We start from the raw sequence: 63,107 nt of genomic DNA, 5'->3' as shown, positions 1-63,107 counted from the left end.
ACACACACATACAACATACAGTGGTGCAGTGCAGACATTGTGTTACAGTGTAAACTTTCACTGTGAGGGACGTGCAGAGCAGTGCATTGTGGGTAAATTATGTGTGGATTGTCTCACACTGAACGGAAGGTTATTTATAGAGCAGCTCAGCCCCCGTTTATATTAAGAGCTACACACACACACACACACACACACACACCATGAAAACACACATACACACACTCACACACACAGCATGAACACACTCACACACACACACACACACACACACACACACACACACACACACACACACCATGAACACACACACACACAATCTCTCTCTGTTTCTCTCTCTCTCTCTCTCTCTCTCACACACACACACACACACACACAGTACACACACAGGTATGTTCTGTATGCTCACATGCAAACAAACACACGCCCTGCACTTTGTTACCACACAATGAAACTGTTACTCCCATAACACACACACACACACACACACACACACACACACACACACTCGGGTCAGCTCATGTGTGATGGAATGTGTATTTGTGTGTATTTTTAGCGTCGACAGCAGCAGTTGTTGTGTCACAATAATTTTCCATCCAACAACAGCTGCATGACGTCATCGTACTGATACACATCACGAGTACTCGAGTAAAGTACAGTACTAACTTTAGTTACTCTCCATCAGTTATGAAAACTCCACAGTCTCATTTTTCTGCGTCGACGTGTTCAAAAGTGCAAAAGACTCAAAACACATCCGTCCGTTTGTTTTCCAGCTGCTCAACTGTCTCCAACTTCCTGTTTACACCTGATCCTCTTAAAGTGAAACTCTCGCCAAAATGCAACCTAGGCTTTTTTTGTGAATGTACCCCAGTCAAACCTTCGTGTAAAAGCACAATTACGACGAAAAAGCCACTTTTAAGATTTACCGTATTTTCGTTTTCGGGTCAAAATCATTTTCAATGGCGTGCTAGGGGCAACATTACGGTAGCATCAAAATCGCTATTTTTAAAACACTTAGAAGACTCGACACAACATGAAACTTTGCTCGTAGTATCACCAGGGTCTCTACACATGAACACAAGCTTTTGGCTCGGGTTCCTTCACAAAAGAAGCCTAGGTTGCATTTTGGCGAGAGTTTCACTTTAAGAACTTGATGCTGATTGGCTGATCTGGAGAAACTGATTGACAGGACAGAGTGAGGAGCTGTTAATCAGATTAACACAGAGACAGATTAAATAGAGCCTGACTGCAAGAAGTTCACCTGCTGCTCAACACCTGACAGATACAACATGACAGTAACTTAAAGGGTTAACACAGAGGCCGCTTTTATATTATTGACATGTTTTCCATGTTGTGATGCTCCAACTGTTTCCTTTGAAACACAGCAGGTGTTTGTGTTGGCAGAGAAACAAGATGGCTGCTGCCAGATGAGAGGAATGTTTCTCCTCAGCAGGCAGGAAAGAGTTGAGATAACGAAGTCAGGCTGTTGTTGGAAACTAGCAGTCAGAAGACAACATCCGGGAATATCAGGAGAAGAAGAAGAAGAAGAAGAATTGTGTCACTGTAAATCTGTAGTTTTATGTTCTTCATATACTTTCATCATTTCACAGCAACAGGAAGTCTTTTAAAACACTGAATTAACATGTTAGTTCATCTTAAGCAGGTAACGTGTCACTGTGAGGCTCACACAGGTAACAGTCATGTGGCCTCCTGTCACCCGTGTTACATCATCATCAGTGTGAGGATGTTGTTCAGCTTCAAACTGTGTCAGAGTTTAAATGTTGACGTTGTTTTTCCAGTAAGATAAAGTTAATCATCTCATGCTGACAGGGAGGTTTTACACATCCTGATGATGAACTGTGTGTGTGTGTGTGTGTGTGTGTGTTTTTCTCACATTGTGGGGACCCTCATTCCTTAAGGGGACCTAACGCAGGTCCTCTTAACATAAATCATGAAATGTGAGGGTGCAGACTTCAGGGTTAAAGGTTAAGGTAAGGGTTAGTTTTAGAGTTTGGTAAGTAGTCGCTCTGGTTACAGTTAGAATAAGTCTCCAGGAAATGAATGTAAGTGTACATAATGTCCCCAACAGGGATGAAACAACTGTGTGTGTGTGTGTGTGTGTGTGTGTGTCAGTGTTTTATGAGCTTTACGTTCTGCTCGTATAAACGTCTATAAAACAGAAGCAGGAGGAGAAGAAACCCTTCAGAGCTCCACAAGAAAATAAATCCGCAGCTTCAACCTCAAACTATAAAAACTACAGCCGCCATTTTGAATCAGGAACTCATTTATATGACTTTATATTTACCATCACATCTGTTAAGATTAAAATAATGATGTATAAGTGTAACTTCAAGAGTGAATCTGAGCTACACCCACACACACACACACACACACACACTGAGTGTGACATCAGCTGTTAGAAATGTGATGATGTCAGAGGTTTCATGGGACGATGCAGACGGATGCAGCTGAAGTAAAAACACACCTGACAGGTCAACCAGAGGAGGAGGAAGTACTCAGATATCTTACTTCAGTAAAAGAACTAACAAACAGTGTAGAAATACTCTGTTACATGGTAGATACAACTTTACTTACCATCAGAATATACTTAAAGTGCCGAAAGTAATGCAGAATGGCTCATTTCAGAATAATGTATATAATATAATATAATTATTAATGCATTAACAATTTGATCACTGTACTGCTGCAGCTGGTAAATGAGGAGCTGATTTAAACTACGTCACATTCTGCTGAGTAGTTTTATCCATAAGAATACAGCATTATTTATTATGTGATGACATTTTTATATTTCTGATCTGAATCTGCAAAATAACATGTGAGTAAAGCTCTCAGATAAATGAAGTCACATGTAGAGATGATGTCGTGCAGAGTGACATACAATTTAAATACTCAAGTAAAGTAAGCACTTGAGTAAATGTACTTAGTTACATTCCACCAATAAAACAAGGATCCATTATGTCATTATGATAAATCTGATAAGTTGATGTTATTTCTGTAAACAGAGTGATTGGCAGGCATAGCAACAGTGACATTAATGGGAGGCGGGGCTTAACAATTGGTACATTTAAGGATCTCAAGAAAATTGTAAATATCTGACATTCATCAAAGTGTGTGACAACATCATTTTCTCAGTCTCAATGTTTAATTTCAAGATAAATCAATAATGTTCTCCAGTTTGTGATCATAACTATCTGGAACTGCATAGATTAATTTTAATTAAGTCACATTCATTAAAACTAACTCTCAGGTCCCAGTGTGACACTTTTAGCACTTCATTAAATGTCTTATTCATTTATTTGTTTTTAGTTAATTAAGATTATAAGGTTGTTTTTTCTTCGTTGCAATGCAAATATAAGACTTGCTGATGATTCTGTTTGAGTTGTATTTACTAATTGTATTCTTATTTGACTGGAATCATTGCATTTAATTAATTTAGATTTCCAGTTTGAGATTCAATCAAAAATTCACCACTTGATTTGTTGTGTAATTATCAAAATTGTATTTTCATCTGTAATTTAAAAAGATTTTTTTAAGGAATCTGTAAACTTTTAGATTTGTCAATTTGGGAGTTTTTGTATTTTTGATCTTTTAATTTATACAAATTTGTGCTTGCTAACTTTTTTTTATAATTTGTATGTTTTTTTCGACTAATTTGTATTATATTTACACCTCTACCACCTCTCTGGTAAAATAAAGTCTTATCTTATTTTTATTTTTTTAATTTTTTTAAACGAACAGTTAAAAGAAAGTTTAAAGTTCCGATCTTACGAAGTGTTCGTGAAGGCAGCACGGCTAAGCCCCGCCCCCGTATTCGGCGGCCTGAGCGGTGCGTTCACGGCCCTTTTCACAGTTTTTGAAAGTTGTCAACAGAGAGAAGAAGAAGAAGAAGAGGAGGAGGAGGAGAGGACGAAGAAGAGCGGCTTCACACCGACAGCAGAGCTCGGAGGAGGAGGAATGGGCTGCAGCCAAAGCAAGGTGAGAAACACCGACACAAACCGACTCAAACACCGGCAGAAAACAGCCGAGTACCGGGAGAAGTTCACTTTGTTTCTGCCGGAGGAAGTTCATTAGCAGGCGGCCGGCGGCGGCTGAACGGACACAAAACGTGCCGGGAATGAGCTCCGGATAATAAAGCACCGTGTGCTCAACATACAGCTCAAGTCTTCATTAATTATATCTAATTTATGTGACATAAACACAGATACAGGTGGAGGTTTGGCGCCTAAATGTGTCAAACAAAGAAAAGCGGTGAACGTTACTTTTCTTCTGAACATCTGTTTTTAATCTGGCATCGTGTTTGAATCCTGGAGCAGTTTTCCCACGGTGCTCTCTCTGATGGACACCTCCAGAGTCTCTTATTCTGCCATGTTATACAGTTTTAACGCCCTTATTTATCTCTCAGACAGCCATTCTTTGAGTTAAAGTGAGTTTATAACGACTTTTTACCACTTTAAATGCAGATATAATGGTCTGATGTGTTGTTTAATGTGAGTTCTTGCTGTGTGCAGTGATTTAAAACTGAGCTAACTGGATCACATGGTGTCATAATCAGTGTAAATCCTCTAATATGCTCTAATATTAACCTCACAGCTCTGTGATATTAATATGGTGATATAAGTATATAAATGAATGGTTATTATTCTTTAAAATCTGAAGATATCACCTCTTTAAACTTCCTTCTCTGAGCTCCTCCATGTTGTCAGTCAGTGAGGAGTTTGTGTATTAAAGTGAGATCAGTGTGATTGTGTGTAGAGAGGTCTGAACTGTAATGTCTGTAATTCTTCACCACAGTTTGACAGCTGTTGTCTTCCTCCAGTTATTGATAGACGATGACATCATGTGGGTCAGAGGATCACAGACTGACTCTGCTGCAGGGTCCAGTCTGATCACACATTAACATTCAGTACTGAATCACTTCTTTATGAACTCGGTCCAGTTTGTGGCCGTCAGGATGTAGAAACCTGGATCTGAACAACAGCTCGGTCTCCTGACTCTTACATCTCGTTCTGAAGTCTGAAGCTGATCAGTTATTGATCAGTTATTGGCCTGAGGTTGTGATTGTGTCGACTCTTGACAAACTTTTAGGGTTTATCATGAATGTAATATTTGTATTTTTCATTTTATATTTACTAGTTTTCATTTTAGGTTATGGCTGAGACTGACGAACTCAATGATATTAATCTGTTGATTGTTTTCTTGATTAATTGATCGCTCTATAGCCGGACTGATTATTGTTTTTTGGGGCTAATGTCGTCAATATATTGGCTGATATTCACACATTTTCTGCAGTGATCCTGAAATGTGGTTATCAAACATTTGTGACAAAGATATGTAACAGAGGCTGCAGGATATTTAATAAACAAATCGTATATCGGTCAAAATATACGCCAATACTGATATATCTGTGATAGGCTAATATCAGCCGATAATATCAGCAAATATTGATCAGGCTCCTATTACGAAGCCCGAGATGACATCCTCAAATTGGCCAATTTGGTTTATGGTGCTTTATTTTTTACAATGTGCTGGATTCAAATACTTCTGATTCATAAATATGAAGCTAATCAGTTACAACATCACCAGACTCCCTTAACAAATGTAGTGATTTTAAGAATTGTTGAGATAAAACAAACTTTATAACCGTTGTGAAACTCTGTCTCTGGCAGATTCTAAGTCATTGTCTCCTTCTTGTAAATTCAGCATTAAATGAAAACATGAAGTTGTTTGTCTCCTTGTAAAAAGTGTCAGTTTGTGGCAGCATGGCTGTACCAGCCTGTCTGCTTCTGTGTCTAAAGTGCTAAAGTCTTACCTGCCAACATTTAGCAGCTGTTTGAACCCACTGTTTACACTGATTTCACCATTTACACTCAATTTATGAAAGAAGAAACATTTTATTGACGCTGAACATGTCACATTTTACAAATAAACTTAACAGTAACCAGTATAGGCTACTTCTTTGTCCCTGTGGAGAAAGTCCCCAGACTCCCTTAACAAATGTCTCAGTTTAGTGAGTTGTTGAGTTAGGAGACACTTTATAAACTTTGTGAAACGCTGTCTCTGACTAATTCTTCATTATTTGTTCCTTCTTGTAAATTCAGCAAATGTTCTACATGAACTTCTTTCTGTCTTTGTGTAAAAACATGGAGTCTGTCTGTCCCACTGATGGACGGGTTTGTTTCATATAGAGCAGGAAGTGACATCAGATCACAGTGGTCATTCAGACGCAGGTTAATGTAGCTGTGATTTGACTGAGCACTGATTGGATACACAAGGTCACATGTTCAGGGTCCGCACAAAATGTTTCTGGTGGCCATTACTGGCCCGTCGGCTGCACTTCGAGAAACCCCTACTCTACAGGAAGAGGAAGTAGAGGAGTAGACAGGCGGTTATAGAGAAAGTGAATTTCCACAGAATTATTAATAACCTTTCTGCTGAAACACTGAACTAAACAGATGTTGAACCTCCGCTTTCTATAAAGCGTCTTGTTTCACCACAGAAGAAGAACACTGAGCGGTTTCAGAAGCTGTTACATAACTTAAATCCAGTAAATCTTTGATTAGCTCAGAATAGAAGAGATTTAGAGGCTCAGAGTCTGAGCTGCTGCTGCTGGAGGGGATCAATCACACCAGTAACAACACAAACTGATGGTTCAATAATGTGTTTCATTTAAAACAGAACATGAGTTCAACACATTCACCTGCTGTGAACTTCTATTCTGCTGTTTTTGTTTTGTACTTTCAATACTTTTTCCCCTGTAGCTCACTGCTAAACATCGATTTAAAGCTGTTCTGTGATTTTTAGGTGAAAGTGAAACAGCAGTTAAATCATATTGAACCTGATATATTTCAGACTTTAACAGAATGTGTGGACAGGTGACAGTTTAGAGAAGATTTGATCCAGTCAGTCGGAGGTTTGATTTATTTTATTTTGTTTAAAAGTTACCCAGTGATCATGAAATCTCTGGCTTTACTTTAAAAGCCAACATGCTAATATAAATATATGTATGACATGTTTCAGCAGGTCATGTGCGGCAACACTCACACAAACATCACACAATGAAAAGTCTCCAGACGAGAACCAAACAAAGCTGGTGCTGATAACAGATCTGGACTTTATTGTGCTGATTGTCAGATTCTCTCTGTGGTTTGTGTAAACGTGGAGTTTGGACGGTTAATCGATCATCTGCAAATCTGCCGAACCAACATTCAGACTCCAACACGTCTGTTTCACACGTGTGTTGATGCTGCAACTTATTAAAGTTTACAGCCAACATGTGGAGCAAATATGTCGAGTCTGAACGTGACATCTTTTATTCACATTTTTAAAAAGATATTAATCAAAGAAATTCACTGGAAACACTGACGTATTTAGTTGACCTAAGTAGTTCTTCTTGTATTGCTAAAATAATCAGTTTCTATGTTATGCAACTATTGTGTAATGTATCATTTAATTAAGTCCTCTTAAAATCAGAAGTTCTTTGTTTCCAGCTCCAAAGTTACATAAATCTAAATATCTTTTTGAACATTGACATTTGAACATTTTTCACCATTTTCTGACATTTTATAGACGAAACCATTTATTCAATCTCAAAATCTTTTATCTGACCCTCTGAAAATAATCCATACGGTGAAAAACTCTTCATTCCAGCTCTAATTAAGACCCATAAATGTCTCATGTAAGTCCGACACGATTTTAAAACAGTCATGACTAAATTAAAACAACTTGTCCGTGTTATGAAACCTGTTGGCTCATTTCTCACCTCAGCTCTGTTAGTTGAGTCGTCCAGTTGTCTTGGAGCCAACAGATGGTGGAGAGGTTACAGTTTTCCACCGGCCGGCTGCCTCTCAGACTGTAAACCTGAACTCAGTTTATGTCTGAGCTGTGTGAGGTGTTACGCTCTGAGCCGACAGCTTGTTTAAAAGATGAAAACCTCACAGAAACTCACAGTGTGACAAAAGTGTTTACAAAATATGAGCTGGCTCGACTTCAAGCTTAAAACCTCCAAAAATGACTCTTTGTAGAGTTTAGTGTTTGTAGTGAAACAGTCTGAGGCTTCGTTCACAAAGTCAGCAAAAACTTTAAAACAATACTGTCTGTTTAAAATGTAACAGGTAAGAAAACAGGAAGTTTAAAGCTCCTCGAGTACGTTTGAACTTTAACAGACTGAAGAAATCAGGAGGAACTGAAAATGACAAAATCCCAGTTATGTCATCAAACTGCCGCTTGAGTTTGTAACAGATCAAGTAAGGGACTCTTTGTGGGGGGAACAACAGGAACTGGAAAAACAAGTCCAACAATTGATGTCATTATCAATTTATGTGCTGATTATTTTGTAAATTAAAGTCAGAAAAAAGACAAATGTCCGTCCAGCCCCACAGCTCTTGGTCTTGGTTTGTTCAGCCAGCCAATCTCTCTGAAACCCAGAGAGATTCAGTTTAAAGAAGAAAAGCACAAAATTTGTTCTGCAGCTTCCTCCACTGGTCCTTTGTTCATGACCTTTGACCTCGTCTCACTTCATCGTGACCCAACAGGTTGTGATCTCATGAGTTTCACCAACAAGGAAGTTGTTGTCTCATTGTGTAGTTTGACATCAGCTGCTTGTGGTCAACTTTTACCTAACCCCCAAGTTGCATTGTGGATAATGTAGGCCCCAACTCCTGTAACATTGTTGGACTCATTATGGACAGTTGAACAAATGAACCAGAGATATCACGTTTTTTATTCCACATATTCTTCTTCCTTTTTTAAACCCGGCCGCCTACATTACCCAGAATGCAACCAGCTTTATACTTTTTCACACATGTAGTGAAGCCCAAAACCTGTAAACACACGTTAATGAGGAAAACTGGTGGAATTTCCCTTTAATGTTGGTAAATCTGCTTCCAGACCCTCAAAAGTTTAGTGAGTGTTTGGTAATATTGTAAATAATAAATAACCTGCATCATCGTTCTGACCCGATGGATGTTACCATAGAAACATTGAGCTGCTGCTACACACACACTGAGCTGGTTGAGCTAATTGTTAGCTGGTTGAGCTAATTGTTAGCTGAAGATATTGTCTTTAATCTGGTGTCTGTGGTCGATGTCCGGTCACATGACCTCCTCCTCATGTGACCGAAGCTTGTTCCTTCAGTCATGTGACGACAGCTGAACAAACTACTTTATCTAATGAAGTGTGTGAAAGCTCAGGCACCAACTAGTGTTTAATTATCGTGCGTTTGATGCTTCGTGACTTCCTGCAGCAGAAAACGGCTTCATGTGACTCATAAATGTTTTTTATGATCAGATCTGGACATGTCCCGAGTCCTTCATATGACCGGCTGTCACCATGGCAACAAGAAAACATCTCATTGTTGTCCTGAATCATCCGTTGTGATGCAGCTCGAGTCAGATTTCATCAATGAGACAAAGAAACAACGAACAGAACAGAACAGATAGTGATGCAGGAGGAGGAAGAATAATTATTTAAAAATATAACGGCCGCAGGACAAGTACTTTATTGTATTTAAAGTATCAAAAGTAAAAGTACTTTTTCTGATAAATCTGAGGGGTTGTCAGATGATTAACAGGAGAGAAAAGAAGAAAAAAAATTTCCTCAGATTTTTGCTTTTTTATGAAACATTGAAGAATTTTGTTTTCCACTTTAGGCTAACTATTTAAATGAAAAATAAAATGTGAATTAAGTTGGGAAATGGAAAGTGTTGTTTATTTGACATAAAAACATGTAAATCTGAAAATTTACCAGAAACTTTACCTCTCTGAAACATGTAGTGGAGTAAAAACTACAATATTTAGTACAAGTACCTCAAAACTGTACTCCTCTAACACCTCTAACAGACAGGACCACTACAGTCACCTGACGACCCTCTACGGGTCCCGACCCCCCTGTTAAACACGAGGAGTTTTCCCTCTTCTTCCTCTGAGCTGCAGCGTGGAAACTAAAATCATGTGTTTTCTGACTGGACTTTGGTTGTGCAGCTGTTAAGAGGTGATGATGTCACAATCAGACCTAAAGAAAGAACTCATCAATGTATTGATTATTACTGGACAAACTGATGTTGATCAGAGTAAAATCACTTCATCACTACAGTAACTGAGGTCCTGCTTCACAACCTTTGACCTGCTGCGTCTCATAACCCGACCTGTAAAGAACTCTTCAGGTTCTGCTTCATGTTTTACAAACTGCAGAGTTTTAGATGGAAGTCATTAAAGGCTCAGTTCACAGTTTTTACAGTCGGTCTGTAAACATCTGGGGGGCTGCTGTTCTTGTGTCAAAGGAGCCAGATGAGGTTTGTTCACCTCGACTGGAAGATCAGGCTTAGTTCATCAGTTTAAAGGAGCAGTGCCACTTTTTGCGAAATATGTTTATTTTATTTTTTTCCCCGAGAGTTAAATTATCAGTGATGCCGCTGTTATGACTGATGTTTGTTACCTGTTACCTCTGTTTCTGCTAGCTGTTTCCCCCTGTCTCCAGTCTTTATGCTAAGCTAAGTTATTTGGCTTCCTGGTTGCAAGAAAGAGAACAAGTGGATCATTTCTGCTTCTTTTGTAGTTTTTGTGTTTCTATCATTAATAAATAATGTTGTTAAAAAGTACTCAACAGTCAGACTCATATAACTATGATATTATAATATATTAGTTCTTTATATGAAAAGTATTTCAGGAAAAGTCTTAAATTATCTGATATTAAATGTACTTAAGTATAAAAAGTAAAAGTAAATTATACATTTATATAATTATAATTTTATCGACATGGCGGTATATCTCATCCAATACTCTGTTGTTTTATCTGATTGATGATAAAATAAATTAATTTAATAATGTTCTACTCTGACTCTGATGCAGCATTTAATCTGTAAAGTAACTAGTAACTGAAGTTATCAAATAAATGTAGTGGAGAGGAAGTATAAAGTAGCAGAAAATGGAAATACTTAGATAAAGAACGAGTACCTCAAAACCTCAAAATGTCGTCTCCATGACGACTAATAATCAATATCAGTTGATCTCTAGGTTTGAATGCAGGACTTTAACTTGTAGTGGAGTACTTTCAGAGTACTTTTACTGGAGTAAAGGATCTGAATACTTCCTCTCCCTCTGCTACCGGACAGAAAGCTTTAAAATAATTTATTAATAAATGTGTTCTACAATCTGAACACAAAGCTTTTAATATAAACTTAAGTTTGAATTAAAACTCATTTCATCAACATAATGCAGCAAATACGTTCATTTTTGGTAACATCAAACAGCTCATTCCAGGTCTGGAGTTTAATTCATATAAAATGATTGAATTTAAAATGTTTATGTTTGTTAGAAAAGTCGACTCCTTCAGGTTTATGTCTGCTTTTAATCTTTTAAGAGTCTCTTTTACCTCTTTAGCAGCTTTAATGGAGTTAAACTTGGCTTATAAGTCTTCAAAGGAAGCTTTAAATAAAGTGAATCGACAGTTAAACGTCTCGTTCTCTTTGATAAAGTTTGTCTTGCAGAACATGAAGAGTTGTTTTTCCCACAGCGAGCAGTTTAATGACTCGACTCTGAGACTCTTTGTGATGAGATTCCGCTCCTCAATGAGCAGCAGGTGTTCAGAGGAGACTTCATCTGTTGGTTTGCAGCAGCAGCAGGAGGAGAAGTTAAAGACGGAGCAGCTTCAGGCTTCAGGTTAACGTCTGAATTCTCCGTCTGCTGGTAAAACGTGAGACATTTGACACGTCGGAGGGAAAAGAAGCTTTTTCTTCATCACCGTGTGAGAGTTTAACCTCGTTCAGGAGACGTTACATTTTGCTCCGAGGAATATTTAAACACTCAGGCAGACATTTTGTTTTGTGTGTGTGCGTGCGTGTGTGTGTTTGATCCCTTCACAGTGACATGAACATGCAGTGTTTTACATTCCACTTTCTTGAGTTGTTTTGTGGTTTGTCAGAGGAGGAAAACAGTCATTACTGTTGTTCAGAAACATGTTTTTGACTTTCAGCCTGCAGATGTGACTTTGTGCCTCAAAGTTCAGATGTTGAACTATACAAGATACATTTAATGACAACTTCAGGCTGAACAAACAGACGTGATGCACATATTTCTAGATTCAGAAAATATGTTGATCGTTGAATGAACATTTAGAAATCAAAGAAAGGAAAGATGCTCTTTATAACTGCAGAACTCCTCTGAGAATTATCCTGTTTTTAAGTTTCAAGTTTCAAGTGTCAAAGTAATTCACTGATAGTTCTGATATATCTTTCATGAACTGGTCAGTTTTGAGATTAGAGGCTTTTTTACCTCCATAACATTTCTTCTCCAAAGAAAATGTCGAATACACACTGACATCACATTTCACATCAGGAATGCGCTCGAAACGGGTAACAACACCCGTTACGTTACGTGACGTTACGTTACGTTACGTTACGTTGATCAGCAGTTTGTATATTTTACTGCAGTCTTTCTTTTAAACTCAACATCAACTGAATGACTTTCGAGCACTCACACATCCCGAATTCCTTCCTTATTCATGCGCCACCACTGGATGTTGATAACGCGTCATACATCAGAATTTAGCGTGTTCACCCCCGGGTCTTACTTTTAGATCGAAGCCGAGGTGAGAAAAACCCGGTTCTACTGCAGAGTCAACTGACCCGGTTGTAAATGAGTTGACACATTCTCACTGCACATAAAAGGCCGATCTTAGTGGGTTTAAGTGGGATTTTTGACCAGTGGAAAAGGAGTACAAGTGTCTAAACTTAATGGAGACAGTTTACCAAAGTATATAAAAATAAAAGCTAATATGCTGTTGTTGTTTCCATGGCACATTATTAAACTTCAGTAAAAAGCATGTTTGAGCTCTGTGGACTGTGAACACATCAGCTCATCTCTGTGAAGTTTTACGTCTCATTCTTGTGAGTTTTAACGGCGTTGAATCGATGAATCAGAGGATGTTTCCTGTGTTGCTGTCCTTTCAAGCTCAGAGGTCAGAGGTCATCTGGTGATAATGTCCAGTCAGCGTATTGAAACACTGATACTGTGTTCAGAAAAGGAGAAGTCATCATCGTGTCACAGTGCTGCAGCATGATGTCACTTCCTATTTGTACCTTTTTATGCCTCCAGATGTTTGATTGCGTTTATTCATCAGCTTTTTAATTCATGTTTTTGCTCCAAAACAACTCAAGCAGCTCAGAGGTATCAGCCTGTTGTTGGATGATGAGGCTGCTTTGAATTATCGTTATCGTGATGTGAGACTAGACGGTCTTAAGTGTCGTCTTCTCCTGGTTTTAAATGCTGCTTTACAGGAGAGAGATGTCATTTTGCCATTTGATGGTGGTTGTGTTTCTTTTCTCCCTGTCGCTGCTGGTGTTTTTCTCTCCCTCCTACAGTTGTTATTTGTGTTTGCATAGCTCAGCTTCTTGAGTCAAGCTAACCAGCTAACTTTGTCTCAAGCTTCTGAGGCTGAACACACCTAAGTTACAGATTACAAGTTACAGTCATGTGGTGCTGAGATGACGACCTGTTTAAACCCAGGAGAGAAATGTATGTGGGACTGTCTCCAGGCAGAGATGTGAGAGTCGATCTGACTCGATCTGTTTGCTGGTGATGGGAGACAGTTTTCTCTGCTGGCTGATAGAGCAGCAGTGAGAAACTGCTTCGACCCCCCCATAGACAGTAATCAATAATTAACAGAATTAACAACTTTCCTGATTTTAGCTCGAACTAAATTACTTGAAAGTTTCGGGTCTTTAAAGCTCGTTGGAAACATTTACTTTTAAGTCTCCTGTTGAGTTTCGATCTAAAAATCACTCGACTATAAAACCTGTAGCTCTTCAGCTCCGCCCACTGAGCTTAAAATCGGCCAATCAAAAGATCTACATTCTCCTGACAAACGTGCAGAAGCTGAAGAAACGAGACGTTCAGCTCGGTGCCGTCAGGTTTTTTTTGACACTGAAGTGCTGCACAAACAGAGGAGGGAGCCCCGCTCTGATTTATGGCCTTTTTTAAAAGCGAGGGCCCCTCCGACGCCTGCAGGAACATATGCTTCTCCTCCTCGTCCTCGTCCTCGTCCTCCTCCTCGTCCTCCTCCCCCTCCTCCTCCACCTCAAACTGATGCTCCCCGTCTCCTCCTGTTTAAACCAGAGATATTTATTGTTTCAGCTCACAGTTTAAATAAAGTTGGTGTCCAGTTTGCTGAGCAGAGTTTAGAAGTGTTTATACAGTGTGCGTGTGTGTGTGTGTGTGTGTGTGTGTGTGTGTGTGTGTGTGTGTTAGGGTGTGATTGTTTGGCCTCACTGTACTTGAGCAATGTGAGGGCGTGAGGCTGCTGAGGCAATACAGTAAGCATTCATTTCTGTGTGTGTGTGTGTGTGTGTGTGTGTGTGTGTGTGTGTGTGTGTGTGTGTGTGTGTGTGTGTGTGTGTGTGTGTGTGTGTGTGTGTGTGTGTGTGTGTGTGTGTGTGTGTGTGAGACGTGGCCTGCAGTGTGATCTCTCTGTTCTTGTGTAATGTGGATGTTTGGATCAGCGCCTAAAGCTGTCTTCATATCTGCTGCACAGATCTCCATAAACCTGCTGCTGACGTTCATGTGAAGAAAAACAAATATTATTGTGTTGGAAAGAGTTCGACTATAATCATTTATTGAGAAATATGGAATCTGTTGGGATAGTAACAGAGTGAGGAGGATAAATCAGCTGGTTCAATATGTTTTATTAGTATAAACGTCCATAAATCCACTCAGACATCTTGAGAGATGCTCCATTCAGAAGTCCCTTGAGAATCTTCATGTTTTTAAGTTTTCTTCAGTATCAGAGTGGTACAGTGATAGTCGTCTGTACATCTGTGAGCACACTGCAAACAGGAAGTGTTAACAGATAATTCAGCTCACACTGAATGGAGAACATTGACTAAACGTAAAGAATTATAGGTTTATATGTAAATGTAAACCTTACCCATGTAAGGTTTACATTTCTAGTCTCAGTCAGATCGCCTTTAAACTAACAAAAGACATTAATGTTGGGCATCACTGTGAGCTGAACATCTTTGTGTTTTGGACGTTGTTCGGACAAAAGCGACATCTGTCAGCTCGGACTCTGCTCGACCACGAGTGACGTTTTGCTCTATTTCTCTGACATTTCATACAAAGTGAACGAGGCCAGCGAGCAGCTCCTGGTGTCAGTGCAGTGAGGTGTTAAATGTGCAGGTATGAGACCCTCTCATCATAAACAAACAGTGGTTCTGTTGTCTGCAGTCCGTCTGAGCTGCAGCTGAAGTTATGTAACCAGAAAGAAAAGAGGGAAAGTTACAGCGTCAGTCATGTGGAGACTAATGAGACAGAAGCTGGCAGCTCAGAGTCACTCAGACCTCCATCTGCAGCTTTCATAATGACCACACTGCTCCAGTTTAACAGCCCGACCTGAACCAACAGGCCTCAGTGAGCCCAACAGTCAGACCTGAACCAGGAGGAGCCTCAGTGGGTCGAAGCTCCAGCTCCCTCCAACCACCTGTTTTCTGTTCCTGACACACTTCAGATTATCAGTATTAGTTTTACAGATAAGTTCAGTTCAGACCGGAGCTGTGAGCTCAGAACAATAATATTATCTGACCTTCAACCTGAGATCATTTCTAATAATAAAACTCACTAACATGGTTGTTTCTCTGAGGTTTGTCGAAGGTTTAGGTGCAACATGTTTGGCTCTGTGTCTCGGTGACTTCCCCCAAGAAAATGTCATATTCTTTCAATAAAGTGATGTAATTTCAACTCATTTCAGCGAATTATTATAATCGTGTTTGTGCTCATAAAGTTGGAACAACAGTTTGACTTGGTGGTGCCCAGAATGACTTGGACGGTATGACGGTACTAAAAAACTAAGAAATGGATCTTTAATGAGGTCAGAGTCCTGGACGAAGCAGTGGAAGAAGTCCTGACTTTACAAAATACAAATATGATTTATTTTTATTGTTTTATTGTTGTCAGCTGCTGTTTACCTGTAGAGAGATCCACCAGAACACATTCATATCCATTCTCTCAGAGATGTTAGGGTTATAACATCTGCAGGAAATGTTTGTTTTTACCCGCAGCACTATTTCAGTTAATCTTCTCTCAAGTGATTGTTTTGTCTATAAAATATCATAAATCTGTTGTTTAAGCCGATCAAACTGGTTGTCAGAGCTGTCGACAGTCCACACATCCTGTCCTCCAGTAGAAGTTCAGATACTTGTGTAAAAGTAGAAGTACTGATTCAACTTCTTTACTCCAGTAAAAGTAATAGAGTACAGGCTCTGAAATGTACTCAGAGTATCAGAGTAAAAAGTCTCCCTCTGAAGGACATTTGTGGTCAAAGCTAACTGAAGCTCACGTCATATTGATATAATTCAAAGACTATTAAAGTTAAAGGTTGAATCAGTAGGATTTGTCCCAGCTGTTCCTGAACGCACCACAAAGATAGTTGATTGTTGAGTCTCATTCCCAGGACGTCAAATAGCCACATTTTGGGTTGGTAAAGCGTCCCGAGCAGCAACAAAGTGAGAAAATAAGAAACTCTCTGCAGATACGAGACACTAAAACGCCTTTTCTCCCCATTCCAGTCTCCCTCTCTGTCTGTTTACGTCTTCTTACGTCTTTGTTTCGTCTCGCTGCGTCTGCCGTGCGTGATGTGCACGGATAGGTCGACATCAGTCTTGTGATGTTGGGAAGACGGCGTGCGATGACGCCAAATAAAAATAATCCATAATTCACCTCCAATGCATCAAACTAAACTAACGAGCCTGTTTTGGAAATGTGAGGAGGAGAAAGTTCAGATGTTTGTGTTCAGATGTAGAGAGGGAAAGTCAAAGAGATACTCAAGTACAGTAATGAAGTATTTTGTTAATTCCCACCTCTGCTGGTTTCAGACTGTCCTTCAAAACTTGTTGACCTAAAACTTTGCAAATGTTTGAGGTAGAAAGTTTCACCACCAATTTCAGGGATTATCGAGATATTTTCCACCAGAAACAACAACAACAACAACAACAACAACAACAACAACAACAATCACTCTCCATGATCTAAATTATGATCTTTACTCTCAGTTTAGACTAAAAACAGACTTGAAACAGCTTCTGAATTTCTTCATTTACAACATTGAAACACAACATTTCATTAGAGAGTTTCTCAATCAGCCAAAAAAAAGCAGACAAGGGCCGAAGTTTGAAACACAATGCAAAAACTAGAGCTGTAGACGCTCCCTGACGGCCAGATGTTGGTGTGTCGGGGCCCTCTATTCCTTTTATTTGTTTTTTTCCCTTCAGTCAACAACAGTCATGATTATTTTATCATCAGCAGTTTGATTAAATAGATGTATTAATAAGTATATAGACAGAAAAGGAATAAATAAGAATGTTAACAAGTGTTGAAGTTATGGTTTTTGCAACAAATGGAAAAATAAAATAAATATAGAAAAATAACAAGCAAATGTTTTTAACCTTCTTGTCTTTGATACGGCAGCAAAGGACTGAAGCTGTTTGTTGATTGTGTCACTGATACTTCTTCTTTTCCTGTCATTATCAGAAGAAAAGCAAAGGCAAGAAGGGAGGGAAGAAGCAGAAAGACAACAGCCGTCGAGATGAAGGAGGTGAGTGTTTTCATATCTGTGAACTATATGTGGGTTTCCTCCTCTGACGGTTCTCACCCGCTTCATGTTCTTTCACTTCCTGTTTTCATGTCTCACTAAATGTCGTGAGAATCTGAGTGAAGACTCTAGTCTCTCTTCAGACTTTATCTTGTGAAATATTGGATCATTTCAACTGTTGTTTAACATTTAAACATGCAGTTCGATTCGTTTTGTCCACTTGGGGGCAGCAGAAAAGTTCTTTTAGCTCTGTTTTTGGTCTCCTCCACCTCCTGATGAAAACATATGTCTCTTTAGCTGCTAAACACTTCACTGTGTTCAGCAGCTCGTCTCTAAATGTGTCTGTGATGAAATCAGCTGCTGCTGCGGCTGAACACTTCCTGTGTCATCTCTGAACTTCTGGTTCCTTTTGATGGTTACAGTAAATTTATTTTTATTTCTATATTTACAAGTCGAGAACACAAACACACCACAGAGATTAAATTGGACAAGGACAACCGTCTTCAGAGCAGAGAGGTCATAAGCTTACAGCTAGCTGAACTAGCTCACTGTGATGTAGCAGCACGTCAGCTGGATGTTTAAAACACAAGAAGACTGAGGCTAAACTTATCATCAGATGACACAGGTGAAGTTAATACATTAGATATCATTTAATGTGTTATTGAAAAGTATAATTGTGAATAATCAGCTTTTAATAATAAACATAATACTTGATAATAAGATCCATGTGATTGAAAACTGGCTGTGTGTTTGGATGAAGAAATATCAATGACATAATCTTGTTATGAACACAAACACATTGTGCTCGGTCACCATGACGATTGTATCAGTAACCTGAGAGCGCAGGTGAACTGCTCTAATAAAAAGACCTCCTGCAGTTTGACTTGTCACAGCAGGTTCATCACAGGTGTAACTGACAGCTGCATTCCTCTCAGGTGAGCTCGCTCAGGACCCTGTTTACCTGCATGCTGGTTCACTGTCGTGGTTTACTGGGTCACTTCACGGGACGGAGCGATTGTTTTAAAGAACCCTCGTCTGAAGAACACTTCAAAAGTGCTCACAGCTAGCTTCATGCTAGCCTTCAGCTAGCTTCGTGTTAGCCTTCAGCTAGCTTAGTGTTAGCCTGCAGCGTCACTTCCACACCCCCCCTTCTGTGTGATGAAAACGATCAGCTGACTGGTACCAGAGGAAACTCTGACAGCGCCTGACATGTTTCAGAGATCCTTTATTGATGCGTTTGTGAAGAGGCTTCACTCTGGACCGATTTTAGAAACTGAACTTTGTAACAAACTGAATTTCTCTCTCTTGTAGTTTATCGTTGTATCACTAAAGGCTGCAGTTGTTTTATTTTTGGTGAATATTATCTGAACCTGTCATAAAGACAGCAGGATAAAGTCGAGCTGTTCTGTCTCTTTAAAGAAGAGTTTGTCACATAAAACCAGCGATTTGTGGATCTTTACTTACTCAGCACTGAAAAAAAGTTTAAATCAAAAATGTAATCACATGGTGGATTTGGAGAATCGTGAAAACACAAGTAGTTGACAGTTTCCGTCTGGATAAATACAATTCTGTCTTATATTATCTAGATTTCCCCAACATCTGAAGATTTCTGAGTATCCTAACTTCTCAAAATAACTATTAACTTAAACTAAGACCTGTAGTAACTCTGCCACAGGCCCCTTAAGTCTAAAGTTTGAAACAGCTGCTGTGGAAAATAAAATAAAACGGTTTCAGATTTACAGTAACTCGAGATGTTTACAGGCTGCAGGAGGGTTAGAGACAAAAACCACGACGACAACAAAACCTCCTCCTAACGTCTGAGTGATGACAGTTAACGGTTAGAGAGATCTCAGGTGATTACAGGTGTGAGGAGACGTTTATGTGACTGAATGAATCGTCTGCTGTGACTCAGCGCTGACTGTTCCCTCGTTTCCGTCTGTTTACGAGCAGATTGTTCAGTTTAGACGACAGAACAGAAACCTCTCATTAAAACAGGAAGGTACCAACAACACACTGTCGTCATCCTGCTCTGAATCACTGAGGCTCTGAGGCAGCGAGGAGCTGGACCCACTCTACAGATGTTGGAGTGAAAACACTGGAAAACAGCTGCTCATTCAAGATGGCTGCTTTAAAGGAACAGTTCAGCCAAAAAGTAAAAAACTCAGTCATCATCTCCTCGGTCAGCTGAAGTCTCGTAGTCCACAAAACATTTCTGGAGCTTCACAGTAAAACAGAGTTGCAGCATTCTGCTAAACAACTGAAGTAGCTGGAGACTTGATTTAAAACATCAGATGTCTCCATACAGCTCGTCTACTGTGATCACAAACAGTGTAAATAAGGACTTCTCAGATCAGTTCAGGATGGTCAGAGACTTGGATTACACTCACATCATTTGTAGGTGAAGGACTCGTCTTGATTTGGCCTGACAAAGAAAAATGACTTGGAACGACTGACTTGAGTCACATGTCTGCATCTCTTGTGTTTTTCCATCTTTGATCTCCGGTGCTGGACTGTGAACGATCCCACAGCGCTGATGTTTGTGTCTCAACCGTCAAACAGCAGCAGAAAGAAACTAAAGCTCCTCTTTGTTTAAAAAATCAGTTCACCTGCAGACGGACAGGCTGCGACCTGCTTCACCTCCGTCTGAAATACAGAAGATAAATTAAAAATCGTTTGATTCCTTCAGTCGGTTTGTTTTCATCGTTAAGATGTTTTCTGACAACTGGAACTAGTTTTAAAACGTCCTCAAACATTTTCTTTATTCAGGTTTTACAGCATTCATAATAAAAATAATGAGTCTCATCAAGTTTACAACACTCGAGATGTTTTTCAGCCTGAAGACGTCATTCAAACTGTGTGTGTGTGTGTGTGTGTGTGTGTGTGTGTGTGTCAGCGTGTGTCTGCATGTCGATGATGTAATTGACAGGTCGAAATTAAATTAGTCTGAAAAACTTCCTGCAGCTTCACATCAGAGAGCAGTTTTGATTTAACCCTTCGACTCCTCAAAAACACTCAGAACACATGATATACTGACATTTACTCGAATACTGAGGTACTTTTACTTCAATTCATTTATCCAACGGCTTCAGTTACTAGTTACAAGTTGAGATCTTTGCACCCAAAACAAAGTAAAGATTCATGTGTTTTACATGAAAAATGACAAACAGTGATCCAAAAGTTGGCAATTAATTTTTCTGTCACTGATTAATTGATCAATCGACTAATTGTTTCAGTCTTTCGGTTTGATTGATAATAAAACATAATTTTCATGGTTGCAGCTTCACAAACCTTAAGATTTTCTGCTTTTTCTTGTTATGATGTGAATGCATTTGTAATAACTTTGAGGTCACTCACTTGTTTCTCTCCTCTGCAGGTAAACGGTCGTCAGGTGAGCAGGACGTGTATCTGGAGAAGCAGCTGGAGCGCTTCGAGTGGCAGCTGAGGACGTTAAAGGAAGTGCTCTCGTCCAATGGGAACCCGGAGAGGGCGGAGCTACTGAAGCACCACGCTGATGAGGAGGTGTGCGCCCTCGTCCTGAGCATCCTCGATAAGGTGAGGAGTTCGTGCTTATTGAGTAATAACTGGTCGGAGGCAGGTGTTAGTTGTCTTCCTGACCGGAGTCCGTCCGACCTGATCAGAACTGATCAGCGTCAGTGTTGGACCTCATTGATTCTCACACAGCAGCTTCAACATCTGGTGGATTAAAGACTGGATTGTGTCGGAGCAGCAGATTAACAAACATCACAGTCATGTCTGAGGTCAGCTTCTCTGGCAGGAGGAGTGAAAGTGTCAGCCAGAGTTTATTAATACTCATCTGACAGCAGCTGAGCAGCTCCTGCAGGTCACGTGACCACCTGAACACTCTGCTCATCAACTTGTGTCCTGACAAGCTTCAGTTCATGTTCATGTTTAACTTCTTTCACAGCTGAAGTCTCAGATTTCTATTGATGCTCAGTTGATTTAATCAGTCTGTGTGTTGTTAGAATGAACTGTTCCGTCTTTTATTTCCTCTGATGTGATTTTTCAGGTGAAGACGGAGACGACAGCTGATCTGAACGTCCTCCACGAACAGAAGAGTAAAGCTGCGACCGAAGAACACGAGAGAAACGTGGAAGGTAACAAATGTCAGATTATTCTAGGCATCAACGTCTCAGGTTTCATAGACGGAGCGTTTTTTATTTACAGTCACATAACTTTATTAATACACCACGTAGAGACGAGCTGAGCTGACCTGGAGCTCATATACCTTAATAATCATGTCTTAAACTTACTTTACAGACGGAGATGTATTGAAAAAGCACATAAACAGATTGGGATGGAATCAGAATTTATCGACCACATCCAGTCAGCGTGTCAGGATGTGTTGTGCGAGCTAACTTTATTTAAGGAAAGAAAAACTTCCAGAAGTAATAAATATTAGGAACGTCATCAGTCTGAGTTTGTGTTTGTTGTTGCAGAGCTGCAGAAGAAACACGAACAAGAGAAAAGTGACCTGACAGAAAGGTTTCAGGCTGCTGAGAACGTCCTGAAGGTAAAACAGAGCAGATCAGTGACCGTCTGTACGTCAGTGTTTCATGTTTCATTTTGTAACGTGTGCTGTGACTGCAGGGTGAAGTGGAGCAGCTGACGTCAGAGCTGCAGGTTTACAACGAGCTGAAGAGGAGAGTCCAAGAGTCGACGTTTAAAAAGGACCTGCAGAGAAACATTCAGGTGAGAGAACCCGAACATACACACCAAACTATGTATTTATTCTTCTGGACGAACTAACCAGTGTGTTTGTCCTCCAGGCCCACGGCAGCCCAGGTGCATTCTGGGAGTCTGAGCAGGAGTCTCTGCTGTTTGTGATCGAGATGAAGAGTGAGCGAGTCCAGGAGCAGAACAGGAAGCTGCAGCAGATGGAGGCTCTGGTGGGTGGACTGGAGGAACACTGCTGGAGACTTAACTTTAATCTGTCTGCAAGGAAATGATTTGATTTACATCATCACCTCGTTTCTCTTCCTGTCTCCTCCTCCTCCTCCTCCGTCTTCTCCTTGTGGTTCTCAGGTGGAGAAGAATTTGTCTCTGGAGGATCAGATCATCAACATCCTGCAGCAGAACGAAGATCTGAGGGTCCGGATAGACAACTGTCAGGCTCTGATCCAGTAAGAGCTTCAGCCTCCTCTTCTTCACTACCAGTAGCTCATTGTGGAGGACTGTGGCGCCACCTGCTGGACAATTACATCATACATACATCTGCACAAAAACAACATTTACACTTTCTATTTGTTTTCAGATCTAAAACACACTTTAACATTATAAAAGGATCACTGAGTTAAAACTGTTTTAATCCAACAGTCCTGCAGTTAATCAGCTGTTCATGAAACCCAATGAAACTGTTTTAAAGACGGTTTATTCAACTGGAGGATCAGCAGAACAGTTCAGACCCTCAGAAATGATCCACACGTCTCTGAAACTGTTGAAACACAAACAGACGAGTGATAGAAAATATTTAACTGACTGATCTCATCACACGACACTGACACTGACACTGACACTGACCTGCTGCCAAGAATCAACAACCGCTCAATCCTGAACATGAAATACGCTAGATAAAACACTGTTACTGTTCTTTAAACCTCTGGATTTAAAGGGACAGGGATGCTTTTAAAACGCAGTAACGCTGACTCTCTCTCTCTGTGCTGTTTATCAGGGGGTTATCGAAGGAGCAGCAGGACCTGAAGGTGGCGCTGGAGAGGCAGCTGGTGATCAACCAGAAGCTTTCTCAGGAAAAAGAGCAGCTGATGTTCAAACTGAGACACAGAGACTCGTGTCCGACCATCCACCTGCCCGCCATGCTGCCGGAGATCGCTCCCAGATGACTCTGATCACATGACTGATCACATGACTCTGGTTACATGACTCTGTAGATAGAAAGCAGACTGTGTGTCTGCACAGCTGCCATCATCATTCACCAGGTAACCTGCAGTCGGCCCGGTTCTCCTCTACCTGGGATCTGAACTCAAACTGAGCTGCAGCTGCTCGTCTGCAGAGCAACAAGCAGCGTCAACACAACCGTCAGGACTTTCAGTTGGATCCTCATCGATCCAGAACAACAAGGACGATTATTTCCCATTTGAGCTGCGACTCCACCAGTAAATGTTCTGGTGCTCCAGCAGCTACATGGACTTTAAACTGGATCCTGTGTTCAGACGGTTCTGAGCCTCAGACTGGCGGGTAAAACTGCTGCCACGTTGATCTGTTTGTCAATTTAAGTTTAATTCTATCCGTTTTTTTATAAGATATGACGGTTAGCTCTTCAGTTCTTCAGTTCAGTCGTAAAAATTATGTTTTTTTAAAGGAATTATGAGACGAACAGACGGATCAGTGTGGCAGCATCATCAGCGCTCAGTCACACCATAAAGTCACATGGTGAAGTCATGATGTAGCGGCTATTTGTCAGGCTAGTTAGCTTAGTACTGTAGCTGCAGAGCTAATTAGCTGACTGGTGAAATGCTACCTAGCTGTTAACGTCAAAGCAAACGAGACTGAATACTTTCCTGTTTCCTGAAGCTACACTTAGTCGTTTTTATGCTAACATACTTCAAAAGTAGCTTGCTAGCTGCCGGTTAGCCATTCAGCTAAATACGTTAGCATAGTTTATTTCAGAGATAGATTCGTACCATCATCTTTTATCCCACAGCTGATAGAAGTCGATGCTGCTTCTTCTTTCAGGTCATAAAACTGGATGTTGCGTGTTTTTAGTTTTTATAGTTGCTGTCAGCTTGTTCACTTTAATGTCGGCTCAGTCACGACTGTTTCCAGTCGGTCGGCTGTCCGAACAAATCCTCTAATCATGACAGTGAGATGCTGGTGTGACCCGGCCTGAGTGACCACAGTCGACCTGCTGAAGTGCCTCAGACCCTCATAATAACTGATCATAAAGCTGCGTGTTCTGGTCCTGAGGCCAGTTTACAGCTGACGGACTGACTGATGGCTGTCGGTCGTCACTCCACACTGACTCCTCAACACGGAGGAAGATCGACTTCTCTGTTTTCTGAAACTCAACACTTCATGCCTGATCCTACGACCGCCTTGGTCTGTCGGGCTCTGAGCAGCTCCAGCAGATTAAGTGCCTTGCTCAGTGGCACGTATTTGTGACGGAGTTGATTTAGTGTTCCACTTCAACTTCTTCCAATAACTGCTTTTATATTGAAGGTGCCAGGAAGTAAATTCAGTTCACTGAAGTTTCCATAAATTGATTTCTTAAAGTATTCCAGGTTCCTACAAAGTGTCCACGAGGGTTTGGATGACTTGTCAAGTTTTCAAATCGGCCACTGTCAGCCGATAAAACATATATATTTAGATTTTTACACACTGTTTGTCGCTGAGCAGCAGCTCACGCTCACACCTGGACGTCCTGTCAGAAAGTTGAAGTGGATTCACAAACGTTTCAACACTGAAACCAAACAAAGCCGGACTGAAACACAACAAGTTTAAACCATCAACTGTGATTTTTCCTCCTCGTCCTCATGCCAAATAAGTTTCTCCTTTGTATTTCCTGTCTGCGTGCCTCACAACTCACAGACGCCTCCTCATGACACCTTTTTATCACCATTGCTGCTGTTGGGGGGCGACTCCACTTCACTGTCAGAGTCAGTGTGTACATACAGTCTATGAGTCCAGTATTCGAACAAACTCTTTTATTGTAGTGTTTCATGAGTCTCACAATCAAATCATTTTCTCAACACACAACGGACTGTTTTAGTTTTGTTCAGTACAAAATGACAGCTAGAAAAATTAATCTTAGTGTTTTTAGCATGTTAGCTCAAGAGATGCTAATATCCAGGTCCAGAGTGATACCTCATGATGTTTAATCTGTTGCTATAAGCAGCTTTTATCACGCAAAACTTCCATTCATGCCTCCAAACAAATGACAGAATCCCTGAATGCTAACATGACATGCTAACATGCTAACGTTAGAATTCTAACTTTCAAAAATACTGTTAGCTTACATAAAGGAAGCATGTTACAAGCTAACTAATCTCGATAAGCAGATTTTGGTATCGGACTTGTTCTGGTTTCCGGTTGTAGTCCAAATAGCATCGACCAATCACGTCTGAGTGGGCTTTGGTTGCACGCAGGTAATTGACTATAGTGCAATCTGTGAATCCATCAGCTATCGTCTGACAACGATTTAGCTTTTTATTAGCTTTTTAAATATCCACATTCATATGCAGACATCTGTTTACAGAGATGAACCGACATGTTGACTCGAACTCCACTTTCACATCTCAAGTTGCTGATCAGACTGCAGGAGAGGAAGTCGTTGAATCTTTGTGTTTCTGCTACACGCAACCCTGACATGTTGCTCCTGGAGGCTAAATCATCGTCAGACAATAGCCGATGAGTTTCCAGATTGCACACTAACTGTGAGCGTGGTAACAAGGCAAGACACCAGATGTTAAATGCTAAATACCAGCATGTCAAAATCCGTTTAGTTAGCACATTCAGCACAAACTACAGGTGACGGTGATAAAAGTTAAGTTCAGTGTTTTAGCACCACAAGTGATACAAATTGTACAATTTTTGTGTTGTTTTAAAAAACAGTTTTGTTAACGAGCATTAAATCATCATCAGGGTGAACTTTTGGTCGCACCAAAAAGTGACTCAGCAAAATTCCTCCATGTGTCCCCTCGGGAGGTAGCTGGCTAGCTACTGTGGCTACAGAGCTAACTGGTAAAATGTAATCGAGCCAAACAAACAAGACTGAATATTGAATCTGTTTACTGAACCTGCATTTGTCATTTCTATGCTAATGCCCTTCATAACTAGCCTGCTACAATAGCCTCCCAAGCTAGCTAGCTTGCTAACTGCCAGATAGCTACTTAGCATATAAGCAAAAATAAGTTAGCATAGCTTGTTCCTCCATCAGACTCTCTGGTTCTCTTTACTGTAGCTGGAGAGCTAATTAATCATGTGCTAGCTAGCTGGTAACATGCAGGCAGTAGCAAGCTAACATAGCTCAAAGAGTTAGCTAAGTAACTCTTTGCTAACAGTAAGCTAAGGAGGAGTTAACAAACTAGACAGGGACACACTGTGTTTGTACCATGAGCTCCAGTCTGACAGTTATATTTAATACTTTATAAAAACAGGGTTTGATAAAGTTTAAAATATGATGCGACTCAGCTAATTAGATATAATTCGCCATTTTGGATCAATTGGTTCAGTTAGCAACAGTTAGCAACTGAGCGGTGTGAAGTCTGTTTACTATGGTGAAGTTTGTTTCATGTTTAAATCATATTTCAGTTTTACATCAGAACTTCTCTGAACCGTCAGAACTTTACTCACTGAACACTGTCGCCTCCGTTTCTGGATTCATTTTAAAAGATGTGAAAATTTTCTTCTCAGATTACAACTGTATTTCCTGTTTTGTTACCGGGGCGATGGATTTATGGGATGTGACCTTTTTGTATTGCCAAAAAAAACAAAAAAACAACCTTTGTCAGTGTTTTGACATTTTCTCCTTATGCACGAGCACTTTGACCCGTATCTTACAGGACTTTGTATAAGAGAGATTCTTCCGTTTGTATAGTTTTTAATTTTCTCGACTTCGTTGTGTATAAAAACTTATTTTCTCTTGTTTGGATTTAAAACCAGAGATTTGATTTACTTTTTTTGTTTTTTTTGTTTTTGGCTTGACTAAATAAAAAACTGAAACTTAAACTGATCGTTGTGACTCTGATGTCTATTTAACGTTGACAACACAATAACAACAAACAATAACCAGCGTATAATGTTTTTACACAAGAAGACGACATCGTGAAGGAAGATAAATCTATCATGTGGCACTAAATAACGTATACGTACACTAATATACGTGCCTCACTTTTGACTCGTTAACCTGCAGAGTGTCGGTCAAAGTTCTGTCTTTAATCATTTTCTGTGAATCACAAACATGTAACTCCAGGTTTCAATTGAACTACTTATTTAACTGTTTGTTTACTTTGTGAGAGTTTTTGGATTTTAAAGAGTTAAAATTGTGACAATAATTAAAATGTGAAGGTTATAGGTGAAAAAAATTACGGAAGCCCCAAAGGGCCATGCATTCATACATTTTATTTCCTCCGTTTTCCCGTGATAACGAGTTAATTTCATTTGTTTTGTCGAGATCTCGAGTTATTATCTTGAAATAGCAGCTGCCGTTTTCCCGAGATAATGGGATAATTTTCTCGAGATCTCGGGATAATTTTCTCGAGATCTCGAGATAATGAAACTTTGTTTTCCCCAGATAACAATATAATTAATTCAAGATCTCGAGATAATGACTGTGATATGATAGGCCTGAGATTTCCATCACACACAAGTGGCATGGCATGCTGACCAATGGGTTTCTTGAACACTACTGTAGGTAAGTCTATTTCTCTGTTTGTTTTGTGCGTTTATGCTTTCTATACTATATTAGTTTTTGATTAAGGGATGAATGTATGTAAGATCTCAAATGAATTATATCGTTATCTCGGGAAAACAAAGTTTCGTTATCTCGAGATCTTGTGAAAATTATCCCGTTATCTCGGGAAAACGGCAGCTGCTATTTCAAGATAATAACTCGAGATCTCGAGAAAACAAATGTAATTAACTCGTTATCACAGGAAAACGGAAGAAATAAAATGTATGAATGCATGCCCCTTTAGGGCTTCCGTAGAAAATTAGTACATAAAAAATATTCACTACACGGTAAAAAATCAAATGATTTTATTAAGATGTCAGAATCAGGCTGTGTAACTCTTCTCTGACCAGCAGAGAGCAGCAGAGGAGAGCTGAGCCGGCGAAGAGCTGCAGCTGCACCCTGCAGGTGAACTCTGACCTCTGAGAGCTGGTTTACAGTCTCCTGTCATCAGTCTGAAGGATTATGGATGATATATATAAAAAATCATATAATATAAAATCATATATATATGATTTTATATTATATTAATATTTATATTTTTTGCATTTGCTTATTCAAACACATCCTCTGCTGTGGTTTATCTCTTATTTTATTAGAAGATTAACCACAACAGAGGATGAAGATCATTTTCATGGCATCAAACTACAATCATCTTCATCATCATCTTCATGTCTTTTACATATTTTAATGCAAAAGTCCCAAAAATTCAGCTCTGTGGTTTTGGACACTTTGAGATTTTGACTACAAATGTTATGTTTCTTTTTTTTTCCTGTGAAAAAAACAAAAACATTTTTGTTGTATAACTAAAAACAATTAGAAAATAAAAATCTGCATGCCGCCATCTTGGATCCTTGGTGACGTAAAAACATGGACTTCCTGTGACATCAGACCTCCTCACAGGTACACACTGCGGTGTGTGTGTGTGTGTGTGTGACCCACAGTCTTAATATTGAGGCCCAGGAGGCTCAACACCTCTGACCTGCTGCTCTGAGTGTGAGTGTGTGTGTGTGTGTGTGTGTGTGTGTGTGTGTGTGTGTGTGTGTGTGTGTGTGTGAAGCACTGAGCGGATGTAAAAGGATCAGTGTGTCAGGGGCTGTTTGACAAGATGAGACAATACCTGGTCAGCTCCTGCTGTGTGTGTGTGAGTGTGTGTGTGTGTGTTGGCCATGGGTCACAGCCTCTCCTGTCATGTCACAGTGTTCCCATGACACTTCACAGCCACCTGGACTCACCTGCAGAGGAGAGAGAGTGTGAACGTGTCCATCAGGGCGAGTCAAGCACCTGAAGTGACCATTGGAGGGCGACAAACGCCAAACACACCGCAGACAGGAAACATTAACTCAACCTGAGCTCATTGAACATGATGATTCAGTTCAGCGTTCATCATACCGCTGCCTCACAGTGACCCACAGAGCTCAGTGCATCCCACAATGCATCACTGCTCCAAACCTGTCCAGCTGATGGAGGTTTTTTATCACAGACAGCAACAGGAATCAGAATATCGTGTTGTTTTAAAACTAACTACTCACTCAGAAAGTACGTAATGAAACTGTAATCAGAGATTATTGAAAAGGTTTTAAAGATGTACACCCTCTGAACGAGGTTTTGGACGTGCCCTTCATGTTTCTGAGACGTTCTTGATGCATAAACTTTTAGAAGATTTAAAATCTCCTCGTCAGTTCGTCTCTGAGTCTTTGTGGATCTGAAACAACAAACTGAACATGAACCAGAATCGGCGCCAAACTGCCTCCATGTCTGACCTTCCTGCAGCTGCTCCTCGTCGCCCAATTAAATCTGATCTCTCTGACAAAAAGACTGACATCCACCGGCTGGACGACTGTATCGTCACTGTCGCTGTTTTCGCGGCGTTGCTCGCGCTCCACGTCTCCTCTTTTTACATTTTTAAGTGCCCTTTTCACGTGGAGCATAAAGTGAAGAGATTAAACGAGGAGAAAAGGAAATTTGCAGTTATTTCCTGTTAATATCTTCCTCTTATTGGGCTCTAATGAGAGGAGGCGCCCCTTCACTTTCAAGAGGGCTTAGCAGCAGTTAGCTGGCTCCGGGCTGCGGGACAATAATCACATTTTAACTCAGGCTCACACCCCGAGCCCTCACAATAACTCACACCACTTAATTCCTCCTTTCAGAGCGGCGATAAAACGCCAGAGGCAGAATTAATAGATGCTAATGGCCGCCTTCAATCAAAGCCGAGCGGGATCCAAATCTGCACCGAGGCCTATTAATTAACATGTGTGGGGGGGCGGGGGGGGGCAGGATGGGAGGAAAAAGGGGCTCGTCGGTTCACACGGGCCTCCGCAGGGCAGCTCATTGAGGGTGGAGGCAGGGGGGCTTTGTGGAGCCTCCCGGGCCACAATTAGAGGCTCCTGAATGGGCTGCCGTTTGTCCTCAAGGTCCAAAAGCTGCACAGGAAGAGGCCGAGTACAGGCCGAGACCAGGCGGCGTGGGTCAAAACCAGACGTCCAAATGGTGTCTGATGGAGGAGGACGACCAGACGGAGTCAGAAAGACGGGACGTGACCGTGAAACAGAGTCTGTCATCTGTCACTGCTGATGCTTTCAACATGTTCGTTAAACAAAGAAACAACCTGCTGAGAGTGAAGCCCGTTATCTGTGGACCGGGTCAGGAGACAGGCGAGGATTTGGTTTAATATCGACTCATTCGACAACAACTCATCTAGAAAACTGATCTCAGTTCATGTACAAACTTTGACTAAATTCATGGGACCTCGAAAAATCCTGAAGCTAAAGAAGTTTGATATTGTGAAATAATAAAATAATGTGTGAAGTGAGCAACGGAGCAAGATGACGTCATCGACTCTGTCACAAAACATAACAACAAAAAAAAATTAATATATTAACATATTAAAAAAGTGGGTTTTTCAGCTTGGAAGCTCAATTTAACAGGATCTCTGTCCCGACGACTCCTGAAATATATCCAGTGGTTTCATGCTGACAGATGTTGAAACACAGTCCTGAACAGTGGTCTCTGGCTTGTCATTTCATCTCGCTGTAACGCCACCATCATCCCCATCATCCCCTCTATCTCCTGATACCAATGAGCTGATTTTCATGTCCAGATGTGGAGTTAAACCTACGACGGCTGTGAAGCCAGAGACCACTGTTCAACACTGTGTTTCAACATCTGTCAGCGTGGAACCACTGGATGTTTATTACGATTTTTTCTGACGAGCTGTTCTAGTCAATCACATGTATTGATCCACAGGAGACTCCATGTTTCACACTTATGCCTGGACTACACGAATACGATATATTCCTAAACGCACATTTTTCTGTCCAGTTGGGCCTCTCAACCACACGAACACGGCGATTTCACCCACATAAACGGAGATATTTTTAAACGGATAAAAAAGTGGAGAAATAAAAAAATATCCGATTGAGTGGATCCGTGTAGCGATGTTAAACGGAGCTGGTGTTGACGCGATGATGTCAAGCGCCTAGCAACAAGCCGCTCGCACATGCGCATTAAAGCAAAACGGTCAACAACAATGGCCGACATGTACCGGGCTATCTATGTGTGCTTTGCACTTTTAGGTCTCATCTCAGCTCTACACATGAACGTAACGTTGTTGCAACAACTCCACTTCATCGTTGGTCCACACAAAAGATTCTATTTTCGTTTTCTTCGCCATAACTTCTCATCCTAACTGCCGCCGTTTGACTGCTTCTTCTGGACCGTTTGACTGCACATGCTCATAATGTTCTTCTTCTGTGGTATTTTACATTTTGCTAATCGGCACCTATCGCCCGGGCATGGCATTGCAGGCTTCAGAGACGATCGTTTTTGTTTTGCCTCTTCGTATGGACAGAGATATTTCTGTGGTGTGGACAGAGGTTTTTTTTTAAACGAGGACGAAAATATCCGCTTTAAAAAATATCCGTATTCGTGTAGTCCAGACCTCAGTCTCACGTCTCCTGATGTTTACGTGTTGTGAGCTTATTAACAGTATCTAGACTGGTGGATTAAACATGGCTTCATGATTTCCCTGTAAATGTAAACAAAGATATTTAACTCAATATCTATATATATCAATATTTTGGAATCTGCAAACTCATTACAGTAATTGAAAACCTTAATATTGATCTGAGTCACTCTGACTGCCTCAGTAAACACTCTCACATGTGGACAGGAAAAACATCATAAACAATCACAATGACCTGATGATGATGATGATGATGATGATGAATGAACAACTAATTGATAATAAAAGTGTGAATTATTGACGAGTTATAAGCAGCTGGATGATTATTAACACGTTCAGTCGGCTCAAGAGCTGAAACTTCTCTGTGATTGAACAGATAAAGGAGGAGGTTTCCTCTGACCTTTGACCCCTGAGGTCAATTGTCTTGTTCTGTGTCAATTGACCTGTCGCTCAGACACACACACACACACACACACACACACACACACACACACACACACACACACACACACACACACAGTTAGAGGAAGTCCATTTGTGTGTTTTGTGTCTTTGTGATGTTTTCAGTCGACTCAGTTTGTGACTGAATTCACGTCATCGTTCACTGAACGTCTCAGACAGAAATACTTTAAAATAATCTGTTACAGTTACTTTTCTCTGTTTTCTGTCAGACAGAGAAACATTTAAAGACGTCACTTTGATATTTTTCACTTCTTTGTATTTTAAAGTTTATAATTAATGAAATGAAACTCTGAACTTCTGAATCATTTCCAAACATCCTGAACCAGAAGAAACATGTTCACATGTGCTTTAATGTTTTCTTACATGATTACTGATTAATTTATTTAATGATGCAGCATGTAATCTGCAATGTAACTAGTAACTAAAGTTACCATATAAATGTAGTGGAGTAAAAAGTACAATATCTGCCTCCAGAATGTAATAAAGTAGCAGAATATGGAAATACTCAAGTAAAGTACAAGTACCTCAAAACTGTACCTTAGTACAATACTTGAGTAAATGTACTTAGTTACACTCCATCCCTGCTATTAAGCAGCAGTGGTGGAAAAAGTACTGAGATATTTTACTTATGTAAAAGTTGTAATACCACAGAGTAGAAGTACTCTGTTACAAGTTAAAATCCTGCATTCAAAATGTCAGTTAAGTACAAAAGTAAAAGTACTCATGATGTAGAGTGGCTCAATAATATCGATCAGTTTTCTGAATTATAAATCACTGATGATTAATGTTTAATTTTATTTACTTCATATACTGCTGAGTAATAAAGTATTATATTGTAATTTTTTTGTTGATTCTGAATCTGTAGAGTAACTAAAGCTGTCAGATAAATGTAATGGAGTAAATGTAAATGTACTTTCCAACACTGACTTTATGAATATTATCAGAGTACAATATTGTAAAAAGTACCCAAAAGTCATAGTCGAGTAAAAGTAAAGATACAGTGTTAAAATATTACTTTGGTTAAAGTAAAAGTCAACTGTATGATTAGTACTCGAGTAAAAGTATTAAAGTAACTTACATTAAATGAACTTAACGTGTTGATTATATTTTATGTTTGATCTGAATCTGTAACTAAAGCCGTCAGATAAATGTAATTGAGTAAGAAATACTCAGTAAAGTGCAGTTACTCAGGCTCCACAGTACTTGAGTAAACGTTACTTTGGTTACTTTCCACCACTGACTTTGTGAATGTTATAAAATTATAGAATGATTCATAAAGATCATCATCATCATCATCATCATCATCATCATCATCACTCTCCGTCATCCATCAACAAAATGGCTGTCTGGTCGGTCTCCTCTGCGCATGCTCAGCGCACCTCTGCCGGGGGCAGGGCAGGTATCTGTCGGCAGCCTGTTGACCGACAGTCACACTCTCCCGCCCGGCTTCACTGCAGCGTGCGGCGGCAAGAGGCGTGAGGACACACGGACTGATCAGAGCCCCGCAGCCCGCCGCTCCGCGCTCTCTCCCGGCCGCAGCCCGGAGGATCCCCGCTGACTCCGTCCGGACACTTTGAGGAGTTTGTGCTTTTTATTCCTGCACGCGCGGCCGCAGAGGAGCGAGGCGCGTGCAGAGACACCGCCCCGGACACAGGTGAGAGGAGCCTCACCTCCAGGTGCAGCAGTCAGGGTCTGTTGGAGGTCTGCAGGGGAGGCATGGCTCTCCGGGGGCAGCTGGGTGTCTGATCCCCGGTCCGAGGAACTAGTGGACGGTGAACCCTTCATCCTGCTCCGCTCCGCTCCAGGTGCTCCAGGTGCTCCCGGTGCTCCAGGTGCTCACCATGTTCAGCAGCAATAATAAGAAGTGCTTCACCATCGAGTCTCTGGTGGGGAAGGAGGCGATCAGCCACGGCAGCGGCTCCGGGGATGAGCCCATCCGGCCCACGGCGCTGCGCTTCCCGGAGTCCCTGCACCCCGGGGTGTTCGGCTCCTGCTTCCAGGGGGGCAGCGGCAGGACTTTGTACTCGGCCGGGCCGGACCTGGTGCTCCAGGAGGCCGGGACGCACACGCAGAACCCCGGCGGGCTGCCGCTGCACCCGCTGCAGATCCCCCCGCAGAGCTTCTTCAGCCCGCAGCACCGCGACGCGCTCAGCTTCTACCCGTGGGTGCTGCGGAGCCGCTACCTGGGACACCGCTTCCAAGGTGAGCCGCTGCCTCTGATCCAAACACTCATTAACATGTTTATTAATGTTGGTGTTTAAATTGATCATGTGGAGGTTTTCTATCAAACATGAGAGTTTTTGGTCCTTTTATTAACAGCAGACCCAGTTTTTATTGTGTGAGCTGCAGTGATCACAGTAATGACCAAATAATGTTATTATAAGAGAAATATCAGGATTATTACCGTTTTCTTTATTATTTTACAATTAATGTTCTAATGTTTAATTGTTTTCCGTGTTTTTCTGCTGTTTTAATGAATATTGTGATTATTATTCCACTGCGTGAATTATCATCATTAAAAATAAAAGAGATTATTAGTGAACAGGCTGACAGGACAAAGTGTTTAATTAGTAGATGAACTGCAGCGTTTTCTGAATCATCGATAATCGATCGTGTTATTGGTGATTTTTGATCTCGTCACAAAATCTGCAGCGTGGAAGAAAATAAACTAATGTTCAGCCTCAGTTTCCTTCAGACGACAGATTTCATGTTAATATCAGATTATTGGTTTCTCTCATGCATTTGTTGGATCATCTTCTTGACCACTTGAGTCATTTTATTTCTCATGTAAAGATTTATTGATCACTATTTTCTACTCCGGATAAAATGTCCTCTCTTATTTGTGCAGATTGAAGCTCAGCGACCTTTAACCTCCATCATTATATCTCCTGTAATATTCTCTCATTGTTCCTTTAATAACGCAGCGTGCTCAGTTATATTGCAGAAGTGCTTCTGTTTCCTCTCTGCGGCTCTGTGACGGTTTTATCTTGTAAATCTTTTTCTGAGCCGTTTTTCTTGTTTTGCCTCCTGAGTCTTGACTGAATCCAACCAGACTCCATTCAACTTTCCATCAATTTAAGCTGTCAAACTTTTAAACAGCTGAATTTAATGTGAACTCGCTGTGAGACGCAGAATTAACATTTAACTGATGACAGAAGCAGAAACACTTGAATCTCTAAAATGTTTTAGATGATTAAACGCGCAAGTGTCTTGTTTTTTTGTTTTTTTTTGCAAGAAAGTCAATTAAAACTTTATTTAAACGACATGAATCATCACTGCAGGACATTTATGTGTTGGCTTAGAATAAACTCTGCAGGCTGTTAGAAATAAAAACATTAATATTAAATTCTACATTATTATTATTATTATGATGATAAAGGGCCCGAGACTCACAGAAGCACAATGATTTTAACTTCAGGGCCTTTTGTTAAATTACAGCAGGATAAAAAGAGGAAAAAGCTTCATTTTGAGATGTTCTCTCACATTTTCTCGTCTTGTAAATGGATTTTAAATAAAGTTGTGATTTGAATCAGGTGTGCTGTTCACATTAAATCCACCTGATGACCTCACGGGGAAAGAATTCAGATGAAAATCAAATATTTTTTAGTTTCACGTGTTTTTCTTCCTCAGCTCGCCGTGATGAGCGGGTTTAACTGTGTTCAGCTGCGAGTCTGATTGATTACATCGATCATAAATAATAATAAAACCAGTTTTTATCATATTGGATGAAACAAAGTGAAGCAGCGGGACAATCAGCAGCAGTTCACGTGTCAGAGCCGCAAAAGACTAATTAAAGAAAGTCACATTAAAATGAACTCAGATAATCTTGTTTCACACAGAAAGTCTGTTTTAGAAAATCACAATGCGACAAAAGAGAAAGATCAGAAATCAATCAATCAATCAAACAAACAAACAATCGATCCAGAGTTTCTCAACAGCCCTTTGAAATAAAATCCTCATATTTCATCAAATATAAACATCGAATAATCAAAAACAATATAACTGTTACTACAGTCACAATAACGATGTTTTAACACTGAGTTAAATATTACAATAATGAGAAATGATGTAAAAACTAATAAAATACATTATGTAATATACATACATATAGTATTTAAATATCATACAATATATTTAAAATGATAATTATATCTCGGTGTTTATATGTTTAGAATAAATAACAATATAAATGTGTAATTAAAACAATTAAAATGACAAATACTGCAAATGAATTAAAAAATAAAAACATTAAATCATTTTGAGGATTTAATGTCAGAGAATAAAAATGTTTCCCCTTCAGATTCACATGAAAACAATTAAATATCAGACTTCATTACTCGGTGATGGAATGTACCTGAGTACATTTACTCCAGGTGGTACTCGTACTTTACTCGAGTATTTCCATTATCTGATAACATAATATAAATAAAATAAATAAATGATATGGCTTCATTAAACAGTGGTGAGTTATTAAACATGAATGCATCAATAATTATGATCCAATAATTTAATACATATAATTAAGACATTCTGCAGAATGAGTATTCTTGGTACTCTTAATAATACTTCTGTACTTTTACTGCAGGATTTCTTGTTGTAACAGAGTATTTCTACGCTGTGGCACTTTTTAAAGAGAAAGATCTGAGTACTTCCTTCAACACTTAACAGCAGTGATGGAATGTAACTGAGTACATTTACTCAAATACTGTACTTATATTTACCATTTACCTTGTATTTTTCCATTTTCTGCTACATTTATCTGATAACTTTAGTTACTTGTTACTTAACAGATTACATGCTGCATCAGAGCTGAAGTCGCTCATTTTAAATATATTGACTCCAATAATCAGTAAAATGATCAGTCGACCCAGAGTCTTCATATGGGTGACTTTCACTTCTACCAAAGTAATATTTTAGCATCATATCTTTGCTTTTACTCGAGTACAACAGTAACAGATAAAAGCTGAACTGAGATGATTTTATAAATCAGCAGCAGAAGAAACACAGACAGGAAGTGTAGTTTCAGACTTCTTCTTCACTTTTTTTTTTAACTCGTTCACGTCCAGTTTCTTGACTCAAACAGCTGCTGAGGGACGTTGATACTGTCTGACACGCGTGTTGTGTTCCTGAAGCTCGATGAGGCTCCATGTTGTTTCTTTCATCATTTCACAAACCTTCAGGCCAGATTTTAAATAAAGTTCTGTGAGTTTGAACAAAGTTAACTGACAGCTGAGGGCTCATAACTGCTGAAATGATTTAAATTCAACAAAGCTTTATTTACACAACACAGCTGGCTGTCAATCAACATGTCAACTGTCCTGTTGGTGGTTTTAACCCCTCGCTGTGTGATGTCATCACAGTCAGAGCGACTAACCATTAACTTCATCATCGATCGAGCTGCAGATTATCATTTAGTTTATAAATGAATCAGCGAAGAATTCTTACAAATATCATGAAGGTTTATAACCAGGAGGAAAACATCTGGACTTTGGTTTAAAAATGTATAAATAGGAATAAAGATGACTTTTTAGTGACATTTTATCAAGTTTGAATCTTCTGGACGAGGATCAGTTTTTATTTTTGTTTTTATTTGATAATAAAGTAAAGCTAATAAAAAATATTACTCAGGTTTGTACTCCAATAAAAAAACATGCACCTCCGACTTTTAGTGATTTATAATTTCATAATGTTTGAAAGATGTTTTTTAATATAAATGAATTATTTAAAATGAGCTCAACATGGTCATCACGTGGTTTTCATATCACAGTGAGGTCATATATTAATATCAATACTAATGATAATATTAATAATAGTAAAGCTTGATAACCTCCTGGATATAACGATGATCTATAACAGTTATCTCAGGATTAATACTTTACTTCCTGGTTGAGTAATGGTAACACAGACAAACACACAAACACACACACACACACACACACACACACACACACACACACACACACACACACTCAGCTCGTCACCTGTCAGATTAAAGGCTTCTGTTGAGTCGGTGGATTTTCTGTCTGTCGGCTGTAAAAACACAGAGAGCGATCGCAGCTCTGAACGTTTCTGTGCTTTTTATTTCAATTTAAAGGAAACTGGAAACATTGTGATGCTTTTATTGTGGAAAAGTCAACAGATATTACAGTGTCTGATACCCAGACCACATATAAAAATACTACGAATAATAACGCGCAAGCAACTTTAGTTACCTTGTTGAAAAAATCCTAAACCAGTGATGAGATGTGACTAAGTTATACTTCCATTCAGCTGCATTCTGGAGGCAAATATTGTACTTTTTACTTATTTATCTGAAAACTTCAGTAACTAGTTACTTTGCAGATCACATGCTGCATCAGAGCCAAAGTAGCTAATTTTTATATTAATTTATCTGTTTACATAAAAACAAATACTGATTTTAATGATCAGAAAAATGTTTAATAACAGACTTCTTTCAAGCAGTAACAGCTGAGGTACCTGTCGCTCCCACACAGGTGATCCCGTTATCTCCTCCTCCTCCTCGTTCTCCTCTTCCTCCTCCTCCACGTTCTCCTCCTCTTTGTCCTCTTCCTCCTCCTCCTCCTCTCACAGTCTGCTGCTCCTTCGTTCACTCAGACACATTTTTATTCATTAGCTGGAAGCAGCTGACAGCCTCCATCACCTCTCTGTCTCCTGTTTCTATGGTCAGCTGAGTGTGTGTGTGTGTGTGTGTGTGTGTGTGTCAGGTAGAACAAACAGGAAGTCCTCCAGGCAGCTGAGGGTCAAAGTTCATCCTTGACCTTGAAAACAATCCTCTCCTGCTCCCTCCATTTGTGGAGCTGATGCTCAGATTTCTGTTTTTTTTCCTGAGCACTTGAAGGTTTAAATTTCATTGAACATTGAGGAGAAGTCTTTAAAGTCTGAGGTCTTCTGACTGTGACGAGCTTTTAATGTGAAATATTAAAGGACCAGCTCACCCAAATTAAAAATCAAAATTCAGTCATATCTTCAATCTGATTTCTGATTTGTTTAAAACATAGTGAGGAGGAGGAGGAGGAGGAGGAGGTGTGTGTGTCTGTTACACACACACACACACACACACACACACACACACACACACACACACACACACACACACACACTTTTCTCTGTCACAGGTCTGGACTTGTTTTCAGTGCCAGGGGAACCTGATGTGCCATCTGCTCCAACAACGCTCCTCCTCCTCCTCCTCCTCCTCCTCCTCCTCTTCTTCTTCCTCCTCATCTCTGACAGTGAAAATATTCTTAGCATTTTCTCTTTGATTACTTTGTTAATCATCATACTGACATGAACATTTAGTTTTGGCGTGTCTCTTCCTCCTCCTCCTCCTCCTCTTCTTCCTCCTCTAACAGCGACATACTCTCATTATTTTCTCTCTGACTATTTTATTTTGTTAAATCTGTATGAAATCAAAATGTTTCTGCCACTTCTGTTTTGACGTCTTGTCCTCTTCCTCTCTTTAAAAAATCTTTAATTTAACAAGTTAATGTATACAGAGGCAAAACAGACAGATTTAGTACAGATACAGTTAATAACTCATTATTATAATAATAATAATTATTATTATTATTAAGTGTGTGTAATAAAGTCCTTAGAGGTGTCACCTCCAGCTGGTCCAGACTTCAGTAGTTCACATTACTTTGGCTGCCTGTCCGATTTATAATTGATTTGAAGAATTTATTGATCACTTTTAAAGTTTTTAAACTTTAAGAGACTTTGAGACTGGTCGTCTCAAAGTAGAGACATCAATCTGAAGGTGACTTCTGTGCTTTTGTCATCAGGACTTTGGAACAACCTGCCTGAGGAGAAAAGGCCTCCATTGTTATAGACTTGTTTGGCGCTCGGTCCGGTTGTCGGTGGAGACCGAGGCGAAGTTAGTTTTATGTTGGATATTGGACAGACATTCACTCCGGAGACACCCAGCGGCGTCTCTTCCTCAGTGTCACCCAGTGTTGGCAGCAGGAGGACGGTCTGCCTCCCAGAACCTCCGGTGCGCTGGAGGCAGTCTTAGGGACCATCAATAAATTACCCTGTTGTTTGTTTGATTTACACAAAAACAATGTTTCTTCATGCTGACTGGATGATATAAGTGAAAATTATGATTTGATTGATTGCTAATGTGTTCTGTATTTATTTTGCAAAAATGTTTTAATAAAATTATGGCTTTTTTCCCCCGATAGCTTCCATGTCATGTGACCCAGTAACCACTGCCAAATTGTATTACTGAATGGGAAAAAATAAGACGCACCTGTTTTAATTACATTTTAGAGCTTCTTTTATTTTATATGAATATTTTTTTAATCAAAATTCAGCATTTCCTTGTCATGTGACCCAGTGAAATGTAATAGAGATGTGTCTTATTTATTGGAAAAAAAATGCTGAATTTTCATAATAAATATTCATATAAAACACAAGAAACAGTCAAATGTAATAAAAACAGGTGTGTCTTATTTGTATCATTCAGTAATACAATTCGGCAGTGGTTTGGAGTCACTGGGTCACATGACATGGAAGCTATTAAACATAAAAGCCATTATCTTATTAAAATGGTTTTGCAAAATAATACATTTACAATCAAAATAAGTGTGCTACAGTATTTATTTATTTTAATCATAATTTACACTGATAGCATCTAGTAAGCATGAAGAAACATTGTTTTCGTGTAAATTAAACAAACTATAGGGTAATTTATTGATGGTCCCTGAGTCAGCCTCCATCGCGGGGAGGGGGAGCTGACCGGCCTCCTGCCGCCGACACTGGGTGAACCTGAGGGAGAAGTGTGTCTCTGGTGGTGCTGGTGGTCAGTAAGTAACTGTCTTTACGAAAGTTAAGTTAAGTTAACTTAAAACAGAAGGTGGTATTTTTCTCTTGTCACAAAGGGTTAGGTTTCAGCACAAAAACACTTGGTTTGGGTCAGAAAAACAGTGTTTTGGCCTAAAATGGCTGCCTGCTCAAACACGCTGTGATGTCCCGAGGTCATGTTGAAAACGCCCGGTTTCGTCGCCTCGAACATGGCTGCAGATTTACCGACTCCCCGCCAAAAATATCCGCTTCTTGTCGCCACAAACACGGCCAGAAAATGTCCCGAGTTCTCCTTAAAAACATCCAGTGGTTTCAGGTTTACAGACGTTGAGTCAGAAACATCCACGTAGCCGCCATTGACGCTTCTTTGCTGCGATACGTCAATGTCGCCGCCATATTGGACAGGACACGACTCACCTGTTAACAGATACAAGTACATGGAGGAGCTGCTGTCTTTCTGGATAAAAGCCACTGTAATGTTTGAATTCCTCAACAGATTTCCGCTCCTCTTGTTTTATATTCAAGGAGTTATGATGAAGCTACACGTTAAACGTTAATTTATATTAAATGTGCTGAAACATGAGTTTGTACAATTCCTTATGACACTGACCTGTTAAGTAATGTAGTTAATGTAAACCTAATCTAAACTCTAACAGTTGGGATTATGAACAACTGGAGATATGTAGGTCATAGACCCTTAAATATATAAGTTGAGAAATCCAAACTTATTTGTGCCTTTTGTGATCAGTGTTTGCTCTATATACATTTAGTGTAACAGTACTTATAACAGCACCTTTGTGTCCCCCTTCAGGAATCGCTCTTGAGAAATGTTTGTTTGTCGTGAAACATCACACCCTTGGTGTCACCATCTTCTTCTTTTTCTTTCTCTTCCGTTAACTCCTCTTCTTTCCCTGCTTGTTGTCTTTTCACACTTTCCTCACCTGTTTCCTTCCTCTTCCTTCCCCTCTTATTTTTTTCAATTAATGAACAGACCTCCTCCTCCTCCTCCTCCTCCATCTTCTCCTATCCCTGCCTTTTAAAATATCTGGCGTACATTGAAAATGTTTGCTATTTCTAGTTGAGTTATTTAAAGGTGCTGAGTGGAGCAGTCTCTCTCTCTCTTTTAAACTCTTAAAATGCCTTTTCTGTCTCATGAAACATGTCAGAGTTTTGTAGTGATTTTTATATCAGGCGTCTATGTTGGAGCTCTGCAGCTCTTCCCTCCCTGTTGCACAGGATATTGGAATAATGATATAATATTGATATATTACGTGTTTGTGAGAGACAGTAGAAGAAGTGGGTTGTGTGGGTCCGTCTTTATTTATCAGCCATCCCACACTTTTTGCCTCTGTGTTTTTATATTGTTTATATTGTATATATTACAGTCACTGTTTGTTTGTTTATTGTTTTTTTGTCTTCAATGCATGCACCTTATTCACCAAGAAAAATTCCTCGTCTGTGTAAAATCCCTCTTGGCAATAAATCTGATTCTGATTGTTTAGTATTAGCAGCATTAGACACTGAACAAACAAAGAGAAGAGTAAAAGCAGCGGTCAGCCTGTTTGATTGACATCATCTCTGCTTCTGTTTACATTTTTCTTCTTCTGTCGTCACAGCAGCTGAAGCTGTTTGTCAGTGATGAGTCAGTGACAGGAAGTATGTTCACATCGCTGCTGTCGTTTTGTTTCTGCAGCTGAAAGTATTGATTCTCTTTTGGGCCTCTCCACCTGCTACAGATTTAGTTTGGTATCTTTCTTATGAGATTCACTGTGTAAAAGATGAGATCTAAGAGGATAAACTGTTGTTGAGGTGTCAGTTAAAGCTGATTTGTTCTGTGTGTTCTGGAGGAAACATCTGCATGTTTACTTTGGCTGTAAAGAAAGATGAGTATCTACATGCATGAAATCTAGATGGAGAAAGATTACAGATCACCGCCTCCTGCAGTTTGCCTGACTTTATGTTTGCAGAAACAAGGACTTGATTTACAGACAGAAATGAAAAGCAAAGAAATGTTCTGTTGTTTCTTCTTCGCTCTTTCTGCACACTAAACTCTGGATTCACTTTAGAAACGCTTGTGGTTTACAAGCAAAACTTCAGGTTGTACATGATGATAACTAGGTTGATTTGGTGGAAGTGTAGCTTAATGATAATGCAGAAGAGTTTTACAATGATTTACATTTGATGAAATGTTGCAGTCATTAAAACTTTTAGTTTAATGAAGTGGCAGACGACGACAGAAAGATAAAATATAGGTAGATGTGTTGTTGTGTGTTGTGGAAAAGGTTTAATCTAAATGTGAAGACAAGTGATGTGTAATTTTGAAAGAGGAAATCAAGTTTTAAAAGGCTGAAAACAAGAAACGATTGTGCAGAATAATTTGAACATGAGCTGTTTTTGCTTCCCTATGTTGTTGATAACCTGCGAGCGGGTCAGACACGTCTTTAAAGCTGCTCCTCTTGTTGTTGTTGTTGTTGTTGTTGTTCTGTCATTATCCTGCAGCATGTGATCATTACCTGCTTCCCCTCTGTCAGCTGTTGTTTTTAAAAGGGTTAACACCTTCAAAGTAAAGATCATTAGAGACTTGAGAGACGAGCAGCCTTCAAACAGGAGCTTTTACATCTGAGGGTCAAATTTTTTTCTTCTTCATCAGCAGGAAAATAAATTCTTGTTCATTGTGGATACACGTGTTCGTCAGCCGAGGCTCTACTGACCCAATGTTCTTCTTTATCCACAACAGCAGAAGAGTTTCTCTGTGTTGCTGTAGGACAGACGGTGTTATTGATCCAAGACTGATCAGAACAGGGTCAGAATTTATCTGAGATTTAAAGACAAACAACAGAACTGAAGTCTCTATTTAGTTTTATTATTAAAGGAGGACAGTGTACATTAATCAACATTCAAACAAATGTAAATGTAGCAGAGTTAGGTGAACAGCTGGTTCTCATCTGCAGTCTGTTTGCCTCATGGTGATCCTGGAATAAATAAAAAAGACAGTACAATAAGTACAATAGTTAAAAAAACATAGTGTTTTGAAAAAAAAACATATATGATACAGTTAATAAGTAAATCTGTAGCTAATGAACTGCACTTCTCAAACACTGGAGCTGAAAATACTATCTTACTTTATCGTTGAGTAGTGTCGTGAAATCTTAAAATGTTATTTGTAACGTTACAGAGTACGAGAAGGTAAAATATACTAAACATGAAATGGTTAGGGCATTTTGGTATGGATCCGTCTCTTGTTTCCCTTTTATTTTTAAATTAATTACTGTTGTGTAACTCCTCCTTCTGCTGTTGGTTTCACTCAGCACTCGGTTGCTCTTGCTGCTTTTTAAAACCCCTCACTGTCTATACGTTGGTTACGCCCTTGTTCAATAGAAATACAAAAATCAGAAACGCAACAATGGATATACCATTGTATACCATGTAATGTAAACAAGTATTCACGTGTTCTGACTCGTCTAATGTGTTGCACTGCACTGTTGCATCATGGGTAAATAACAGGTCTGAACTGTGATGCACAACAAGTCTGGTTTTAGAGGCTGATTGGTTTTGTTCAGGTCTTTGGTACTTCATGTTTTATCAGCAGGAAGTTTCCCTGCAGCAGATTGTTTCTTCTTGAGCAGTTCGTCTTTCAGAAAACTTTTCCTTCTGTGGTTTTCCTGGTTGTTTCAGAGCGTTTGCTGCCTCAAAGCTTTGACTTCTTTGACTATATTCTTACTTATTTCTTATTATGCAGAGTAAGACCTTGTATGTCGGAGAAACGTGTTTTTAGCTGTTGATGTGACGTTAAATGCTTCGACTCCTGTGTGAGATCAAACCAGCCGAGCGTCTCTGACCTCCGACCTCTTTGTAACCACGCTGTCTTTGTCACATAACAGCGTCACCTCGTGTTACTTCACATTCAACAGAATCAACCGTCACATTTGCAAGTGGAGCTCCTCTGAGACGCCCGCTAACCTCCATCAGTCACGGCCCGGCTCAGAGTTTGCATATGAATGTGACTTTATAGACGCTAACGTTGAATCAAAGGCGTGAACACGTGTCGTTGTCTGCACGCCATCATTGTCCTCGAAGCCGCCTAGCAACCGACTTTTTTGCGTGCGGCGTGTCGGCGGCGGCGACTCTTTTCTCTCGAGCGTGGATTTGTTTTTATGTAAAATAGATTTGAAGAATTTACGTGAGATTTCAATAAACGGTCAGAAAAATAAAGCAGATGTTGCAGGTGGGTTCGGAGCAAAAGCGAGAACACAAAAGAAACACAACGACCATTTTTACCGATGCCGTCTCGGATTCACTCGACCGCACGCCAACACGTCTGATAAACAAATTAGCTTCAGTTTGCGAGAATCTGAGTGGTGACAAATCACATCCCTTCACCACATCAGTAAAATTAGTCAAACCACAATGGAAAATGTACTGAAGTAACCAAATTACATTCAATTATTTCTGCATTTAAGCAGTTTATAACGTTGACGCTGGTTCAGTTGAAGTTCAGGAGCTCAAACAGCAATACTTTATTTTTGTACTTTGCATGAAAACTGAATTCTGCTCAGTTAACTTAAACCATCAGACAAACAAAGTAAAGAGTAAAAAGAACAAAACTAATTTATTCATATTCGTACCAAACTACAAGTTACACAACCTTCATAAGTCACCAGAGTCCAAGCTGACGTCTTCATGAGTCTCACCAACAAAGATATTCATTAAATTCAAAAAAGCTTTATTGGCACAAATGTTTAAGTTACATTACTGCCAATTAAACATTACTGAAGAATTATATTTAACACAGGCAAACTAAGTAAATGATCACAAAATCATTTAGAAGCATTTAGTGCAGCTTGTTTCTCTCAGTTTTCTTTTCTCCACATAGATGAGACACTTTCTAAAGATCGTGGAGATAAACCAAGAATATATTATTTATGTTATCACAGAAAACGTCTTGTAAATCCTTAAAACTCAGTTTGTTCTGCCTGTGACGACCTGTTTCTGTGTTTCCACTCAGTCTGTACATTGTCAACATTACAGTCTGTGCGATCTGCTGATGTACTTTATGATTTAGTTCCAATACTTGATCATATTTTATTTTTGTTTCGAGATGGTTTGGTTTGGCTGGATCATCAAATGTCTGTTTATTTTCATCAAACAGAGAAAAACAAAACGATGCACATTTAACAATCTGGTATCAACTAATGTTTAACAGTCCTTCAGTAATGACCAGTTGTTTCAGCTCAAATTTAATTCACATTAAAAATTGATGCTGGTTATGAACAGAAGAATATGATTCCCAAATGTATACAAGAAAATGCAACTGTAACAAAAGAATATAAGAAAAAATATCCACCTATAGACAAACACACATTATCTGATTATAAACCTGTGAGGAGCTTTGGATTTGATTTAATTCAGTACAACTTTATTTATAACTGGAAAGGAAAAGAAACAGAAACACAATTAATCATAAAACTAAAAACAATCGAGGCTACAAGGTTTAAAAAATATGTGAAATTGGTGATAAATAATTCCAAACAATAAGGTGATGAAAGACGGTGTAAGGACCTGGAGAGATAAATAAAGATGATCTGCAGCTGAAGGTGAAATTTATTAGAAGATAAAAGTAAAAATAATTTGCTTCACTGACAAACGTGAAAAATTAGCTGTTTAAAACTTTTATTGAGACTTCAGACTCCTGTGTTCAGGTTATTTATAGGAGCCTGTTAGACTTCAAACTAATGACACGTGGAAACACTGCACAAAATATCATCACTCATCCTGAATAAATAATTAAAAGGTATTTACATTACATAATAAGGTCTTTGTAACTGAATATTCACAGCTGCTGATTATCTTCAAACGTACTTTTAATTGGTTGTTGAATTAATCAATAAAGGAACAAAACACTGATTTTGTTTTCTTCTTCATGGTCTTTTTTTATTGTGGTGCCAATTTCTTCTTCTGATTAATGTGTGTGTGTTTGAGAGGAGAAACTGACACCCTGTCAACTGTCAGGGTTTTTATTTGAATGATGACATCATGTTGTGATGGTGCAACAGCAGTGAAACGCTGAGTCAGATTTAAATCTGTGGTTTGACTGCAGATCCAAATGCAAACAACACACACACACACGAGGTGTTTGATCAGATTAAGCAGAGTATCCCAGAGTAAACAGTACACGCACACTGACACACACACAGACCTGTATCATGTTCATGGATGTGAAGCTGTTGTTGCGTCTCTATGAGGACTCTGTCTGTGATCACATTCATATCTGTCTGGTTTCACTGAACTGTTTGAGGGTTAAAGTCTGAACAGAAATAATCTGCTCTGAGAATCTCTGTTCTGCTTTGACAAGAAAATACTGAAACTAAACTGGAGAAATTCATAATTTTATAAAACAAAATTTTATATGGAAGCCCTGAGTGGCAAATTAGTTTTTTGGGTTTTTTTTCTGGTGAATTATTTTCTCTCCTGTGTTTCTGACTTAAGAACTGGTGAAAAAAAAGTTTTTATTTATTTAATTTTTTTTTTTTTTCAGAACAAAAAAAATTAACGCGGCTCCACACACAATTATTTTCTCTCATGGGAAAATTTCTTTTTCACTCTGTTCCACACAAAGGAAAAAAACATCATGAAAAGTGTTTCTTTTTCTCCCACTTGGATTCCCTGTGAATTTTTTTTGTTCTCATGAAAATTTTTTCCCCTCCTGGGGTTTTTTTTTTTTTTACTCCGTTCCTTACATAGGAAAAAAATGTATTGTGAAATAGGTGTTTATTTTAGGTGTTTTTTTCTTGTGACATTTTTTCTTGGTTCTTGGTCTACTGAAATGATTTACTTCCACTGGATGTTTTTTCACAGGTGGGAAAAAAAAGAAATATTATCCTGACAAAACTTTTTTCCATAAAGTTTGTTTAGAGTCATTAACACAGGAGAGAATTTAGACTCAGAAAATGGATCACCAGAAAAAATAAATTCTCTCTTGCCCCTCAGAGCTTCTGTAGTTTTATGTTGGTGAAGGTTTTGCATCATTGCGTGCTGTTGTCGTCTTTTATCTTTCTATTTTTGTCTTTTTTTAAAATCTTTTATTGGTTCACACATATAGAAATAATACAAATGAATAAACACGAGTAAAGGTGCGTTCACACCGGACCTTTTATTTTTGTCGCTGTCGCTCATGTCGCTCCAAAAAAATCGCTCGGTTGCTCAGCTGCAGTCGCTCGTCGGCACAATTCAACAGATCGCTCTGATAACGTCATTCAAGCGATTCCAGTGAATTTCACGTCGCTCGGAGGCGCTCATTTCTTCCCGTTTTCAACGGTATACGCGGCTGACAACGGCCCAGTTTGACGAGCTGTTGGCGAGAATCGGAGGCAGGAATTGCCCGGTTGGACACCAACTACAGGCGCTCCATCCCAGAGCGCCTGGCCATTTGTCTCCGGTGTTTGTGTGTGTCAACGTAAAGCCGGCTTTGCTCTTCCGGACCGGTGGAGTTGTATTACGTTTACATGGTTTCAGTAGTTGTCATAATTAGGCCTACATATACATTACGGCAGCCAGTCAGCGCTGAGCGACAAGCGACTGACGGCCAGAGAGTTGGGGTTTCTCAACTCGAGCGACAGAGCGTTTTTTCGCTCCGTCGCTCGGACGCTGTCGCTCAGAGCCCCAGCGACATTTCGCCTGAGCGATTAATCGCTCAGTCGCTCGTTTGCATTAACTTAATATGTAAACTTGTCGCCAGCGACAAAAATAAAAGGTCCGGTGTGAACGCACCTTAACAAAAGATGGAGAGGTGCTGAACCCGTCTACAGTGAAAGATGGATTAATAAAAAAGAGGACGGGGGACGACTAAAAATAAGATTCATCACACAAGAAGAAGCGTAAAAATAAACGTGCACATACAGAATGTAACAATATGAGCAACCATGAAACTGATGAGTTATACTTTCTTCTTCAGTCTTGCAACATGTGCATGATTTTCAAACAGCCAATCAAACCGTTCATAGAGCTGTGACATCATCACATCTTCTTGCTTCACCGCAAATGAAGAAGAAATGAGTCTCGCCTGAAACGATTTCAAGGTACAGTCAGATTCTGGAGAAACATTTGGGTTTGTCAGTGTCGATATCTGATGGTGCAAAATCGCTGACGGCACCTTTTAATCACAAACAGAGAACTTTTTACAAGACTTTGATGATGCAACATTTACCATCAACACCAGATCAGACTGATTCTGACTAAAAGATCTGTGACCCGTTTGTTGTTCTGTCTTCCACTGCAGGTGTCCACTTGTTTATTGATCTTTGTTTTGATTGGTTGTTTGTGTCCAGGTGAGGACAGCAGTCCAGAGAACATGCTGCTTCACGGTCCGTTCTCCAGGAAACCCAAGCGGATCCGGACGGCGTTCTCTCCGTCGCAACTGCTGCGTCTGGAGCGAGCCTTCGAGAAGAATCACTACGTGGTCGGAGCCGAGAGGAAGCAGCTGGCCAGCGGGCTGTGTCTGACCGAGACGCAGGTAGGCATCATGGGTAACTGGGGGGAGGAGGAGGGCATGAATGTATAATGAAATGTATATAAAAATATTTTCTTTTATTCAACATAGAGAAAGATCAGTTTTATCTGTGGTGGAAAGTAATTAAATACATTTACTCAAGTAAAAAGGAACTTGTAATTGTACTTTAGTTAAATATTAATATTTTATTCTCAGTTTAATGTAGCTTTTTAAATGATTCTGGAGGTTCGGTAGTGCCATGGAATTAGAGTAATAGATTACATGTAATTGGGATTGCATAATCAGTTTACAAAAAGTAAATCGCTATAATCTGACCAGATATGTCTTCAAATATATATGAATAAATGGTTGAATGAAGGATCAGTGAAGTCGTGCAGATAAAATAACAAATATGAAAAAAAATAAAAAAAATAAATACAAACATGACAGTTTCACTTAAACAACACTTAAACATTTCTTAATGAATGAATGACTGAACCACAATGAATTAATGGAAACGGCTGAAAATAGCTAAAAATGATGTTGGAATTTCTGAAATTATGAATTAATGAACAAATCAACGTGTAACATGAAAGTAAACAAACAACATAAGAGCAGATTCTGAAAATATGGGAAATGTATTTAAGTTAATGAAAAATCTAATATGAAATATTGACTGAGTAAATAAATGATTGATGAGTTGATGAGTAAAATCTGTCCAAATTAATAAAAACTGCTCAGAAAAAATGACTAAACGAAAAAAGATTTCTTCCAGACGAATGAATTTAAACTGTCAAGAAAAAATAGAGATGAAAGAATCAGTGAAGCCTGGCGAGTCTCATCTAAATCACTTTCTCTTCCTTGATTACGACTTCAGAACTGGTGAGGAAAGTAGCTCCTTAATTTTTTTCTGTCTGTGGAAAAATGGAGGAAAACACAAAAATATTTGCTTCATGTGTGAAACTGAGTGAAAACAAAAAAAGTGGAGTGGAAGAGTTGTAATTATTTTTCTTCTTCAGGATGATTTCTCTCCAGCTGAAGGCTCGACTGCTTCACGTTAAAGACATTTCTCTGCACGCTAAACACAACATACATCTTCTGTGTGTCAGCCGGTGATGTAACATTACTGTCATGTCTTTCTTTAGGAGAGGAATGTGGTGTAATTGGCGCTGATCTTTTCTCTGTTTTTTTTTCTTCTCTTCTTTCACAGATGGAAAAAAATATCAGGAACTTATAAAGATTACCTCCTTCAAAGCTTGTTTCCCTCCAGTTCTGAAGTCATGAACACAAGAGAGGAAAACATTTAGATGAGACTCCGAAAATGGATCAACAGAACAAAGTTTTCTCGATTGTCCCTCAGGGCTTCTGAAGTTAAAAAGTCTGATCTAAATGATTTTCTCTCCTTTGTTTATGACCTCAGAACTGGAGGGAAAAAGTTTTGCAGGAAAATTTTTTACAAGATCCTGAAACCACTCTGTTTCTATCTGTGAAAACATAAAAAACTACTGTATTGTACTCTAACAACTGACAGTCACCTTTATAACCATAAACTGCTCATGTATCAGAATGAGATGACTTGTTGATAATACATTGCGTATTATCAACAAGTCCAACTGTGACACTGACGGCAGATTAGTGACAATTACAACACATTCCTCCAAAACAAAGACATGACAGTGGTGTTACATCACCTGCTAGCACAACAGAGGGTTGTCTTTTGTTCAGTGTGCAGAGAAATTAAAACTCCCCTGGAAGAAATCGCGGATGCTTTTAGTCCCATTATAACATGAGGCAGCGCTGCACTTCAGCCGCTGGTGGTCAAAATGAGTATTACAAAAACAAACACATCGCAAAAAAAAAATTCTTAAAATTTTTTTTTTTTTTCCTTGTGAATTTTTTTTTCCTGAATTTTATTCATGATCTTCTACTGAAAAATAAATGTTTTAAACGTTTTCACGAAGGAAAAAAATTAAGGAATTAAGAAAATGGATCACCAGAAAAATAAATGCTCACTTGTCCCTCAGGGCTTCTGTAATATTCTAAGTCTGATCTAAACTGTTTTCTCTCCTGTGTTTATGACCCAAGAACTGGTGGATGAAAAAAATACAGATGAAAGAATTAGTGAACAATGAATGAACGTATGAACGGATTAATAGAAACAAAATTGAAAAACGTCTAAATGCTACCAGGCTGTATCCTCCTAATTAATGAAAACTCTCCAACAAATGATCTTCCAGACAAAATAAATGAATGAATTAGTGGTTAAATAAGCGAGTGATGAATGTATGAATAGATCCCACGAGACAATATCCTCTAGAAACTATGAATAAAAACTTGACCTATGTTAACTGTCCAGAAAAAATAGCTAACAGATTATCGTCCAAAAAATACGACTGAAAGAATTAGAAACATGATTAGATAAAAATGGATACTGTACCAAAAACTCCTCAACACTTGAAGATTATCCTCTAGAGAATCTGCATGAATGAACTGATGAGTGAAAACTGTCCAGAAAACTCGGCTCACAACAAATTATGTTCCAGAGAATATGAAAGACGACAGACTTCCTGCTCAGTAACAGCTTTTTATTTGTGTGAAACGCTTCAGACAAACTTCTGATCAGTCTTCAGTGTGAACTCGTTCGTTATGTTTCCAGTTTAAAGTCTCAGATTAAACCGTTCGTGTCTGAGGACAAACCGATGTGACGTCAGCCTGCGTTCGAGGCCGCTGGCGTCACTCCAGCTCTGAGGAATGATGGAGGGGGAAGTGAGTCGCTGGTTAGTCAGATCCTCGGCGCTCCCTCCACCTTTTCTCAGGAGTGATTGACAGTGTTTGTCATCAGGTCGCCACGGCGATACGAGCCCTGACGCCAGTGAGACAATGTGAATCATCCTCCAGTATTTATGAGCTAATTTCACAACAGGACAGGAAGAGAGAGGAAAGAGTAATCCATCAATCAGCACAGAGTCACAGCCATCAGCAGTTATTAATCACACATAAATTAAGACATTTTGCAATCGTTGCACTTTTATAGACGATAATGATCGAGCGATCTGCGTTCCAAAACAGATCTCAGGGCTGCGATCCAACAAGTGTTCACACCAACTTTATTATGACTTTCGCTCAGAGTGTTAAAGATCGTTAAAACACTGGAAATATATCTAAAAATACTATTTATTTCATCCAGCGTAGAGATCAGTTCTGGAGGAAGAGTGTCGATTGTCAGGGTTGGTGGTGTTGTGGGAGTTAGAGTAATGGATTACATGTAATTAGGATTGATTAATCAGATTTTAAAAATAAGTAGCTATAATCTGCCCAGATTACATTTGAAGAAGGTGTACTTAGATCATAGTTACATCGTCGAGGATTACTTGATTAATGTTTTTTCTAACAGTAGAACACACAGTAGTTCTCTCAGGTGTGTCAGTCATGTTTTTGTGAGGGTAATCTGATTACACCAAATGTAAGTAATTATTATGTAAACTACATTTATTTCATTGAAAAGAGGAAAAAAAGATTTTTTTTTTTTTACTTTCTTGGCTGTGTTAATATTTGTTGTCTAAGGTGCAGTATTTTCAATGATTTATTTGAAATGAAAGTATTCAGATTAAATTAAATGTATTTGACGACCCGGAATTGGACTCAACAGTCAACTAACTTTCTCCAGAATCGCCTGAAAAGTTACTAATGTTTCTTTTAAAAATGCAGCAGAAACAAAAAGTCCTTCAGTTTATCTGAAAAAATGAGATGAGTTGAAAGACAGAAACACACCTGGACTGTACGCTCTACTTTTATCTGAAGGTTTAGTTACTGAGTAACTTTTAGAACATAGTGAACAAACGTATTTTTATCTTATTTTGTGAAAAATATTCTTTGTCTCATTTGTTTGATCTGCACACAAACTGCTGAACTCAGCTAATGAACTTCTGACTTCAGACTGTAGTAAACAGACTGAATCACTGTGATGTCACATGAGCACCAACATTTACTTCCTGGTAGAAAACCAGCCGCTGATTTAATGTTTCTGCTGTGATTACTTTATGTTCTGTGTTGCTTTGCTGCCGTCTCAGACTAAATACTAGTTTAGACTCAAGCTGTCGTTTTCTTCAGTCTGTGGTCCATCAAGTGAATTAAGTCTCCAGTTTTATTAATGAGATATAAAAGAATCAAACATGTATTTTAGATGATTTAGACTGAAAAAAGACGATTAAATTGTATGTAAACTAGTTACTGATGCAGGGTTTTCTGACCTGGAAGTATAAGGTGGCAGAAATACTCAAGTGCAGTTTTGAGGTACTTTAAAGATTTATTACACGCTCTACTTTTTTGCATTATAAGTACATTTACTTGTAATGGAGTATTTTCACTGTGGCATTGAGATTTGTGTAGCACTATGTAAGAGAAAGTAACAGGAAGTTTTATTTGTGAGAGGATTACTGTCTAATCGACAGATGCAGCACGTAATATGCAAACTAGTAACTGAAGTTATCAAATAAAGGTAGTGGAGTAAAAAGTACAATATATGTCTACAAAAATGTAGTGGAGTGGATGTATAAAGAAAATGGAAGTACAGTATTTGAGTAAATGTACTTAATTACATTCCATTGCTGTCTGAATGAGGCCTTTTTGCATAGTGAGTACTTTTACTTCTGTTAACTAAGGTTTTTAATGCAGGACTTTTACTTGTAATGGAGTATTTTTACTCTGGTATTAAGATCTGTGTACTGAGGCGTTCTGTAAGAGAGAGTGACAAGAAGTTTTACTTGTGAGAAGATTACTGTCAGTCCATTAATCGACAGGAAATCACCTCCTCCTTAACCGTCCAGCTCGTCAGAGTCAGATTTAGTGACATCGTTATCGTAATTACACACACACACACACACAAGATATTAAAGTGTCACCTGAGGCCGTTGGCAGCATCGAGGACTCGATCTGGATCGTGTCAAACTGATCTCAGATCTGACAGATTGAGCAACACGAGCTCTTAGTCAGAACTCAGCTGGACGTGTTTGAACGCGGCTGCGTGTCACATTCATGTTTTACCAGCAGGGAGGTTTTAAATCACTGTTCAGTTCCAGAACATTTATTATGATTACTGTCAGGAGGGGAAGCAGAGCAGCTGTAGTAGCTGCCTGCTTTAAAGACACTTCCAAACTAAACAGCCCTGATGTTACAGTAGTTCAAATCTGCAAGTTAAAGTCCTGCAAGAAAAACACTTTCTGCTTTCTAATCTGTACTTCAGTATCAAAAAAGTAAAGTACTCAAGATGCAGGACAATTTAAACTTTAACTCCTGTAGCTCATCATATTTTATAAGACAACATGATTCAGATGATTTCAGAATATGAAGTAACATTTTGAAACACAATAATAAGTAATAATTATAAGTACAGAAATATTATGATTAAAATATACTTAAAGTACAAAAAGTAAAAGTACTTGTGCAGATTTTATACTGTTGGATTATAACTAACTTTATAAAGTTTGTATCTGGTAATAATTGTTGTGAGAACTGTAGTGGAATAGAAACAGAAAGTAGCTGGAAATGAAATACTAGTACCAAAAAAAAGAAAAGTGCAGTACTCGAGTAAATCTACTTTCATATAGAATAGTAGAACAGTCACAGGGGACAGTTTACTGCGCTCAGTACTTAAGTAAAAGTTTAAGAAACTTTTTCAATGCAGGACTTTGTCTTGTAACAGTAATTTTACAGTGAAGGATCTGATTACTAAAAAAAAGTACTTGAGTAAATGTACTTTCATACAGAACAGTCACAGAACTGAGTGACGAAAACCCAAGTGGTAGTGGCGAGAGTCACCCACCCACCCGAACCGACCTCGTTCCCAAAAAAGGTTCACATTCGGTGGTGTGGAAGTATTTTGGATTTAAGCCAGACGATGACAAACAGTGTGAGGTGCATTGTAAAGTGTGTTTTGCCGTCGTTGCAGCACCGCACGGCAACACCACAAATCTCTACAATCACCTTAAACGTCACCACAAAGTGCAGCATGATGAAGCCGTACAAGGCAAGAAACAAACACAGATGTCAATAACCGGAACCTTGTACAATGCAACGCCATACCCACCAAACTCCAGTAGACATAAGGAGATCACAGCAGCTATCGCATATCACCTAGCCAAAGATATGGCCCCAATAAACACTGTACAACATCATTTTTCCGCTAAGTCTGATTTATGGTCCAGTCGGATCATGGAGCCGTATTTGAGCCTGACGGTTCATTTTATAGCGCCTGATTTCACTCCTTTATGAAGTCACAACAACAAAAACAATAATGAACTGTATTGTATTTGTATCACCACAACAAAAATTATGGTAATAATGATAATAATTTTAAAAAGGCTAATAAGTTGATGAGGTATTAAGTCCATTTTTAAAAAAATGTTTCCTTGTAGAGAATACAATGAAAGATTCAAGAGTTGAGCGTTCAGTTCTGAAGTGCTATGTTCAGGGCCATATGCTCTAAGTTCTAAGGAAATCAGACTGTTTGATGTGCACATGATGATAAGGGGAAGTTGTTATCAGCCGCATGTCTCAATTTTTTTTTTTTTACTTTTGCAAAAATCATTTCTCTTCCAATGATAGAACTACTACTATGCCTCTGCCAAAGCAATGTTTTTTTGGTTTTGTTAAAGTTCATCAGTGCAAGAAACATTTTGTGAAAAAAATCGTGCCAGAGAATCGTGATATCAATTAGAAGCAAAAAAATCGTGATTCACATTTTTTCCAGAATCTTGCAGCTCTATGATATAGTATTTTTTTTTTTTAAGTACATTTATTTGTTGAGTATTTCCATTTTCTGCTGCTTCATACTTCTACTCCACTACATTTATTTGACCATTTTAGTTGCTAGTTACTTTGCAGATTACATGCTGCATCAGAGCCACAGTAGCACATTAATTTAGTTAATGTAGCACAAGTAATTTAAAACCATAGTATACATACATGTAAATATATGTATCATTTACTTTTACTCGTGCTTGAAATACTTAAGTACACATAATATCAGATACTTTAAGACTTTTACTCGAATATTATTCATATAGGTAACTTTCACTTTGACCAAAGTAATATTTAAACACCATATCTTTTACTCATGTAAGACTTTTGGATACTTTTTGAAAACTAAGACATTAATAATAATCTCTTCTGTGTTAAATCAGACGTGTCACCTGTCTATCTCTCTCTGTCATACTGAATCTGACGTGTCACCTGTCTGAACACTCACCTGTCCGTCTCTCTTCAGGTGAAGGTGTGGTTTCAGAACCGCAGGACGAAGCACAAGCGTCAGAAGTTGGAGGAAGAGTCTCCTGAAGCTCAGCAGAAGAGGAAGGGCAGTCAGCACGTGAACCGCTGGAGAGCAGCCACGCAGCAGCCGGGCGGGGGCGGTGACGACGTGGACGTCATCAGCGACGACTAGACTGCAGCATACACTTAAAAACACATGCACATAAACACACACACACTATCTGACCGTCATTGTTTCAGTCAGACGTCAAAACCACTTTCATGGTGCGTTCAGGAGCCTTTTTCACATGTTTAAAAAAGTGTTTAAGGGAACAGAATTAGCTAACCAAGCTAATGTTGCTAACAGGCTTTTTCATTCCTGCTCACCAAACGTTGAAGCAAATCTTTTAGTCCATCATGAACGTGGATCATGTGGATGGATGTTAAAACATCCCACAAATATTTTCTATAGATGAACAGCTCGAAATAATATGAAAATAAGTCTTTTTGTCAAAGGATGAAGAATTCCTTGAACATACCATCAAAATAATACATTGGAATGAAAGCGGGAACAAACGTGTGTAAAAGGCAGACATTGAATGCACCACAAGGCCAACTTAAGTACCAGTGATGAGAGGCACTGATGTTCAGGACAAAAATACTCAAAAACCAGGAAACAAATATGAGCTGAATCTGGGAGAAGGTTTGAGAGCTTGACGATGTGTTAAAGTCTTTCAAAGTCTAGAGACTCTTTAGAGAAGCAGTCATCAGAATCGAGGAAACAAACACCAACCAGCAGTATCAGGTCTTAATAAGGTGAAAATGAAAGGTATTATTACCTGTCTTATAATGACAATTTTGTCTAATCTGTAAAAAAAAAAAACACGACAATTTAATTTGTATTGTAATTATTGATATTCAGTTGAGTTCAAACTTAATTTCTTCCTCGTCACTTCTAAACAGAGATACTGACAGACTAAAAAAACACTATATTGAAACATTAAATGAACATTTGAGCCGTCATAAATGTGGTTATTAACATGAAGTTATTTATCTTTTGTCATCAAAACAATAACTCGAGTTCACAGAGTTAAACCAATGACTAAACCATTACAACCACAATTACACAATCAGTAATCTGCACCGCAATAAAGGCCAAAATAAAAGTCGATGTTGCAACATTAAAATGTGATTTTTGTATGAAGGCCAAACCTGTTCAAGCTTAAACAGGCTCCAAGCTGCTCAGTGACATATTATCAATGCAGCTAGGTAGTGTCAGCAGGTACAGTTCATAATAAAAGTTGATGTTGCATCATCTCCTATTTCAACACATTTGACTCCTCAAAACAAACGTCATACTTATGATTCGTGCCGAGTCACATTAAAATTTAAAGTTCCTAAGAACTTGTTGCAGTAAATTCAGAGGACATGATCTTGGTCAGGTGGAGTGTTTCCTGTTTCCTCGACTCGCTCTCAAATCTTCATTTACAGCTTAGATTTGTTTTAAAAAAATTATGATCTGTCAAAATGTCCCAATAAACTGGCAAAAATCTATTCTTCTAAATGTAAAACATGTCAAAACACACACTCACAACAGCACACACGACAAACACACAGTCACGGAACACACACAGATTGTTGACAGCTCACCTTTCAGAGGACCGATGGATGTCCCTGAAGGCATCAGCACTCATGCAGACAGCAGGACTCTCCTGTTAAAGACGATGAAAAAAAAGACATTAAAAAGAGGAGATTAAAAAAACAAACTGTGACTTCCTGTTGGAGTTGGACTGCAGAAAACAAACCTAACAGGAGTCCAGACGTGGTCACAGCTGTCGACTGAACACTCGACGGTGGATTTTGGTGCCAAACGAAAACCAGCGTCCTGAAAAAGAGACGATTAAAGTGAGAAGGTTTCTGAGCGTCTGTCTGCAACAGACGGCAGTCGGCTCGCAGGAAATCTGCTCGACTCAACAACACGTCTGAGAGAAAGAAAGAAAATAAGGTTCCTCCAGCAGGAGAGAAGAAACAGCAAACATTCAGATGGAAGTATAATTTCTGTCTGCTAACAGGATTAATCCTCTCAGCTTCTGGTTGTGATGTTCTTTACATTCCAAACTCCATTTGAAATTCACCGTATTTTAACTCGACTCTATACCAAATGGAACGTGTTTTTAGAAAATTGTTAATGGCTACATTTTAGGCCTTTACATTAAACTGAACACCGGCGATATAGTTTATTTCTGCTATTTATCAATTTTTAAGGTGTAATGTTTTTAATGTTTTGGCTGAAATCATCGTCTTTCTGTCTTTATTCTCTGGCTTTTCTTGAAAGGCACTCTGGGAAATGTAGGAAAGTAAGCGGTCAATGTAGATGAGACTAAAAAAGGGACACTACAAAAATTTTTCAAGACAAAATAACTTTTGAAACGTGCAGAACATCACAGACTGATGATATTTAACAGCTGGACTTTAATTTATAGATTTAAAGTGACTTTTAAATCTTGACTTCCTGCTGGAGGAACCTGGAGTTTTCTCTTCTAATAAAGTTTTGTTGAAAAGCCCAAATGAAAAACAACTGTAGTGACGCCAGTACTGAAGATCTGGAGCGTGAAAATATTCTGTATGTTTGTTTACACAGTGTGTATGTTCATGGTAATGAAGGAACATGTCAGCCAGGACACACACACATGACAAGAAACATACAGAACATCACCAACTTAATCTTTAAAATGACACCAGTAATAACAGAGACGTGATCAGAAAGTCTCCTGTATATTACAGTTGTTTTTCCACTGAGGCTTTTCCCATGATACATCAGCAGCAGTGTGTCCTGCTCAGCGGCACTGCGGCAGAGCTGATCTCAGAAACACTTTGGACCGGTTTCACTTTTCATCCTGCTGGTAGTTTTTTGTCTTTTTGAAAACAAAATGTAGGTATTTATGTAAAAAAAAGGATTTGAGAAAGTATTCTATGCATCTGATGTGTATATAATGATAATAATAATAATAATAATAATGTGTGGACTGTTTGTTTCTCTCACTGCATCGTTCATCTGTTTGTTTTCTTCTTCTTCTTCTTCCTGGACAGATTTACCTCATCATCTCCTTATGTAGCACTTCTTCTTCTTCTTCTTAGTCAGATCTATTTTTTCATCGTTTTAGGATTGAATGCACTAACTGTACAACTGGTTTCCTTTAAGAAAGGGAAGAAAACGACAGAAGCTTTGTACTTCCTGTGTTCAGATTTGGAAAAAATATGAATAAAATGAGATGAAATCAAAGGTTTGGTTATGTGTTGGAAATCTGATGAGCTGATGCTCATTTTCTTTTCATTTTTATTTAAACCATGAAACGTTTCTTTTCTTTTACACTAAACTCTAAAGTTGAAGGTGTCATTGTTTTAAATGGTGGTTTTGAGTTTTAGAAGTAGCTAAAACTGACTTGATTTTAAAAGAATGGGACATTTATATCACATGTGATGTGCGTTCAAAAATTACTGAACATTATTACATGAGAGAAAATTACAATTAATTTTGAATGCAGTTTTAATCTTGGAGATCTGGTGCTGAAGTGGAATAAACATTTTTTTATTTATAATTTTTAGATAAAGTATTTCAATATACGTTTCGTTATTATTATCCTACATTTTCAAATAGGCCAATTTTTCCACAGACAGTTTAATTGTAACGGAAGACATACATTTAGATAATTAAATACAATTTTATTTATTTTAATAAAATCGTCTTAAGTCACACGACCAAGGACGATTTTAAAGAAGATTTTAAAATATCAAAAATCTGTCTTCACGGCTATTTCTCCTCAAAGTGGAACGAAAAAATGAACGGTGATCTGAACTGTTAGTCCCCGGCAGGTTGAAGCTGATCCTCGGCTGCAGCGGAGCTTCAGTCCCGGTGTGTCGGTCCTCCTCCACCCGCGGACTGCGGCCTCTGTCTGCAGCTGCTCCGCCGGTGGCTCACAGATCATTAACAGACACATATTGACAGCTACATTAATATAGTCCCTGACTGTTTCAGCGGATTTACAGTATTTTACGTTTACTGACCGAAGTACTGAAGTTCATCTTCAGGTAGGACACATTACACCTGACGAAGATTCACCTGCCGATCAGCCGGAAGTCTCAACGTGTTTAGATTTGAGGCCTCTAATATCAAAAATTACATTTTAAATACATTTTTTTTAAAAACCCGAAATGTAAACTTTACATTAAGTATGAGGAAGAGCATCGTTTTAGTTCGTTAAGACAGTTAATGTTAACATTATTTAAACAGTGTCAGACATTTTGCTGATTTATTTTAGTTGGACCTGAACGTGTTTCGCCGCGGGGGGTGTCGGAGGACAATGCCTGTCTAAATGATCTTTCATGCCCCTCAAAAATTCTCAAAGTACATTCTGTTATCATAAATATTAAATATGGTTATCGTGTCTTTACGAATAATCAAAACAATGTATTTGCAAACTAATTTATGAGTTAAAAGTATATATAATTAAATCAAGGCCAGGCCGGCATCAGGTGGTTGACGCAGTGACGCAGCGTGTTTTTTAAGGAAGCTAGCTAGCAAAGTTGAACGACATTGATGTAAAAGAAATGACTGCAACCCGTCCACACCAGCAGAATCTACTACAGGATCCACTCCTTCAAAGTCAGAACCACAGTCTCCTAATCCCAGAACATCTCTTCAAAATGTGAATGATGTTTCTCGCTCTGATACACAACAAGCTAACCGGCTAACATAGCCGCTGACTCAGCCTCATGTAACTTTGTATTAACTTTTCATACAATCAGGTGTCTAAAAAAAATACACATTAATCAAAATTAGATAGGGATATTGGGATATGGGTGCATATATGTGATATGCAATAAATGTCAAATGTGTTGCGTGATTTTTGGGGATGAACAATATTCATAAATAAAAATTCAGATATGTCAAAGGATAAACAATCAAGTCAAACTAAAATATCCCAATATCCATAACTGATTTTGAGTAGGTATTTTAGGAGTATTTAATACATTCATGGTAGACTGCCAGTGGATGGCAACAACAACAACAACTGTTTTTTGCACAGACAGCTGGATTATTAATCACAGGAAACATAGAGTGTCAGATTTATTATCACAGATTTATTTTACAAAGTCTACAAAAGACACCAGACCACGAGGTCACTTTGTTTAGCACAGTTAGTTTAATCTCTAATCAATTTACAGCATCATGCATTAAACTAAAATACACTGTAGAGTCTGAAGTACCTGAAGTACACAAACAGGCTTTCTTTTTAGAAAAGTCCCCAAAAGTCGTACAAAAAATAAAGATTAAGTTAAAATATTACTTTAGTAAAAGTTATACAAATGATATTTGAATGAAAGTATCTGATGTTAAATGTAGGCTACTAGAAGGTGCAATATGTAAGAACTGACCTCCGCATATCGCTAAAGTAACCGCGAACCGTTGCTAACTAGCTGCCATTAGCTAGCTAGCTCAGTTAGCCATGCAGCTAGCAGTCTGGACTGGGAGTTAGGAGCACCAGAGGAGTGTTGTTGTTTACACTGCTATCACAAGAACTTTAGACCTGGATGGGTCAGGGCTAGCTGGTTAGCATGCTAACGTCAGTAGATATCTCTGCAATACAACACAAAAACACAATTCTGATGATAATTTCCAATAACTTTTGAATGTTTTCAACTAAAGTTCTTATTGTACCTTTAAAGTTTGAAACTCCTTCACATCTTCAATAAAAACACAGGGATCTATTAACTAATAGCCAGTTAGAGGCTCACACAGGTCAAATCATTTCCTGGCATGTAGGTCACTTCATAACATTTTCTCCTCTGGAAGGCACTTTGTCATGTCATATCTACCCCAGGGGCATCGAAGAGGGCACTTTTGATAATGTTACAGAAAGAAATAAACACTACAAGATAAAAAAACAGGTACTAAATGAAAATAAAAAAAATCTGTTATAGTGTGATGAAGTGATGTGAGTCTGATAGAGATATGAGGAAGCTGTGTCCTCCCCCTCCGGTCGCTGCTACCTGCCTGTATGTTGGTGTCGTTGTCATGGAAACGTTTCAATATTCACAATGAGAGGCTGAAATGA

The 63,107-nt window shown here is 38.9% G+C and overlaps 2 protein-coding genes and 1 long non-coding RNA gene across 3 annotated transcripts; 2 read left to right on the top strand and 1 right to left on the bottom strand.

Annotated features, from left to right (window-relative positions):
• The first annotated feature begins 3,879 nt into the window (after nt 1-3,879).
• ccdc69 (coiled-coil domain containing 69) lies at nt 3,880-27,294 on the top strand. Its single transcript, XM_084353350.1, has 9 exons — nt 3,880-3,993; nt 17,532-17,595; nt 20,966-21,144; nt 21,620-21,707; nt 22,050-22,123; nt 22,201-22,302; nt 22,380-22,499; nt 22,636-22,733; nt 23,282-27,294. Exons 1-9 carry the CDS (start codon nt 3,973-3,975, stop codon nt 23,448-23,450), a joined length of 915 nt encoding a protein of 304 aa, XP_084209476.1. The 5' UTR covers nt 3,880-3,972; the 3' UTR covers nt 23,451-27,294.
• Nucleotides 27,295-33,871: 6,577 nt separating this feature from the next.
• On the top strand, nt 33,872-60,042 carry emx3 (empty spiracles homeobox 3). The gene is made up of 3 exons (XM_084353351.1): nt 33,872-34,643; nt 49,586-49,770; nt 57,011-60,042. Exons 1-3 carry the CDS (start codon nt 34,283-34,285, stop codon nt 57,182-57,184), a joined length of 720 nt encoding a protein of 239 aa, XP_084209477.1. The 5' UTR covers nt 33,872-34,282; the 3' UTR covers nt 57,185-60,042.
• Nucleotides 52,318-57,082, bottom strand: LOC311257628. Its single transcript, XR_014622645.1, has 2 exons — nt 56,993-57,082; nt 52,318-52,654 (listed from the first exon to the last, which is right to left on the bottom strand). It is a non-coding gene; the product is annotated as an uncharacterized lncRNA (long non-coding RNA).
• Nucleotides 60,043-63,107: the final 3,065 nt, after the last annotated feature.

The sequence above is a fragment of the Pagrus pagrus genome (assembly GCF_965226575.1).
Source record: "Pagrus pagrus genome assembly, chromosome: 5".
Lineage (NCBI taxonomy): Eukaryota > Metazoa > Chordata > Actinopteri > Spariformes > Sparidae > Pagrus > Pagrus pagrus.
This window is presented reverse-complemented; position numbering and strand designations above follow the sequence as displayed.

Excerpts from the sequence above, each read along its gene's own strand:
- ccdc69 (XM_084353350.1), top strand. The coding sequence starts at position 3,973 with ATGGGCTGCAGCCAAAGCAAG. Across the intron at positions 17,596-20,965 it reads CAGCCGTCGAGATGAAGGAG|GTAAACGGTCGTCAGGTGAG; the intron begins GTGAGTGTTTTC and ends TCTCCTCTGCAG. Across the intron at positions 22,303-22,379 it reads ACCTGCAGAGAAACATTCAG|GCCCACGGCAGCCCAGGTGC; the intron begins GTGAGAGAACCC and ends TTTGTCCTCCAG.
- emx3 (XM_084353351.1), top strand. The coding sequence starts at position 34,283 with ATGTTCAGCAGCAATAATAAGAAGTGCTTCACCATCGAGTCTCTGGTG. Across the intron at positions 34,644-49,585 it reads CCTGGGACACCGCTTCCAAG|GTGAGGACAGCAGTCCAGAG; the intron begins GTGAGCCGCTGC and ends GTTTGTGTCCAG. Across the intron at positions 49,771-57,010 it reads TGTGTCTGACCGAGACGCAG|GTGAAGGTGTGGTTTCAGAA; the intron begins GTAGGCATCATG and ends GTCTCTCTTCAG.